Below are 72089 nucleotides of genomic sequence, written 5' to 3' on the forward strand. Positions count from 1 at the left end.
TCCGTGTTGGAAGACTAGTGATGCTTCCCATATTGTAATTTTTTTTAAAGAAGTAGTTCAATTACATGGTTTGCCTAAAAGTATTATATTTTACCATGATACAAAGTTTGTTGGCCATTTATGGCATACCTTGTGGAAACGTTTAGACACCTTGTTGGGTTTAAGTTCAATGTACCATTCACAAACTGATGGTAAAACTGAGGTTATCAACAAGAGTTTGGGTAATCTATTGAGATGTTTGACTGGTGATAGACCAAATTACTTGGATTCGACATTGGCACAAGAAGAGTTTTTCTACAACAATTCAATTAATAGGAGTGTAGGGAAGAGTCCATTTAACATTGTGTATGGTTATAGCCCAAGGAGTGTGGATGAACTCAAATATCATGCAAATTTGGCGAGGTCAAATTAGTGGCAAAGGACTTTGTAGAGTATATTAGGGTTTTGAATATGAATGTGAAGGAACAATTGGAAAAGAGTACTGCTAAGTACAATAAATATGCTGACTAGCACATGAGAGAGTAGGAATTTCAGATTGGTGAGTTAGCTTGGGTTCATTTGAGGAAGGAAAGGTTTCTATAGGGGACCAGTAATAAATTGAAATGGATGAAAATTGTTCCTTGCAAGATCTTAAGGAATTTTTCAACCAATGTCTATGAAGTTGACCTTCCAGAGAACATAGATATCTCTCCTATCTTCAATGTTAGTGATCTATACAAACATTATGAGGGAGAGACTAGTGCTCAGACACATTTGCCTATAGATACACCTGATATAGTAGTGTGGGTGGACCAACTACCTGAGAAGCAATCTGAAGAGGTGGATGAAATCATAGATATCGAGGTTACCAATAAGACCTATGGGAAGGAATACCTTGAGTACCTGGTTCAATGGAAAATAAAATTAGTCCTAGAAGCATCCTAGTTGAAGGCAAATGGACTGGCTTACTTTGGAATTTCAATTCCAGATTGGCCTTAACGTTCATGAGTTTCCCTCATGTAACATTTTCCTACCTAGGGTGTCTGATGTAGGGGCATCTCAAGCTCAGAGCAATCTGCATCAGTTGGGCATAAGTTTCTCTCATTTACAACATTTTTGTTTTAGTTTGGGTTTGATCTCAATATTACTTGGTTTAGATTTTTGTGTTTTTGGAATTGAGTTGGTTTGATCTAGTTGGATCGAAGAGACTTCAAGAAGTCTCTAATTGATCGAGACTTGTCTTATCAATTCTATCTCACCAAAGTATCGAGGGGACACAAGAACTCTCATACCGACATTGGTAGGTCTCTCTGACAAGCTTTAGATTGTGTTCTATCGGTGTGATTTGTATGGATCGAGGAGACATCTTACATCACTTCATGGCAAAATGTTTTCTCATGAATGAATTCATTGGATCTCTCTTTGTTTGGGAACATTGTTTCATTGAAGAAACTTGGGGAACTTCTTCTTGATAAGTTCATATCTCTTTGATGTGTTCTTGATTGTGTGCAACCCCTTTTTGGTGGGGCCATGTCACTTTGGCATATGCTCTTGTGACATCGAGGAGACTTTAATTTTTTTTCATCAAATCTTTTTTGTCATGTTGATGGACATGTGTGACACTCTTTTCCTCATCCTCATTGAAGATCGAGAAAACTTGAGAAGACTCTCACCAATGGGTTTTTTTTTTTTGTCAGCTCTCTTCATTGTGAGATGAAAGAGACTTGAAAAGTCTCACTCTAACAGAGTCATGTCTCCTCAATGTGCTTTCCTTGGTCCATTAGACTAGGCCTACACCATTGACTATCATGTTGATGAGGCTGAAGATGACTCTCACCAAAATGGACTTTTCTCATCGATAGTGGTTTTGGTGATGTTTCTTGTGGAGTGCGATGGTTGGGGCACCCTATCGACCATTGGGCTTCCACCATGGTATACAAAATGCTAAGATTTTAGTTGAAAGATGATCAAGACATTGTTGTGGGGAATTGAATAGGAAGCATTAGGAGAACAAAGAGTTGTTCTAAGATAGAGAAGAGGATATCAATTGGAAGTGGTTGACATTGGGTGGAAAAGTAAAGTCTTGCCGCTTAGAGTGAAAACCAGAACCAGGAGTTGTAGAACGTTGAAATTAAAAAAAGTAAATAATTGTGAACTACATCATAATTTTATCAATAAAGATGTTTCTTTTCTCGCTATTGTTAATTTGTTTTTTGTTGTGTCCACATAATTTGCATGCTTGAGATTATGGGTAAAAGTACAAAGTTATGTCACGCTTTTATAAAGAAAATGGCCAATGTTGATTCAACTTTTTTTGAATTCAACGTTATATGTGTTTTGAATCAATAGAAAGTGAAATATATGTTTTGAATTTTGAAATGATGTAAACCAATAAAATGTATATTTTTTTGGTGTATTTTATGTTTGTAATTTAAAAAAAAAATGGAAAATTATTTGAACATAGTTTTTCATAAAGTAAACACTATAATTTAGTTGCCGATAAAATGCTGAAATTGAAGTTACACAAGACATCACACTTTATATAGTAAATTTTACCTTTTTTTTTTCATTTTTTTTGGTGTATATTGATAACTTGAAACATAAGTGCACATGGATGTATTTTTTACTATTTTTATAAATATATATTTTTCAATAAATTTGAAAAGTTCCATGTGCTGAAATATAACTCTTTCCATTTGGTGCCAACAAAGTAGCATGATTTGTCTTTGTTCCTCCTGTACTTATGCTTGTTTTGATAATCATGGTTAGGCCTAAAAGATCTTCTAGCTCTTTCTTCAAATTTTGAATTCCTTTCAGGACATCTAGATGCAAAATGACCTATCTTATTACATGCAAAATATTTAAAAGGTGATTTTCCTTCATAGTTACTTCCTGTTGGTCATTTAGGTACTCTTCTAGCAAATAAGGCTTCAAGTTTCTCAAAATCTTCATGTTCTTTCTTTATATCCTCTAGTTCCTTCGCATATCAAGCTTTCCCATCACTCTTGCCAGTAGACGATGTAGATGCATGAAAAATAGTTTTAGATTTTACAACTCCAAAAGGTCTGAATTCCTCAAGTTGAAAAGCAGATAACTTCCCAACCAAGGTATCCCTATTAACAGAGGTGTTTGCCATAGTTATCAACTCATTAATTGTAGTAGCCTTCATCTTATAAGCTAGTGGCAATGCTCTTCGTACTTTAGAAAGTATTTCATCTTCACTCAGAGATCCACCACAACATTGAATTCCCAAAACAATCTCATTAACTCTCTCCATAAAAGCAGTAATCCTTTCATTATTTTCCATCTTCAGGTTCTCATACCTCACTCGGTAACCATCAAGTTTAGTAATTTTAATAGTAGGGTCACCTTCATTCAAAGTCTCCAATTTGTCCCATATAGCCTTTGCAGTTGATTTTTCAGTTAGTCCCATTATTTGCTGATCAAAAAGTGCACACAAAAGGGCTTCTCTAGCTCTACAATCATTCTCAAGCTCCTTATCCAGGCCTGCTAGAGGAGGGTTTCCAAATGCTGGATTAAAAGGGGTAACACCTTTCTCAGTGATCTCCAAAATTTACTTTCCAAGACATCTCAGATGAGTCTCCATCCGAATCTTCCATACCCTATAATTTGTTCCATCAAGCCTAGGAATTTCTCTCCGGAAAATAGCTGTAGATGTATTTGATGAACTTAAACTATTAGACCCCATAGGATCTTCCTCAAGCGGTTAAGCTTATGCACAGAGGACCAAACTATGATACCAATTGTTAGACAACTCAGATAACTAGAGGACAACTGAGAGCGGGGTGGTGAATCAGTTCTCAACATATTTCATAACTTTAAGCATCCAAATCCTTATTACCAGAACACATAAACCCAATACCGGAATGCATAAACCAAATACCGAAAAAGCTGATATAGCAACTAAGCATAAACATAAAGCATAGAATAGTTACCATCCATCCAGAACACATGACACCAAGATTTGTACATGGAAAAACCGGTAAAGGGAAAAACCATGATGGGAAGCCTACCCACAGTTAGATAATACTTTTGCAGTAAGTATGTGATTACAAAATGAGGGGCTTGCACATGTAGGAAGGCCAACAACCTAGAGCGTAGTTCTCATCACAAAAGGAGCATCACTGACTACAAAATAAATCCAGACTACAATCTAAAAAGAAGAGTGAACTGCAAAGATAACATCTCCTATGCCTGCGTACAGTTTCGGTTAAGCTCAGTACCAGAGGTCTTAAACTTCTCTTACCGACCCAATTCGATCACCTATGATCGACCAAAACTCCTACATATGATTACAATAGTATTCGCACAAAGGTAACCACATAACCATCCCATAACCATAATCCCATGATTTACAAAGAGATCTTACATCATATATATACCAACCCGGGACCTAAATAATTAGGTCAACCACCTAAAAGATAATACGATAAATTCATAGCATAAACTCGCAATCCAATGATCAACCAAGTCATCCTAAGATCGAAATAACATAATCTAATCAATGAATCCATCCGGTAATGGATCAGGATCACCCATCAACACATTACATAAGCCGGTTCATAACCTAGATAGCGCCGAACCCAAAATAGGTCACCATAAACCAAATCCAACACCACCAATCAACAAGACCATGAATAAGATAACTAATAGCATCCTGAAAGCCATCTAGCAGCTTCACCAACACCACTTATCATGTGCATCAAAAAATCTTCAACAAAGCTCTATCGGTAAAACCCTTACCGATGACCAAAAGGCTTACTAGAACAAATGATAGTATCCGAGTCATCAAATCCTAAACCAACTGATTGTGATACACATCTGAATAGCATGAATGACAGATCCAAATCAATTCCACAAATCAAAGCATACCAGAGCATACACTAGATCAATATCATAAGCCAACGACTCTACTAGAACCAAACAAAAATCGATAAATAACTAAAACAACTGGTGTTAGCATCAATGGAAAAATATCAATGCAACACATAATCAATTCCTCCAAATTTCCAACACATATGATGATTGTTTGGATGAGATAATGCCAAAATATGTTGAAAATGACCTAAAAGGAAGTAGGCTAAAGCAAGGACCTAAAATAGAGTGTGAAATTTTTAGGGGTTACAATTTGTGACACTGCACATATATTCTTTCATATATTCTTTCTTCCACTTTATAATCCAACACGTTTTTTTAGATTGATTAATTAGTCCTCAAATATTACAAGGATGAAGATTCTAACACACTTCTTCTAAAGTCCCAGTTTGAGCAGTTCAGTAAATAGAGAAGGTCGGTGGGCAATAACAAACGAATTTTTTTTTGGAAGGCCCAAAACCTTTTACAATGAATAACACAAAGAAAACCAAAACAAAGAATAACTATAATAAAATTACGAGTTACCCAAGAGGTAACCAAGATTAGGATTGAACAATGTTTGAATCAATCTTGAGAATATTTATGTTTCGTTCCTTTGTATGAATTACTATCCAACTTGAGAAGTCATTAGAATTTGAATATCTAGGAGAATGTTAAGAAGGAACCCTATCGATAACACCAATAGGTGGGGAACTAGCAATGTTTTACTGTAGATCAATAGGTTGAGAAGTAGTGGCATTAGTAGGAGATTTAGAACTAGAAGAACAAGAAGAAACATAGGAAACAATAGAAGGATTCTTAACCATGTTGGCAACTTGATCAGAAGGGGTAGTATTGGGTTTAGAGGAGATCGAAGAAGGAGACGAGGATTCTGAAACCTTTAAACCACTAGTGTCATCTAGAAACATGCTAAGATGTTTGGGTAGAGAATTAGTCCACCAAAAGGAAATGATCTTTCGAGAACTCTAAGAACATCCAAAGGCCAAATGGCCTATAGAAAAGAAACACTTTCATAAAAAATGCTTTTATAATTTATCAACTGAGTCCAAGGATGATCTTTTTTAGTATTTATAGCATTATTTTCTTCTCCATTTCTAGGACCTCCATTATTTAGCCTCACACATGGTATGATAGGATATTTAAGAACTTTTCTTGCATATCCAACTCTTCGTGTAATCTTAAAACCAACATATTTAAAACATCCTTGTTCATTATCATCACAACTATCAAGACTTGTAGATTAAAAAAATATCATTATTTCTAATTGTACATTATGGTGCCCACAACCTTCTATATCCCACTAACAAGTATTATTTGAATTGATTGAAGAAAATATCAAAGTACCTATCATTTCCACTACAAATGTATCATTTAATAAAAACCATTATACATTAAACATCTAGGGGTAGATTATGAGAGTGTGTTGAACTCAACAAACCAATTCAATAGGTATACAATATGATGTGTGGAACTAGGAGATAGAAATATATATTTTATTGTAGAAATATTTAAATTTATTGCTAGAAGTTCTTTTAGCACTTTTTCTTTTTAAATTTGGTATATGTTTCAACACAAGTTTATAATAAGTATAATATTGATTGCTTTGAGTATATTGTGAATTATTTTAATTTTTTTTTATCTTTATATGGACATGAACTCTTATAAAATAGAAATTATATTCTATCAGTATTCACAATTTTTTTCTCACTTATGACAGTAATGTATGTCATAATTTTTTTCTCAAATAGGATCATGCTCATACATATCCCACAAATTCAAACTTACATATTTCTTTTCCATTTACTTAAATTTTCCTATCATAAGCTATAATTTTCCTTCAACTATCAAATTATGCACATGAATAATTATTATAGTAGCTAGATTGAAATGAAACTAACTAGCACTTATCTAACACTTAAAGCACACACTTACTAATCATAGACAATTAGAGCCATGTTCTAGCTACCTAGGGTTTCTTTTTTTATTTTCACATCTCTCATCTTCACAAATATATTTATCCACAGATATAGTAAGGGCCACATACTAAAATCCTAATTCATACTACTCGATGTTATGTCAACCTAAGGATATTATTGAGTAGAGCCATAAATATTCCATAGCAACTAGTTATCTCTAGTTTAGTCATTTATGGATACAAGAGTAGGAGATAATATTCATAATAGAGATAAAGAGGACCAAGCCAATAGAAGACACTAGCATGTGGAAGCAAACATAGATGCACATATCTCAATCTTTGGCTAAACTCTTCAACAAATCATTAAATTTCTTGTTTTAGTCTAGTAACATGATTTGATTTAATATTGCTCTAAAAAACCACCTAACAATAAAATATAAGGCATTCCTCTTATCCCCTTTCTCGTATTTGCAAAGGCTTTATCTTATGATAGTTCTTATCAAATCTACATTTATTTATGTAAAATGAATTTGAAATATATTGTATTTTTATTTAATATTTTAATCGTATATTAGATGAATACTCTCTCTCTCTCTCTCTCTCTCTCTCTCTCTCACACACACACACACACACACACACACACACACACACACACACACACAAAACTACGTTTAAATTTTTGTAACCTTTATACATAGGTTTCATGTTTAAAAGAATGTACAACGAAAAAAAATAAATCTTAACTTTAAACTTACAACAAAAACATAAATATAATTGAAAACATCTCAGTCAAACAACTCTCTCTCTCTCTCTCTCTATATAACTATGTTTAATTTTTTGTAATCTTTATACATAGTTTTCATATTTAAAAGAATGTACAATGAAAAAAAAATTCTTAACTTTAAACTTAAAACAAAAACATAAATATAATCGAAAACATGTCACTCAAACAAATCTTAAAAAACCTTCAATCTACATCATAGACAACCCTTACATTCAAATTTTACCCATTTAAAATAAAATTATAGCATTTTTACTTCATACCTTCTCTACACACTTCTTAATTTTATTTTCCTTGGTGCCTTTTAATATTCACATTGTTGTTCTCATTATTTTCTTCAATCATTTCACTCGAGCCTATGTAATATTTTACCTCTTCCATTCTCCATCCTCAAACCCTCATCCATTATGGCTTAAACTACGATCCCTATTATGGGAGATGCACCAACACTTCGCTTTTCTTCAATAGAAATGGTAAATTTGATCATAGTAAACACTATGAAAAGATTGGACAGCAAAAATGTTAAATGTTTACTTCACTATTCCAACTCCATCAAGATGAAAGGGGTGGGATGGGATATGGACCAATCCCTCCTCTGATACTCGTGTATCTTATTCATAACCCAATCACAACTAATTCTTAACATATATCTAAATCTAAATTTTACTGAGATTGATATATCATTTAGACTTAATTATATCTGTATGGTGTATTTCATTCCTTACTAGTGTGAAGAGATGAAGAAATCCGTAAACACAATATGATGTCCATCAGAGTTTTCTTTAATCGCCATTGCAGCAAGTCTTGCATGACGCCCATTAGAATTCGGACAAGCATCTCCTTAACGTCCATTTCACGGCAAACTGTTCAAAGAAAACAATATAACATATATCTGGACTTGTGAGGCCACAAATATTTCGAATCCTATGTTTTGAACTTCCTCAGCATGCTCAAGTTGACATGTTACTTCATTCATTTTCTTACAATCTCTGTCTTACAAGGTATTGGATAAGCACCAACCACTCTCAAACCTTCGAACCCTCTGTCAACGTCCCTTTAGCTCAAATAGTCGGTGAAAGTTTTTTGTTGGAGTCTCGTGAATTTTAAACTTGAATAAATGATTTGCAGAGGCTCGTGATATTGATTATACTAAGTAGACAAGAAAGACTCTTTGACAATGGCGACATGAACTCACCAACTCTCGTGTGATTCTTTGAATAAATGATTTCCCTTCATTCCGGATTGGCCCATTTTTCATTTTCGTCTCACCCACCCTGCAGAGTAGTTGCATGAATCGAGTGAACGACCTTTAGTCTACCATCAATGCTCATGCACATAGATAGTTTGACGAAATAAATTGTCCTCTCTCGCATATGAAAATGATGTTTACATAGAAAAAAAATATGATGTTATATTATTTTTTTAAGGGTCCAATTTCAGAAACAAATAAAGATAGATTTGATTTTACTTTTCGATTTCGGATTTGTCAAAGAAAAAAATTTGAAAATATATTGATTTCTACAGTTCATAATGTTCAAGTTTATTCTTCTAGATTTAACTATGTGGAATTTTAATGTTCAAAGTTTCAATCAAACTATATGATGATGATCCACCATCATGAAAAGAATATATGAGGAGAGAAATTTTAGTAGATTTATGCTTTCTTAGATGCTTTCTTTCCTTGATGATGGATCATAGAGTTTCATAAAACATATTGGGTATTAAAAATTCACACACTTAAATCCACAAGAATAAGAATAAGCTTTGATTATATTAATTTGATTTTTTATAGATATAATTATTATATTAAATTCATAATAATTTTTTAATAATTTGTATATGTTAAAATAATATTATATTTAAACAAATTATAATTAATTTAAAAGTATTAACTATATATCTATTTTTAAAAAAAATCTAAAGAACTATATTAATTGTATTTTTCTTAATCTTTTTTTGAAAAGGTTATTTTAAAATTTTTTTATTATGTTTGATAAATAATATAGTAAATATTTATATACTTCAACAAATAAAAATATAAATTAATAAGTAATATTTTTGAAATACTTATCGTTTTAAATTTTAAATAAGATTTTTTGTCAAATAATTTATTTTAAATTTTATTATAGATTTATTTTAGTGTTCAGTAATAAGATAATAAATACCAAAATAATTATATAAAAAATAAAAAATATTTTAATCTCCAATTTATCAATTATTTGCTTAATTTCTTAAAATATTTGTGTTTTTATTTTTTACTTATACATCTATCTAAATTTATAATTTTGATGAAGACATATCTTTGTTTGTATTTGGTGTTTATTTTCAAAATTTTATGTTAAAATTAATATTAATTTTTTGGCATGTGAATGATTGTCAAACTTCAGCTAAAAGGTAAGTGGTTTTGTTAAAAATTAACACAATCACGTCATTACACTCGACCCCTTTCTACCATTGTAGAATGCCTATTGACATTAATAAAATAATATTTTTTATATAAATTTTCATTATTCAAACTTAAAATAAAAGATTGAAGTTTGAAAGCTGGTGAACATGTCAATGGACACTTGGTCTACTAGCGTAGTTGAAAGGTTCTTAAAGAGCCCACGAAGGATCAATTATTGCTAAGTGCAAGACTCTAACATCAAAGGCATGAGGTCAGGATTGTTCTTCACTCTTAGTTGAAGAGGTTCTTGTGCTCCCGTATCAGATAGAAAAAAAAAAACGTGGACAAGTCTTCATTAAAAAAATTTGGTGAACATTAATAAAATGAATGTAAATCAATGAAACTCACATGAATTCCATTAAAAAAAGTAATTAAAGTTGTATCAAAATCAATTTTTGAAAAGCCCCTTTTTAGGGTTTTTGAAAGTCTTTTTTTTCCTAAACATGAAAACCTCTTGTTGGTTGAAACACAATATTGGTTTGCAAATGAATTTTGAAAAGGTCACGGTTGAGCATGAAAATTGCATGCCAAGGCATAATGCATTTTTTTTGTAGCTAACTACTCATGAATTTCTTCCATGACTATAGTTTTATAAGTGAGCAAGAGAGGAGCAAGGTGTGATGATGTTGAATTCAACAATTTTGATTGCATTTTCTTTATCTATCTACAAGTTTATTTCTAGTAGTTGCATTGAGTGTGTAATTTGTAGAGAAAAAATATAATAGAAATTTGATGTACTTAAATTTCATTTTTAGGTATTTTTAATTTATTTTAGTAGGATAGTTATCTTGGATAGATCTATCTAAAAGACAGTGAGAGATATCATTCATGAGTTGCCTATGCATTTTTAAAAATAATTTAAGCATATGTGTCTTGAGAATAATATCTCTTGACATCTTTTAGATAGATGCATGCAAGATATCTATACTAATTTTGTTTTGTTGAGAGACATAATTACAATAGACTGTTAAGTGTAGTGGTTGAGTTTGTCAAATAAAAAATATAAAAAAGTTGATATGTATTTTAAACAATAACTTTTAAGTGAATAAAAACATTTTTATATTATGCATGACACTTTTCAAAATAATATAAAGATTTACATACAAATTAAAATTGATCCATTATAAAATAAGACAAAAATTATAATCTAATAAAAATAAAATAAGACAAAAATTATAATCTAATAAAAGTAAAATAATTTTAAACAAAAAAAAATGTATAAAGTTAATTTTGTAACAACTATTATTTTGTTTTGTCAATTCCAAGTTAATTATAAATATCTAGACGTTCAATTTAATTGGAAATATTATAGTAAAGTAATTGTTATTGACATGATGAAAATTCCATGCTTGGTTACAAATTTGTTGCTAGCTTATATATATATATGTGTGTGTGTGTGTGTGTGTGTGTACACACACACACACACACACACACACACACACATATATATATGTTCACTTAGGGAATCTAACATGCATAATCACCCGGGAGGAAAATGCAAAGTTCATTGCCTCCTCAAATCAAGCCTTACCTAAGAAGGCACCCTTTGAGAGAGGAGCTGAACATTTTAACTTTAGTATAGGGTGTAAAAACATTGAAAAACAAATTGACAATGAGAATCTAATATTCCACTAGATATTGTAAAGATCTCATGACCCGTTGTGTATCAGGATTCATCTTTCCTTGTAACATCAGGAGAACTTGAGCCATGCTTGGCCTCTCATTCTCATCCTTTAAAATCCATACCAAGCTCACAAGAGTATCTCTTTTGACCTCCTCAACATCCACATGAATGATTGTCAAACTTGAGCTAAAAGGTAAGTGGTTTTGTTAACATTAACACAATCATGTCATTACACTCTACCCCTTTCTACCATTGTAGAATGCCTATTGACATTAATAAAATAATATTTTTTTATATAAATTTTGGTTATTCAAACTTAAAATAAAAGATTGAAGTTTGAAAGCTGGTGAACATGTCAATGGGCACTTGGTCTACTAGTGTAGTTGAAAGGTTCTTAAAGATCCAACCAAGCATGAAGTATTGTTGATTGCAAGACTTTGAAATGAAAGGGATGAGGCTAGGATTGTGCTTGGCTCTTAGTTGAAGAGGTTCTCGTGCTCCCGTATCAGGTAGAAAAATAAATTTGTGGATAAATCTTCACTAAAAAGAATTGGTGAACATTAATAAAATGAATGTAAATCATTGAAACTCACATGAAGTCCATTAAAAAAACTAATTAAAGTATCAAAATTAATTTTTGGAAATCATTCTTTTAGAGTTTTTAAAAGTTTTTTTTTTCTCCTAAATATGAAAACCTCTTGTTGGTTGAAACACAATAATAGTTTGCAAATGAATTGTAAAAGGTCACCATTGAGCATGAAAATTGCATGACAAGGCACAATGCATTTTTTTGTAGCTAACTACTCATGAATTTCTTCCCTGACTATAGTTTGATAAGTGAGCGAGAGAGGAGCAAGGTGTGATGATGTTGAATTCAAGTATTTTGATTGCATTTTCTTATCGATCTAGAAGTTTATTTCTAGTAGTCGCACTAAGTGTGTAATTTGTAGAGAAAAAAATATAATAGAAATTTGATGCACTGAAATTTCATTTTGAGGGATTTTTAATTTATTTTAGTAAGATAGTTATCTTAAATAAATCTATCTAAAAGATGGTGAGAGATATCAGTCTTGAGGTGCCTATGTATTTTCAAAAATAATTTAAGCATATGTGCCTTGAGACTAGTATCTCTTGACATCTTTTAGATAGATGTTGTCATAACCCTCTTTTTGGACCTTGATATGACTTGTTGTTAATAATAATAATAATAATAATAATAATAATAATATCATCATCATCATCATCATCATCATCATCATCATCATCATCATTACTACTACTCCTACTATTATAATATTAATTTTATGAGTAATGTTAGAAAGAAAAGATAAATTGAAATAAGGTTGAAGTTTTTAAATAAAAAGGAATTTAAGTGGTGACACACACATGAGGTCATAATTTATTTGAAAATTGCTTATTTTCTCAATATCCTAATTGAGCACATGGTGTAGGAGAAATAAGAAGATTCTCGAAAAGAAATTTAAAATTTAAAATATTAAAGAATAAATATTATATTTAGCAAATATATGACATGGGAGTTACAAAATTATTCTATGTCAAGAATGATTATATTCATGGCATTTTTATGACAAAGGAGTTACAAAATGCATTTTTGGGGGAGAATTCAAATTTGAATTTCAAATGCATGGTCAAGTGTAACCCCCACTATGACAACAATCATTTTGCATGAAATTAATTTTGAAAATTCTTATTTTCTCAATATGTTAATTTAGCACATGTCATAGGAGGAAATAGAAGCTTCTAGAGGTAAAATTCAAATTGCATATTCTTGCATGTAACTCCTCCACCAAGTGATCAATCAATTTTGCATGAAACCAATTTTAGAAAAAGAACCTCCATTCTCAATTAATTTATCTTGATAGTGGAATTGGTGCATCTTTTCTATATAATGTATGCAAATCTTTCAAAAAGGGAGTTCATAGTTTGGGGATGAAATTTTTTTTCTAGAGTTCTTGTTCTTGTTGGTAGAAGTAGAATTTGGTAGTCACTTGTATAGTAGGTTTCTTTTAAGTTTGGTTGAATAATTTTTCATGAAGTTACAAGGAAGTATCTAAGAAGGATAGCTAGAAGATTGGAGAGGATTCAACATCAATCTTCGACATTCCAGGTTCTCCTCTCTTGCATTCTCTCATTTACATGTGAAAAATTTATATTTTTTTATATATAGATTTTATCTCTCTGGAATCTTCATTTATATAAAAAAATTGCTCATCTTAATTGTTTAGAAAGATTAATCAAAAGAAAATCTATTTTCATTATAAATAAATAAATAAAATTAAAAAAAGTAATACACTGATAAAAGTTCTTTTTCAAAAAAAATGCATATGAATATTTCTTTTTATATATGTAATCTGTTTTAGAGAAAAAGAAAGAAAAATCAAATCTTTGCTTTGGCTTTCTTGAATTATAAAATCTAGAAAAAGGGTCTTTGTGAAAAAAATCTTATTTTCCATATGTAATTATCTTCATGTGAATAAACTTATCTTTCTGTGAATATATGTTGATCATCTGTGTATAAATCTTTATTTTAATTTTTTTTATTACTTTCATGTGAATAAACTTATTTCTGTGAGCATATGATTACCTGTGTATAAATCTTACTTCTCTTATTCAATTTATTCATCTGTGTATAGATCTTGTTTTACTCTTTTTGTGAGCATAAAGCATAAAATTGTTCCTGTGTAAACATCTATGAATATAATCTTTCCTTCCTTGTAAATAAATTTTACTCCCTCTCTGTGAATTAATTTATTTATTTTTCTGTGAACATATACTTGTTCATCTATTCAAGACAATTTGTATCTCCCTAGGAACATGTGTTTTTCTTTCTCCCTGAATAATATCACTTCTCTGAGAAACTTAAAAAATAAAATAAAAATTATTACCCATCTCATAATGCATCAGAGATAAATTTATTTATTTACTTATTTATTTTCTTTCACTTATTGTTCTATGTGAATTAATCATATCTTTTAGTGAATATATTATTTAATTCCTAAATCTATCTCTGTTTATTTTTTATTTTTTTTATAAACTGAGATCAAATAAATATATATAGATAAATACAATAAAAAAATAATAATATAAATACTTATATAAATCTTTTAAGAATTAATGTTACTTAAGTTTCAGGCATGTAGAGTTATTATGGCATGGCAACCATGTTATATCAATTGGTATAACTGCTGTTATTTTTACAATTTTATTTTTAATTTAGTTATTAATAAATTATTAATATAATTGATATATTATATATAGTTGACTATAATAAGTTTAGGATATAAAATAATATTGGTATATGTTGTCTTAAAATTGGTACTAATTGATTATAAATAACATCTTGTTAATGTTAAATTGATTTGCATTGATTCGAGTTGAGTGAATTAAATTATAATTTATTAATTGTTGAATGAATGAACTTTAATTTATTAGAATTTTTTTTTTTATAGTTTGTTTACATCGTTAAAATTTAAAATTGATTTTTTTGAAGTTAGTAGTAATGAAAAAAAAAAAGAGGAGCGGGGGGGGGTTTATTTAAAGTAAAATACAATTAGGATTTACAATTAAAATTTATTTTATGTATATATACTAAGGGGTTTATTTAGTTAAAATTTATTCATTAGAATTTGGTAATTAAAATTTATTTATGTCAATATAGTTGAAATTAAATTTATAATCTACTCTTATAAGAAGGGATTTATTCTTTAGTGTATAGTAAAGTTTGTTTATTAAAGAAAAATTTAAGATGTGATTAATCCTTTAGGGAAAAATGATATTTCACCAATGATACACTTATTCTATAGTATTGGTTCTTTTTCTTCAAGTGTCTCTATTTAGTCCCAAATTGTACCTAGTAGTAAGTAGATTTTCCCAAGACATTTAATACATTTCAAATATCTAAGTTCTTTATTTATTTATTTTTAATTTTTGGACTTCAAACTATCTTTTGTATATTTCAATTAGTACAAGTATCAAATGTTAAAAGAATTTACCTAGCAAGTAAATGTGTTTAGATTCATAGTAACCCTTTTAGGTATTTCAGCAACATGAGTTAATGTTAGATTTGATTTATTTCTTTATTAGATTCCAAGATATGAGTATATAAGGCATTGTGAATAGTCACTTCTTTTAATAGTTAAAATCATTTATCTTCTAGCTAAAAGAAACATAAGACTAGTAAAAAGGAAAAGTTACACTTAATAATACAAGTAATTAGTAAGGATAAATTTAATTAACATTAAATTTAGAGGTAAATTGCGTAGTTAAATATTCATATGGCAATAGTATTAATTAAGATGCAAAGAGAGTTTATTCAAAACCAAAATTATTTTAGCAAATGAGTTTCAAGAAACCTACTCCGTGATCACTTAGAAAATTAAATAACAATTCTAATTGAGGGTAATTTAAGGAGCAAACATTAGCTCCCTTCAAAGTATTTGAAATTGATAAAGTTATTATTTGTAGAATGTATCCAACGATAAAGTTAACGTTACTTCAAGTGGAAGGAGTAATTAGTTATCACTTTATAATCTTGCAAAGGTATTAGTTCAAAAGCAACTAGAAGTTTATTGATTAGAATTGCTTATTAGGAGACTTAGTATTATTTACTTGGTTAACTAGCAACTGCTTACACTCTTGTCTAATCTCTTTATTCAAACAACTAGTAACTAAGAATAATGAGGTTAATTTGAAGCTTATTGTTGAATAGTTGTTTCCTTTTCCCTTCAACAAGTGAGTATTAAATTCATTTCCAAAGTATAATTATTTGATAATTTAAATTCTATTTCAAGCAATTTAGTACCTTTCAAGTATTAGGATTCACATTTAAAGTAGTGTTATCATTTGTAGATGAAATTTGTATTACTTCATATGGAAGAATTAGTTGGAATTATTATTAAGTACTTTCCACTTCAAACAAGTAGGTGTTAAAATTCATTTCCAAATTCTTGCTATTCAATCATTTAATTTTCTTTCAAGCAAATCTGTACTAGGATTCATACTTATTGTGTAATGGTTTGTCCAAAACAATTATATCTTGCAAGTAATTCAAATCATTTTCATAAGTTATCTTTGAAAGTATCATGGTTTCCAAGAAATTAGTAATTTCATGTATTTAGTTCAAGTTTTTCAATTTTTAATTATCATAACTTTCTTTCAGAGAAAATACTATTCCAGGTAGTCGATTTGTTTATGTTCCTTTCAATTACGTAAAAATTCATTGTTTAGTTTTTAAATTCAAGTGATAACTCCTTGTATATAATAGTTTCTTTTTCATAATTGTATTGGTATATTGCTTCTTTTAGGATTCATGAATTCAAAGTTAAATTCCTAGTTAGATAACTAAACAAGAGGAGTTGAAACCAAAAATTAGCAGAGTTCAGTATCTATGGTGCCTCTGGGTCACACTTACAGGTAATGCCGTCGTGTTGAACTACTGCACTTAACACCTAATAAAGCTGCAATAACGACATCTATGGCATCGTCCCTCTAAATCACCGAGGAGAAATAAGGGTCATTTGGAAGTTAAAATCCAAGGGGTAGGTAATCCCCCTTGGATCGATAATCTAAAAATATTAATTTTTAAATTAATTTACATCTGCTCAGTTAAACCTTAGAAAACCCCATTAGGGTTTGGCGGTGTGTGATAATTTGGAATTTATCTATCTTGATGATTTTTCAAAGTATGATAATGGATTAAGGGTGACATATTTAATAGAAAATAGGAACTAGTTGTTTTAGGCCACAAGCATGATGTCACCTTGAGCCTTTTTGCTATAGAGCTACCATTGTGGGTAGCAACCACAGAGAAACTATCTGGGACATTGACCCTAGAAAGGGTTGCGTACCCACCAAATAGTTTACATTAAACCATATTTAGAAACCAAAACTACATACTTTACGCCTTGATCCCGTGCCGAAATGGGTATGTAGGCAGTCTAGGGACGAAGTTGTCCCTTGTACTCAGGCATTCGGGGATGGGGATTAGGATTTGGTTATGGGTGAGTAGTTGGTTCTTGAAGCTCCTTGGTCTTTTAATCAAATGGTGCAAATACTAATTGAAAGGTTAAAATTAATTCAATGCATACTCAGAAGGAATCTCGTATGGATTCGCTTGACTTCCTAAGGCTTTAGGACAAATTTTGAGGTGAAACTCAAGCTTGTTTATGTAATTATTTTAATACTCCTAAGGACGGCGACCTCGGTGCACTCCTAGTAGGGGAGTGTAGTCTTTAGAGAGTGGCTCAGGACCCGGATGGTCCCGATGAATCTAAAGTCTCTAGCCAGAGCATATCCTATTCTTATGAATAAATGCCTACCCTGTTTGGGTAGATGCCTATCCCGGATTGGATAGATAAACCTCTTGTCCCGTATGGACAGATGCCTAACCCATATGGTTAGATGCCTAGTCCCGTATGGATAGATGCCTAACCCATATGGTTAGATGCCCATCTCGATTGGATGGATGCCTATCTCATTTGGATAGATGTACTTGAGTATGTGATTGAATAAAAAATAAATAAGAATAAGTAAGAATAAGAAATCAATATTTTTATATATTAAAAAAAAAAACTAGTTGAGTTTTTGGATTAAGTTAAGTGGGTTATTACAAATGCATTTAAGATATCCATGTGACTTTTTTTTTATTGAGAGACGTAACTATAATGGAGTGTTGAGTGTAGTGGTTGAGTTTGTCAAATAAAAAATATAAAAAAGTTGATATGTATTTTAAACAATACTTTTAAGTGAATAAAATAATTTTAATATTATGTATGACACTTTTCAAAATAAAATAAACATTTATATACAAACTAAAGAATAAAAGGATCAAACAAACTTTGGATCTTTATACAGCTGTATCAGGCCAAAAGATAAATTTTGATAAATCAAAGGTATACATCTTCAACACTAATCAGATAATATCAACAAAAATACTAAAAATATTGGGATTTACACTAGAAGAACTTCTAACTGCCTACCTCAGAATACCATTTTTAATGGGACCCAATAAAGCTAGTTATTGAAAATCTATAGTTGAAAGAATAAAGGACAAAGTTGTTGCATGGAAAACACGATGGCTTTCCCTATCAGGTAAAATCCTACTCATTAAATCTGTCCTTTCTGCAATACCAAATTATTACATTTCAGTTATTAAAGCCCCTAAATTTGTCATCCACCAAATACAAAAACTCATAAGAGACTTCTTATGGAAAAGTAATATGATGGATACTAAAAAGATACCTTTGGTGTCACTTGAAGATATGGAAAATAGAAAGGAGGTGGGGGGTGTAGGTTTGCAAGATCTTTCTAAAAGAAACAAGGCCTTTGGAGGTAAGTTATTATGACAGATGTACTCCAAACCCCATAAAAAATGGTGCAAAATAATGTAGGCAAGTATTTGGACACCAATGACTACTCAAGGATCTTAAAAGTCTCAGACGCTCCTCAAGGCTCAACCATATGGAACTTCATGAGATCTTCGAGAGAAGTTATCACTAGATATGTGTCATGGGAAGTCCATAATGGGGAAATCATTAATTTTTGGATTGATTCATGGAATGGGCTGCCACCTTTGATTCAAAATGTGGAGTTGGCTAGTGCAGCACAAGTTATCAGTGATAATTGGGGGATAAAGTTATTTGATTATATCTGTGTTGTAGATATCTTCTCAAGAAAGGCTATTTGGAAGGATCCTTCAACACTCCCTATACTTTCAGATCAGGCAACAATTTTTTAGCATATCTTCTCTGAGAGAGAGGTATACATATCGAACAAGAAAGACACATTGATCTGGGCACCATCCAAAAATGGAAATTATTCAGTTAAAATTGGGTACAAAGCTATTCACTAGATGGAAAATAAAAAATTGAATCATAGGGCCTACTCCTTTTGCTGGAATAACTCGGTGTTGCCAAAAGAGGGATGTTTTGCTTGGTTAGCACTTAAGAAAATAATCCTAACAAGTGACAAATTGCATAAACTCAGTATTACTCAGCCTTTCAATTATGTTTTATGTAATAAGGAGATGGAGATAGCTGATCATTTATTCATGAACTGTTCCTTTGCCCAATAATGTTGGCAATTTGTCATGAATAAATTAAATCTAGCTATGCCACTACCTAATACATTATGGGACATGTTCCAATCATGGCCCACCATGTTCTCTAATTCATTACTTGCATGCATCTGGAAATGCATCCCAACCATTGTTATTTGGTCAATTTGGCAGGAAAGGAATACAAGATTTTTTTGACAAACAACGTCTAATGTACAGATGCTTTTGGATGGGATACAAAAATCTATTTCAGAGATGGTTAACGCCAACATTCAAAATATAAATGGTAATTACACCTTTATGCCATAGGATAACTTCACTATCAACGAATGGAAAGAAATTAGGTTACCTTCCTTCTCTACTCCAATATGTCATCCTTAGTAGCCCATTAATAGATCAAAGATCAAATGACAACCACCATGCCCCAATATCATCAATTTGAATTTTAATGGCACCTCAAAAGGTAATCCAGGTATTTCAGGTATTGGAATCTGCATTAGGGACCGTCTTGGTAATCTGATTACGTTGAAGTCCTCCAACATTCCACCTAGGATTAACAATATGGCTAAAGTTGTTGCTCTTTTAAATGGACTAGTAATAGCTAAAAAAATAGGTTGTTCAAATATACAAATTCAAGGTGACTCAACCTTGATTGTTGATGCTTACATAAATAGACAATCAACGAATTGGAAAATAACATATATGCTCAAATAAATTTGGGCACTTTGGACTCATTTAAGGAATGTTATGTCTCTCATACATATAGAGAGGGGAATAAACTTGTAGATCTACTGGCAAACATGGGTTGTGAGAACTTAAATTTGGACTCCTCAATTACACCTATTAACATTTATGAATATCCTAGCCTGCTGCAGATTGTGAACTTGGAAAAACTCTATAAATCGTTGACTTGATTGTCATCTCTAAAGAGATGTTTCTTATCATAAAAATATGAACAAAGACTGTTTGAAAAAATGCAAGAGTTTCTTGAGGGAAGCGTTCGAGAGAGTAGAGAGGTGTTTTATTATCTCCTTGTTTGAAGAACCTGGTGCCTCCTAAGTTGAGGTAAGGGAATCTGTAGAGTGCCAGGAATCACAGATCAAACAGGGCAGGTGTTGCTCATGCTCATTAGAAGCAACAAAGGCAGAAACTGTGATTGATGCAGGTTGAGTGTGCAGTGCTGATTACTGATTCAACAACTAGAGGTTTTGAGGCTGGTATTTCTAAGGATGGACAGACCTGAGAACATGCTTTGCTGGCATTCACCCTGGGAGTGAAGAAAATGATTTGCTGCTATAACAAGATTGATGCTACCACTCCCAAATACTCTAAGGGTCGTTATGAGGAAATTGTAAAGGAAGTATCCTCTTACCTAAAGAAGGTTGGGTACAACCTTGACAAAATTCCACTTGCTCCTATCTTTGGATTTGAGGGTGATAACGTGATTGAGAGATCAACCAACCTTGATTGGTTTAAGGGCCCAATACACTTGGATGCCCTTGACTAGGTTTTAGATCCTAAACATCCTTCAGGCAAGACTCTTAGGTTGCCACTTTAGTTTTTTTACAAGATTAGTGCTATTGGAACTATGCCTGTGGGGCGTGTTGAGACTGTAGTGTTGAAACCAGGCACAATTGTCACTTTTGGTCCAACTGGGCTGATCACTGAGGTTAAGTCCGTTGAAATGCAACATGAAGCCTTGCAGAAGGCATTACCTAGTGATAATGTGGGACTCAATGCTGAGAATGTTGCCATGAAGGATCTCAAGAGAGGATATGTGGCCTCAACTCCAAAAATGACCTAGCCAAGGAGGCTGCTAAATTTACATCCTAGGTCGCTAAGTGGAAGCCAATACGCTGAAGTAATCAGAGTGAAGAGGAGGGTTGTTGTTTGTAAAGATCTTCAACTATTTTATCTCTCCTCTACTAAAAATCAGTATAAATTAAATCTTCCTCACTTTGCGTCCTTTGTGTCCTGTAGCTTAATGAGGGAGAATTATCTTACTTGAGTATCAACAGGGGAGGTTTTCCATGTGTGTAGCCTTTTTAGGTGTTCAGATTGTTGGATTTGAAATTTTGGGTGTTTGGAAAATATAAAATGAGTGCGGTGAGATTAACCAACATAACAGTTGTTGACAATCCTATTGCTTTTCTCATCTCATTTCAATTTGAGATATCATATGAATGCCTGGCTCCTTTAAAAGAAGATTTGGAATGGAAGTTGACATATGTTGGGTCAGCAGAAGATGAATCTTATGATCAGATGTTGGAGAATGTACTTATTGGGCCTATTAATGTTGGAAATCATAGCTTTGTCTTCCAGGCAGATCTGCCAGATCCATAAAAAATTAGGGATGAAGACCTCATTGGTGTGACAGTTTTGTTGCTCACTTGTTCATTCATGGGCCAAGAATTCTTGTTTATAATTTCATCCATTGGTTAGGTTTCTGCACTTTTGGTATGGTAATAGGTACCTTATTAGCTGGTCATATACAAAATTGGGTTTGTGTTAAGACGATGGAAAGGAAATATGGCAATGATTGGTATCAACTTCGATTGCAAGGCAATATGACAGAGATCAATATGCATGTGACCGATATGCATAGAATGGATATGGTTAGACAAAGATTTTGAGCGTGATGACTAATTTGCACTTGATTGCAAGGCAATATGGCAGTGATCGGTATGCATGAGACCAACATGCATAGTTTAGATATGGATAGACATAGGTCCTATGCATGACAATGCATGGAGTAGTGATTGAGATGGCAATGGTAATGAGTTTTTGGAAGTTTTTCTCATGCGGTAGATACAAAACACATGGATACAGGGCACATGGTTCTTGTTTTAACTACACATTTTATGTGTAGACTTTTCAAGCTATATGTTGCTCTCTTGTAAATGTAAATTGTGTTAGATTTACCATAAGGTCCACATGATATGCAAATAGTATTCCATGGACAAAACCAGTGTATATAAGATTGTGCTTTGGGGTAAATGCATTGTAGTTGTCATAATATTAAGGCCAATTTATATTGGATGTTTCCGCAATTTGTAAGTTCTAACTGGGCCAATCCATGGCTTATTTAGATATATAGGCTCTTAGGCTGATTTCTAAGTCGCTTTGTACTTTAGTCATTGTTATTTTGGGCTAGGAATAGAGGTTTTCTTGCTGGCTCTTTCCTCTAGAAGCCCTTGAACCAGCTATTAATTAATTTAATATAGTGGCTTGCCATTTTCGCCTTTAAAAAAATGATCTTTAATAAAAACAAGACAAAACTTATAATCTAATAAAAATAAAATAATTTTAAATGAAAAAAATGTAAATTTTTTTATTAGGATAAAAGAGGTTTCAAAGGGGCCTCAAAACCCTTAGAATCAGAGAGTTGCCATTGAAAGATGGACTAGACTACCTAACAACAAACAATAGGTTTTAGAAAGGAACTGAAACCTTATGGACTTATGGGCATCCAGATCCCAAAACCCAAAGACTGCACAAAGCATAAGTAAAAAACAAAGCAATCATAGCCAATCAAACACCATCCAATCCTCAAGATTAGAACATTACAAAAGTGGCTGGCCCAAGCAGAGGATCTAAATCAGCAAACAATAGTCCTCAAAAAATAAAGAACGAGGGTATTTTCAAGCACCCTCAGCCAGCAAGAAGGGTTTCCCCAGGCTCCCATAACTTGTAACAAAATCTTGAGGCCACAAAAGACCACAAATCCTGAACCTAAAAAAAAACATTAGCCAAATTGGGCGCTTGAAAACCACTAGCATCTAGCCTATCCCTGAGAGAAACAAGAAACATAGGATTTTTCCAGGCTCCCTCAACCTTGAGAGTTGGTTTTACAAGGCTCCCACAACCTAAGAGAGTGGGTTTTACAAGGTTTCCACAACCTATCGAGGCCTAGATAACAACTGCATATCCTGAAGGTACATTTTGGGAAACAAGGTTTTGACAAGGCATCAAAAATTTTCTACAAAGAAATCCATGAGGGTTTTGACAGACTCCCTCAACCAACATGAATGGCAGTAGCTGAAATACTCCCATACACCTTCTCTCCACCTCAATAGGAGAGAGAGCCACCTCAGTAGGACAAGGAGAGAAGACCAACTACGCAGACAAACCTCGCTCAATCAAAACCCCATGGAACCATTACACCTCTATAGGAGGGCGAGGGAACACATCATCAACTTCCCAAGAGCATTTTCCAGTCTCAACTGTAACATCCACCTTCAAATCAATAGAAGATTAGTCAAGTCCAACACCATCCATCTTCACCTCTAAAGAAGATACTGCCACCTCTATAGGTAGAACCAAAGAAAACCAAAGATGTTGAAGTAAAAACCAAAAAGTAAGGGGTAAGCCAACCAAGGGGCCAATGAGGATAGAAACATACAATACAACCCACATCGAAGGAACTCTAAATAGCATCCGAGGCACCAAACCACTAAACCAACCCCTCAAAGAGGGCCAAAAGTCAGCAAGGGTCAGGAGAAGAAAAAGGCAAGAATGAACAACACCCTCGAGGAACAAATCAACATCCTTGGGAGCGAGACCAAGAATAACATGACCCCAAAAGTGGCCTCTGAGACAGCAAAAAGAGTAGACTCCCTTGAAACCCCTACTCCCGCCTTACCTCCCACTCGCCTCATTTCAAATTATTAATCTTGTAATAACTATTATTTTGTTTTATCAATTCCAAGGTAATATAAATCTATAGACGGTCAGTTTAGTTGAATATATCATAATAAAGTAATTGTTATTGACATGATGAAAATTCCATGCTTGGTTACAAATTTGTTGCTAGTATATGAGTATATATATATGAGAAATTCACTTAGGGAATCTAACATACATAGTCATCCGGGCGGAAAATGCAAAGTTCATTGCCTCCTCAAATCAAGCCTTACCCGCGAAGGTACCCTTTGAGAGAGGAGCTGAACATTTTAACTTTAGCATAGGGCGTAAAAAAATTGAAAAACAAATTGACAACGGGAATCTAATATTCAACTAGATACTGTAAAGATCTCATGACCTGTTGTGTATCAGGATTCATCTTTCCTTGTAGCATCAGGATAACTTGAGCCATGCTTGGCCTCTCATTCTCATCCTTTAAAATGCATACCAGGCTTGCAAGAGTATCTCTTCTCACCTCCTCAACATCCGCATGTATCGCAATTCTTTCGTCCACAACGCTCATCATGTTTCCGTTTAGAATTTGAGTTGCAGCCCATATGGGAAAGTATTGCTTAGTGTGTTCCTTCACGCTCATGTCCACATTTCTTCGACCTGATATCATCTCCAGTAGCATCATGCCGAAGCTATACATGTCTGCCTTGGAAGTAATTACTAAGCCGTCGATCCACTCGGGAGCGATGTAACCTCGAGTTCCTCTCATGCTTGTCAAAACCCTGCTGAAATCTCTTCCCACCAACTTTGCCAGCCCAAAATCAGCCACCTTGGCGTTGAAATCACTATCAAGCAAAATGTTCTCGGGCTTTATATCAGAGTGGATGATTTGATCTCTGCATTCTTCGTGGAGATAAACTAAAGCTCGTGCAGTGCCCAAAGCAATCTCGAATCGTGTCTTCCAGTCCAACAGCTTTTGTGATCCAGCGAATAGAAAGGAATTGAGAGATCCGTTGGACATGTACTCGTAAACCAGTAGCCTTTGTGATCCTTCTGTGCAAAACCCGCAAAGCCGAACCAAATTGACATGCTGTATGTTTCCGATTGTGCTTATTTCTGCACGAAACTGCTTTTCTACCTGTGTAGACCCCTCTAATTTTTTAACTGCTACAAGGGTATTGTCTGGGAGAGCTCCTCTGAAGACAGAGCCAAATGCTCCTTTCCCTAATTGATTATAAATAACATCTTGTTAATGTTAAATTGATTTGCATTGATTCGAGTTGAGTGAATTAAATTATAATTTATTAATTGTTGAATGAATGAACTTTAATTTATTAGAATTATTTTTTTTATAGTTTGTTTACATCGTTAAAATTTAAAATTGATTTTTTTGAAGTTAGTAGTAATGAAAAAAAAAAAGAGGAGCGGGGGGGGTTTATTTAAAGTAAAATACAATTAGGATGTACAATTAAAATTTATTTTATGTATATATACTAAGGGGTTTATTTAGTTAAAATTTATTCATTAGAATTTGGTAATTAAAATTTATTTATGTCAATATAGTTGAAATTAAATTTATAATCTACTCTTATAAGAAGGGATTTATTCTTTAGTGTATAGTAAAGTTTGTTTATTAAAGAAAAATTTAAGATGTGATTAATCCTTTAGGGAAAAATGATATTTCACCAATGATACACTTATTCTATAGTATTGGTTCTTTTTCTTCAAGTATCTCTATTTAGTCCCAAATTGTACCTAGTAGTAAGTAGATTTTCCCAAGACATTTAATACATTTCAAATATCTAAGTTCTTTATTTATTTATTTTTAATTTTTGGACTTCAAACTATCTTTTGTATATTTCAATTAGTACAAGTATCAAATGTTAAAAGAATTTACCTAGCAAGTAAATGTGTTTAGATTCATAGTAACCCTTTTAGGTATTTCAGCAACATGAGTTAATGTTAGATTTGATTTATTTCTTTATTAGATTCCAAGATATGAGTATATAAGGCATTGTGAATAGTCACTTCTTTTAATAGTTAAAATCATTTATCTTCTAGCTAAAAGAAACATAAGACTAGTAAAAAGGAAAAGTTACACTTAATAATACAAGTAATTAGTAAGGATAAATTTAATTAACATTAAATTTAGAGGTAAATTGCGTAGTTAAATATTCATATGGCAATAGTATTAATTAAGATGCAAAGAGAGTTTATTCAAAACCGAAATTATTTTAGCAAATGAGTTTCAAGAAACCTACTCCGTGATCACTTAGAAAATTAAATAACAATTCTAATTGAGGGTAATTTAAGGAGCAAACATTAGCTTCCTTCAAAGTATTTGAAATTGATAAAGTTATTATTTGTAGAATGTATCCAACGATAAAGTTAACGTTACTTCAAGTGGAAGGAGTAATTAGTTATCACTTTATAATCTTGCAAAGGTATTAGTTCAAAAGCAACTAGAAGTTTATTGATTAGAATTGCTTATTAGGAGACTTAGTATTATTTACTTGGTTAACTAGCAACTGCTTACACTCTTGTCTAATCTCTTTATTCAAACAACTAGTAACTAAGAATAATGAAGTTACAAGGAAGTATCTAAGAAGGATAGCTAGAAGATTGGAGAGGATTCAACATCAATCTTTGACATTCCAGGTTCTCCTCTCTTGCATTCTCTCATTTACATGTGAAAAATTTATATTTTTTTATATATAGATTTTATCTCTCTGGAATCTTCATTTATATAAAAAAATTGCTCATCTTAATTGTTTAGAAAGATTAATCAAAAGAAAATCTATTTTCATTATAAATAAATAAATAAAATTAAAAAAAGTAATACACTGATAAAAGTTCTTTTTCAAAAAAAATGCATATGAATATTTCTTTTTATATATGTAATCTGTTTTAGAGAAAAAGAAAGAAAAATCAAATCTTTGCTTTGGCTTTCTTGAATTTTAAAATCTAGAAAAAGGGTCTTTGTGAAAAAAATCTTATTTTCCATATGTAATTATCTTCATGTGAATAAACTTATCTTTCTGTGAATATATGTTGATCATCTGTGTATAAATCTTTATTTTTATTTTTTTATTACTTTCATGTGAATAAACTTATTTCTGTGAGCATATGATTACCTGTGTATAAATCTTACTTCTCTTATTTAATTTATTCATCTGTGTATAGATCTTGTTTTACTCTTTTTGTGAGCATAAAGCATAAAATTGTTCCTTTGTAAACATCTATGAATATAATCTTTCCTTCCCTGTAAATAAATTTTACTCCCTCTCTGTGAATTAATTTAATTATTTTTCTATGAACATATACTTGTTCATCTATTTAAGAAAATTTGTATCTCCCTGGGAACATGTGTTTTTCTTTCTCCCTGAATAATATCACTTCTATGAGAAACTTAAAAAATAAAATAAAAATTATTACCCATCTCATAATGCATCAAAGATAAATTTATTTATTTACTTATTTATTTTCTTTCACTTATTGTTCTATGTGAATTAATTATATCTTTTAGTGAATATATAATTTAATTCCTAAATCTATCTCTGTTTATTTATTTATTTTTTTATAAACTCAGATCAAATCAATATATATAGATAAATACAATAAAAAAATAATAATAAAAATACTTATATAAATCTTTTAAGAATTAATGTTACTTAAGTTTCAGGCATGTAGAGTTATTATGGCATGGCAACCATGTTATATCAATTGGTATAACTGCTGTTATTTTTACAATTTTATTTTTAATTTAGTTATTAATAAATTATTAATATAATTGATATATTATATATAGTTGACTATAATAAGTTTAGGATATAAAATAATATTGGTATATGTTGTCTTAAAATTCATACCAATTGTTTATAAATAACATCTTGTTAATGTTAAATTGATTTGCATTGATTCGAGTTGAGTGAATTAAATTATAATTTATTAATTGTTCAATGAATGAATTTTAATTTATTAGAATTATTTATTTTATAGTTTGTTTACATCGTTAAAATTTAAAATTGATTTTTTTGAAGTTAGTAATAATGAAAAAAAAAGAAAAGAGGAGGTGGGGGTGCTTTATTTAAAGTAAAATACAATTAGGATTTACAATTAAAATTTATTTTATGTATATATACTAAGGGGTTTATTTAGATAAAATTTATTCATTAGAATTTGGTAATTAAAATTTATTTATGTCAACATAGTTGAAATCAAATTTATAATCTACTCTTATAAGAAGGGATTTATTCTTTAGTGTATAGTAAAGTTTGTTTATTGAAGAAAAATTTAAGATGTGATTAATCCTTTAGGGAAAAATGATATTTCACCAATGATACACTTATTCTATAGTATTGGTTCTTTTTCTTCAAGTGTCTCTATTTAGTCTCAAATTGTACCTAGTAGTAAGTAGATTTTCCCAAGACATTTAATACATTTCAAATATCTAAGTTCTTTATTTATTTATTTTTAATTTTTGGACTTCAAACTATCTTTTGTATATTTCAATTAGTACAAGTATCAAATGTTAAAAGAATTTACCTAACAAGTAATGTGTTTAGATTCATAGTAACCCTTTTAGTTATTTCAGCAACATGAGTTAATGTGTCTCAATTCGAAAGGTTGATTATTTGATTTGTTTCCTTATTAGATTCCAAGATATGAGTATATAAGGCATTGCGAATAGTCACTTCTTTTAATAGTTAAAATCATTTACCTTCTAGCTAAAAGAAACATAAGACTAGTAAAAAGGAAAAGTTACACTTAATAATACAAGTAATTAGTAAGGATAAATTTAATTAACATTAAATTTAGAGGTAAATTGCGTAGTTAAATATTCATATGGTAATAGTATTAATTAGGATGCAAAGAGAGTTTATTCAAAACCGAAATTATTTTAGCAAATGAGTTTCAAGAAACCTACTCCATGATCACTTAGAAAATTAAATAACAATTCTAATTGAGGGTAATTTAAGGAGCAAACATTAGCTCCCTTTGAAGTATTTGAAATTGATAAAGTTATTATTTGTAGAATGTATCCAACGATAAAGTTAACGTTAATTCAAGTGGAAGGAGTAATTAGTTATCACTTTATAATCTTGCAAAGGTATTAGTTCAAAAGCAACTAGAAGTTTATTGATTAGAATTGCTTATTAGGAGACTTAGTATTATTTACTTGGTTAACTAGCAAGTGCTTACACTCTTGTCTAATCTCTTTTTTCAAACAATTAGTAACTAAGAATAATGTGGTTAATTTGAAGCTTATTGTTGAATAGTTGTTTCCTTTTCCCTTCAACAAGTGAGTATTAAATTCATTTCCAAAGTATAATTATTTGATAATTTAAATTCTATTTCAAGCAATTTAGTACCTTTCAAGTATTAGGACTCACATTTAAAGTAGTGTTATCATTTGTAGATGAAATTTGTATTACTTCATATGGAAGAATTAGTTGGGATTATTATTAAGTACTTTCCACTTCAAACAAGTAGGTGTTAAAATTCATTTCCAAATTCTTGCTATTCAATCATTTAATTTTCTTTCAAGCAAATTGGTACTAGGATTCATACTTATTGTGTAATGGTTTGTCCAAAACAATTATATCTTGCAAGTAATTCAAATCATTTTCATAAGTTATCTTTGAAAGTATCATGGTTTCCAAGAAATTAGTAATTTCATGTATTTAGTTCAAGTTTTCATATTTTTAATTATCATAACTTTCCTTTGGAGAAAATACTATTCCAGGTAGTCGATTTGTTTATGTTCCTTTCAATTACGTAAAAATTCATAGTTTAGTTTTTAAATTCAAGCGATAATTCCTTGTATATAATAGTTTCTTTTTCATAATTGTATTGGTATATTGCTTCTTTTAGGATTCATGAATTCAAAGTTAAATTCCTAGTTAGATAACTAAACAAGAGGAGTTGAAACTAAAAATTAGCAGCGTTCGGTATCTATGGTGCCTCTGGGTCACACTTACGGGTAATGCCGTCGTGTTGAACTACTACACTTAATGCCTAATAAAGTTGCAATAACAACATCTATGGCATCGTCCCTCTAAATCACCAGGGAGAAATAAGGGTCATTTGGAAGTTAAAATCCAAGGGGAGGGTAATCCCCCTTGGATCGATAATCTAAAAATATGAATTTTTAAATGAATTTACATCTGCTCAGTTAAACCTTAGAAAACCCCATTAGGGTTTGGCGGTGTGTGATAATTTGGAATTTATCTATCTTGATGATTTTTCAAAGTATGATAATGGATTAAGCGTGACGTATTTAATAGAAAATAGGAACTAGTTGTTTTAGGCCACAAGCATGAGGTCACCTTCAGCCTTTTTGCTATAGAGCTACCATCGTGAGTAGCAACCACAGAGAAACTATCTGGGACATTGACCCTAGAAAGGGTTGCGTACCCACCAAACAGTTTACATTAAACCATATTTAGAAACCAAAACTACATACTTTACGCCTTGATCCCGTGCTGAAATGGGTATGTAGGCAGTCTAGGGACGAAGTTGTCCCTTGTACTAAGGCGTTCAGGGATGGGGATTAGGATTTGGTTATGGGTGAGTAGTTGGTTCTTGAAGCTCCTTGGTCTTTTAATCAAATGGTGCAAATACTAATTGAAAGGTTAAAATTAATTCAATGCATACTCAGAAGGAATCTCGTATAAATTCGCTTGACTTCCTGAGGCTTTAGGACGAATTCCAAGGTGAAACTCAAGCTTGTTTATGTAATTATTTTAATACTGCTAAGGACGGTGACCTCGGTGCACTCCTAGTAGGGGAGTGTAGTCTTTAGAGAGTGGCTCAGGACCCAGATGGTCCCAATGAGTCTAAAGTCTCTAGCCAGAGCATATCCTATTCTTATGAATAAATGCCTACCCTGTTTGGGTAGATGCCTATCCCAGATTGGATAGATGAAACCTCTTGTCCCGTATGGACAGATGCCTAACCCATATGGTTAGATGCCTAGTCCCATATGGATAGATGCCTAACCCGTATGGTTAGATGCCCATCCCAGTTGGATGGATGCCTATCTCATTTGGATAGATGTACTTGAGTATGTGATTGAATAAAAAAAAAAAAAGAATAAGTAAGAATAAGAAATCAATATTTTTATATATTAAAAGAAAAAATTAGTTGAGTTTTTGGATTAAGTTAAGTGGGTTATTACAGATGCATTTAAGATATCCATGCGACTTTTGTTTTATTGAGAGACGTAACTATAATGGAGTGTTGAGTGTAGTGGTTGAGTTTGTCAAATAAAAAATATAAAAAAGTTGATATGTATTTTAAACAATACTTTTAAGTGAATAAAAGAATTTTAATATTATGTATGACACTTTTCAAAATAAAATAAACATTTACATACAAATTAAAGAATAAAAGGATCAAACAGACTTTGGATCTTTATACAGCTGTATCAGGTCAGAAGATAAATTTTGATAAATCAAAGGTATACATCTTCAACACTAATTAGATAATATCAACAAAAATAGTTAAAATATTGGGATTTACACTAGAAGAACGTCTAACCGCCTACCTCAGAATACCATTTTTAATGGGATCCAATAAAGCTAGTTATTGAAAATCTATAGTTGAAAGAATAAAGGACAAAGTTGTTGCATGGAAAACATGATGGCTTTCCCTATCAGGTAAAATCCTACTCATTAAATCTGTCCTTTCTGCAATACCAAATTATTACATTTCAGTTATTAAAGCCCCTAAATTTGTCATCCACCAAATACAAAAACTCATAAGAGACTTCTTATGGAAAAGTAATATGATGGATACTAAAAAGATACCTTTGGTGTCACTTGAAGATATGGAAAATAGAAAGGAGGTGGGGGGTGTAGGTTTGCAACATCTTTCTAAAAGAAACAAGGCCTTTGGAGGTAAGTTAGTATGACAGATGTACTCCAAACCCCATAAAAAATGGTGCAAAATAATGTAGGCAAGTATTTGGACACCAATGACTACTCAAGGATCTTAAAAGTCTCAGATGCTCCTCAAGGCTCAACCATATGGAACTTCATGAGATCTTTGAGAGAAGTTATCACTAGATATGTGTCATGGGAAGTCCATAATGGGGAAAGCATTAAGTTTTGGATTGATTCATCGAATGGGCTGCCACCTTTGATTCAAAATGTGGAGTTGGCTAGTGCAGCACAAGTTATCAGTGATAATTGGGGGATAAAGTTATTTGATTATATCTGTGTTGTAGATATCTTCTCAGGAAAGGCTATTTGGAAGGATCCTTCAACACTCCCTATACTTTCAGATCAGGCAACAATTTCTTAGCATATCTTCTTTGAGAGAGAGGTATACATATCAAACAAGAAAGACACCTTGATCTAGGCACCATCCAAAAATGGAAATTATTCAGTTAAAAATGGGTACAAAGCTATTCACTAGATGAAAAATAAAAAATTGAATCATAGGGCCTACTCCTTTTGCTCGAATAACTCGGTGTTGCCAAAAGAGGGATGTTTTGCTTGGTTAGCACTTAAGAAAATAATCCTAACAAGTGACAAATTGCGTAAACTCAATATTACTCAGCCTTTCAATTATGTTTTATGTAACAAGGAGATGGAGATAGCTGATCATTTATTCATGAACTGTTCCTTTGCCCAATAATGTTGGCAATTTGTCATGAATAAATTAAATCTAGCTATGCCACTACCTAATACATTATGGGACATGTTCCAATCATGGACCACCGTGTTCTCTAATTCATTACTTGCATGCATCTAGAAATGCATCCCAACCATTGTTATTTGGTCAATTTGGCAGGAAAGAAATACAAGATTTTTTTGACAAACAATGTCTAATGTACAGATGCTTTTGGATGGGGTACAAAAATCTATTTCAGAGATAGTTAATGCCAACATTCAAAATATAAATGGTAATTACACCTTTATTCCATAGGATAACTTCACTATCAATGAATGGAAAGAAATTAGGTTACCTTCCTTCTCTACTCCAATATGTCATCCTTAGTAGCCCATTAATAGATCAAAGATCAAATGACAACCATCATGCCCCAATATCATCAATTTGAATTTTAATGGCACCTCAAAAGGTAATCCGGGTATTTCAGGTATTGGAATCTACATTAGGGACCGTCTTGGTAATCTGATTACATTGAAGTCCTCCAACATTCCATCTAGGATTAACAATATGGCTAAAGTTGTTGCTCTTTTAAATGGATTAATAGCTAAAAAATAGGCTGTTCAAATATACAAATTCAAGGTGACTCAACCTTGATTGTTGATGCTTACATAAATAGACAATCAACGAATTGGAAAATAGCATATATCCTCAATACATTTGGGCACTTTGGACTCATTTAAGGAATGTTATGTCTCTCATACATATAGAGAGGGGAATAAACTTGTAGATCTACTGGAAAACATGGGTTGTGAGAACTTAAATTGGGACTCCTCAATTACACCTATTAACATTTATGAATATCCTAGCCTGTTGCAGATTGTGAACTTGGAAAAACTCTATAAATCGTTGACTTGATTGTCATCTCTAAGGAGATGTTTCTTATCATAACAATATGAACAAAGACTATTTGAAAAAATGCAAGAGTTTCTTGAGGGATGCGTTTGAGAGAGTAGAGAGGTGTTTTATTATCTCCTTGTTTGAAGAACCTGGTGCCTCCTAAGTTGAGGTACGGGAATCTACAGAGTGCCAGGAATCACAAATCAAACAGGGCAGGTGTTGCTCATGCTCATTAGAAGCAACAAAGGTAGAAACCGTGATTGATGCAGGTTGAGTGTGTAGTGCTGATTACTGATTCAACAATTGGAGGTTTTGAGGCTGGTATTTCTAAGGATGGACAGACCTAAGAACATGCTTTGCTAGCATTCACCCTGGGAGTGAAGAAAATGATTTGCTGCTGTAACAAGATTGATGCTACCACTCCCAAATACTCTAAGGGTCGCTATGAGGAAATTGTAAAGGAAGTATCCTCTTACCTAAAGAAGGTTGGGTAGAACCTTGACAAAATTCCACTTGCTCCTATCTTTGGATTTGAGGGTGATAACGTGATTGAGAGATCAGCCAACCTTGATTGGTTTAAGGGCCCCCCATACACTTGGATGCCCTTGACTAGGTTTTAGATCCTAAACATCCTTCAGGCAAGACTCTTAGGTTGCCACTTTAGTTTTTTTACAAGATTGGTGTTGAGACTGTAGTGTTGAAACCAGGCACAATTGTCACTTTTGGTCCAACTGGGCTGACCACTGAGGTTAAGTCCATTGAAATGCAACATGAAGCCTTGCAGAAGGCATTACCTAGTGATAATGTGGGACTCAATGCTAAGAATGTTGCTGTGAAGGATCTCAAGAGAGGATATGTGGCCTCAACTCCTAAAATGACCCAACCAAGGAGGCTGCTAAATTTACATCCCAGGTCGCTAAGTGGAAGCCAATACACTGAAGTAATCAGAGTGAAGAGGAGGGTTGTCATTTGTAAAGATCTTCAACTATTTTATCTCTCCTCTACTAAAAATCAGTATAAATTAAATCTTCCTCACTTTGTGTCGTTTGTGTCCTGTAGCTTAATGAGGGAGAGTTATCTTACTTGAGTATCAACAGGGGAGGTTTTCCATGCGTGTAGCCTTTTTAGGTGTTCATATTGTTGGATTTGAAATTTTGGGTGTTTGGAAAATATAAAATGAGTGCGGTGAGCTTAACCAACATAATAGTTGTTGACAATCCTGTTGCTTTTCTCATCTCGTTTCAATTTGAGATATCATATGAATGCCTGGCTCCTCTAAAAGAAGATTTGGAATGGATGTTGACATATGTTGGGTCAGTAGAAGATGAATCTTATGATCAGATGTTGAAGAATGTACTTATTGGGCCTATTAATGTTGGAAATCATAGCTTTGTCTTCCAGGCAGATCTGCCAGATCCATAAAAAATTAGGGATGAAGACCTCATTGGTGTGACAGTTTTGTTGCTCACTTGTTCATTCATGGGCCAAGAATTCTTGTTTATAATTTCATCCATTGGTTAGGTTTCTGCACTTTTGGTATGGTAATAGGTACCTTATTAGTTGGTCATATACAAAATTGGGTTTGTGTTAAGACGATGGAAAGGAAATATGACAATGATTGGTATCAACTTCGATTGCAAGGCAATATGATAGAGATCAATATACATGTGACCGATATGCATAGAATGCATATGGTTAGACAAAGATTTTGAGCGTGATGACAAATTTGCACTTGATTGCAAGGCAATATGGTAGTGATCGGTATGCATGAGACTGACATGCATAGTTTAGATATGGATAGACATAGGTCCTTTGCATGACAATGCATGGAGTAGTGATTGAGATGGCAATGGTAATGAGTTTTTGGAAGTTTTTCTCATGCGGCAGATACAAAACACATAGATACAGGGCACACGGTTCTTGTTTTAACTACACACTTTATGTGTAGACTTTTCAAGCTATATGTTGCTCTCTTGTAAATGTAAATTATGGTAGATTTACCATAAGGTCCACATGATATGCAAATAGTATTCCATGGACAAAAGCAGTGTATATAAGATTGTGCTTTGGGGTAAATGCATTGTAGTTGTCATAATATTAAGGCCGATTTAGACAAGATGTTTTTGCAATTTGTAGGTCCTAACTGGGCCAATCCATGGCTTATTTAGATATATAGGCTCTTAGGCTGATTTCTAAGTCGCTTTGTACTTTAGTCATTGTTATTTTGGGCTAGGAATAGAGGTTTTCTTGCTGGCTCTTTCCTCTAGAAGCCCTTGAACCAGCTATTAATTAATTTAATATAGTGGCTTTCCATTTTCACCTTTAAAAAAATGGTCTTTAATAAAAACAAGACAAAACTTATAATCTAATAAAAATAAAATAATTTTAAATGAAAAAAATGTAAATTTTTTTATTAGGATAAAACAGGTTTCAAAGGGGCCTCGAAACCCTTAGAATCAGAGAGTTGCCATTGAAAGATAGACTAGACTACCTGACAGCAAACAATAGGTTTTAGAAAGGACCTGAAACCTTATGGACTTATGGGCATCCAGATCCCAAAACCCAAAGACTGCACAAAGCATAAGTAAAAAACAAAGCAATCATAGCCAATCAAACACCATCCAATCCTCAAGATTAGAACATTACAAAAGAGGCTGGCCCAAGTAGAGGATCTAAATCAGCAAACAATAGTCCTCAAAAAATAAAGAATGAGGGTATTTTCAAGCACCCTCAACCAACAAGAAGGGTTTCCCCAGGCTCCCATAACTTGTAACAAAATCTTGAGGCCACAAAAAACCACAAAGCTTGAACCTAAAAAAAAAACATTAGCCAAATTGGGCGCTTGAAAACCACTAGCATCTAGCCTGTCCCTGAGAGAAACAAGAAACATAGGATTTTTCCAAGCTCCCTCAACCTTGAGAGTGGGTTTTACAAGGCTCCCACAACCTAAGAGAGTGGGTTTTACAAGGCTTCCACAACTTGTCGAGGCCTAGATAACAACTGCATATCCTAAAGGCACATTTTGGGAAACAAGGTTTTAAGAAGGCATCCAAAACTTTCTACAAAGAAATCCATGAGGGTTTTGACAGGCTCCCTCAACCAACATGAATAGCAGCAGCTGAAATACTCCCATACACCTTCTCTCCACCTCAATAGGAGAGAGAGCCACCTCAGTAGGACAAGGAGAGAAGATCAACTATGCAGACAAACCTCGCTCAATCAAAACCCCATGGAACCATTACACCTCTATAGGAGGGCGAGGCAACACATCATCAACTTCCCAAGAGCATTTTCCAGTCTCAACTGCAACATCCACCTTCACCTCAATAGAAGATTAGTCATGTCCAACACCATCCATCTTCACCTCTAAAGAAGATACTGCCACCTCTATAGGTAGAACCAAAGAAAACCAAAGATGTTGAAGTAAAAACCAAAAAGTAAGGGGTAAGCCAACCAAGGGGCCAATGAGGATAGAAACATACAAAACAACCCACATCGAAGGAACTCTAGATAGCATCCGAGGGACCAAACCACTAAACCAACCCCTCAAAGAGGGCCAAAAGTCAGAAAGGGTGAGGAGAAGAAAAAGGCAAGAATGAACAACACCCTCGAGGAACAAATCAACATCCTTGGGAGCGAGACCAAGAATAACAAGACCCCAAAACTGGCCTCTGAGACAGCAAAAAGAGTAGACTCCCTTGAAACCCCCGCTCCCGCCTTACCTCCCACTCGACTCATTTCAAATTATTAATCTTGTAATAACTATTATTTTGTTTTATTTTATCAATTCCAAGGTAATATAAATCTATAGACAGTCAGTTTAGTTGAAAATGTCATAATAAAGTAATTGTTATTGACATGATGAAAATTCCATGCTTGATTACAAATTTGTTGCTAGTATATATATATATATATATATGAGAAATTCACTTAGGGAATCTAACATACATAATCACCCGGGCGGAAAATGCAAAGTTTATTGCCTCCTCAAATCAAGCCTTACCCGCGAAGGCACCCTTTGAGAGAGGAGCTGAACATTTTAAGTTTAGCATAGGGCGTAAAAAAATTGAAAAACAAATTGACAACGGGAATCTAATATTCAACTAGATACTGTAAAGATCTCATGACCTGTTGTGTATCAGGATTCATCTTTCCTTGTAGCATCAGGATAACTTGAGCCATGCTTGGCCTCTCATTCTCATCCTTTAAAATGCATACCAGGCTTGCAAGAGTAGCTCTTCTCACCTCCTCAACATCCGCATGTATCGCAATTCTTTCGTCCACAATGCTCATCATGTTTCCGTTTAGAATTTGAGTTGCAGCCCATATGGGAAAGTATTGCTTAGTGTGTTCCTTCACGCTCATGTCCACATTTCTTCGACCCGATATCATCTCCAGCAGCATCATGCCGAAGCTATACACGTCTGCCTTGGAAGTAATTGCTAAGCCGTCGATCCACTCGGGAGCGATGTAACCTCGAGTTCCTCTCATGCTTGTCAAAACCCTGCTGAAATCTCTTCCCACCAACTTTGCCAGCCCAAAATCAGCCACCTTGGGGTTGAAATCGCTATCAAGCAAAATGTTCTCGGGCTTTATATCAGAGTGGATGATTTGATCTCGGCATTCTTCGTGGAGATAAACTAAAGCTCGTGCAGTGCCCAAAGCAATCTCGAATCGTGTCTTCCAGTCCAACAGCTTTTGTGATCCAGCGAATAGAAAGGAATTGAGAGATCCGTTGGGCATGTACTCGTAAACCAGCAGCCTTTGTGATCCTTCTGTGCAAAACCCGCAAAGCCGAACCAAATTGACATGCTGTATGTTTCCGATTGTGCTTATTTCTGCACGAAACTGCTTTTCTACCTGTGTAGACCCCTCTAATTTTTTAACTGCTACAAGGGTATTGTCTGGGAGAGCTCCTCTGAAGACAGAACCAAATGCTCCTTTCCCTAACTTATCTCTGAAATTGTTGGTTGCAATTCGCAGCTCCTTGTAAGTGAATGTTCTCAGCGAAGCAGGCAGAGTCTCACCTTCCATATCTCCTCCCTTGCCCAGCATTCCACGCCTCCACCGAAGAAACATTATAACAAGGAAAGCTGAAACAAGAACGAAAGCAGTGCCTGCGGGAAGTGAAATTGAAAGGACACGACCTTGGTTACTGCCTCCACTGGATATGGATTGTTGCAACTCAGTAGCAGCCATGCGAAGGAAGATAGGTTGGTTGTTTGATGCAACGCGAACATTGAACAGATCCCCAAACCACATTCTACAGATGGGAGGAGTAGAGTTAGTGTGATCGAAGGCTTTGCAGGAGCAATTTTCCAGGCATGCAGCTGTGCATGTTGATAGAGTTGGGTATTGGGAATATGAAACTGCTTTTTCCTCAGCTAAGGATATGTCGTTCTTTTGCAGGAAACCATCGGTAGTACCGTTGGTGGCAGAGCAGTGGAGAGGGCTACTACGAACGCATCCGCTTAACCACCAATCTTGTGAAAACCAGGCGCGATTGTCTCTTGGTTTGAAGCCTTCGAGACAGCTGCAGAATTGAAGATTGTTACTGTTGCACGCTCCGTAAGCCCCGCATAGATTATAAACAAGGCAGAGGTCTCGAGGTATAGACCAGATAAGATTCCAGCTGCTACCACTAATTCGATTGTATGCTGCTAGATCTCCAGACTTGTCGAGGACTACACGCTGAGTGAAACTATCAAATAATGATATTTGATCAAACGTGAAGTACATCCTTGTGGGAGAAATCTTTACAAAGGCGGTCTTAAGAATTTTAGAAGAGTCCTTATTAGACATCTCTGGCATGTTGGTGAATTGGTTACCAACCCACTCTCCGCTGTTCAAATAACTAATATTGTTATTATATAGGAGCAAAAAGTCCGTCTTGCCTGGGGTTGGATCCATTTGGAAAGAGAAGGGTCCAGGCGCTGGATCCGACGAGCTTCTCCAGGAAGTTAGCTTTATGCCTTTCCACACCTTCATTCCGGACAAGATTGTGTTTGTCGGGTACAAGAAACTCTCCCAGACAATCTCCGAAATGGTGTGTCCACCCAACATAGCAAAACTACCGGAATCAAGTATGATAGCTCTGGAGGCTATAGCTTTCTGGTTCTTCCTTGTCGACCAAATTGAGCGTCCCTCTGAATCATATAGTTTGAGATAGCCGTCTGTTGATAGCTTCAAAACGCCCGGCTTGTTTCTGATGGGAGTCTCTCTATTAGCCACCCAAATAATGGTCTTCTCGGTGATTTGGGCGTACCAGATACCGATGTACCAGTTATTGGTTCCATTAGGACAGAAAAATCCCAATTCGAAGGTGCCATTCTTTGAAACTATGCTCTGATTTCCAGTGAGAGAGGCCCCCAAAGCGATACTGTCTCCACCATCAACAGTCAGGGAATGGCAATTGTGAGGTAGAGAAAGCATATAAAGCACTGAAAGGAAGCAATAGCATACAAACAGACTATCAGTGGCCATTTCTATTGTCTGTCTGAAACGTTAAACGCTATTGGAACAAAGCCCTAGTAATACATCTTCTCACTATTTCGCACAGGTTTTGGAACGAAGGTACATAGGTAAGTCCGACAATCACTTTCACGTCTCGTTTACTTCAAATTTACTTGGAAGACACGTATGTAAGGCAGTCAATCACTTCACGTCGCAACGTTATTTTTATTTTGCGGGAGACGGCACGGTGTTTGACAAACTACGCTTTGAATGTCTTTGTCGGACTATACTCTATTCAAATACTATTTAGTTTACATGTTAAACTATTTGTAAGTAAAATTGACATAGTTTGCGTATTATTATTTTACCTTTCAAACACGCTTGTGCAGACAAGTAAACGAGTCTTGTTTATTAATCATAGTCAATCCAACGTGTTGAATCGAAATGTTCAAAACTTCTGCAACTTGGATAAAGACTTCGAATCGACCAGACACGATCGTTGTACATTGGAAAAGCCCATGGGAAACCGAACATGTTACTCTAAATTATTAGAACACAGAGACTTTAAGAAGTCAACTCAAAAGTTACATACGTAGTACTTGTATCGAAAGTTGTAATGTTATTTCAATTGTAATTTATATAAAACATCTTATAAATTTGAGGAAAGCTTTATAGTTAAATTTATAATTATTTTATTAGAGAATTGATACAATGCTAACTATTAAACTAAATTCAAATTTGTGTTTGTATTGGGTTGTGATTGTCAAGTCTCTGCTATGCCAAAAAAGTTTGAAGAGTGACAAATTACTATGAATTGAAGAAATTGACATTGAATGAATAATTTCTCTCTACATTTGAGAGGGTTTTTTTGTCAATGTAAGTGAATTGTCAAGTCTTTATTCAAATGTTTTTTGAACATGTCATATACAAACATGTTGATATACTTTATGGATCATTATATGGCTTATGGATGTTATTTATGTGATGCATGATTATGGTTATTGATTTATGTATTAAGATAGATGATGGATGGTTGGGATGAACATTTCTATATACTTTTTAGATGGTTGTATGACTTATCTATGTTATATATGTGATCGATCATTATGGTTATGGTTTATTTATTAAGGTACAAGATAGATAGTTTATGTGATTTTGTAATGCATATGTTGGTTTTTTTCTATATGATGCTTGGAGTTATGCATTTTGTTCACGAGGGTATGCATATGATTATCATTTTTGGTACAAACATGATATAATTTATGGATTGTTATGTTGGAGAATATTACATTAGTTGTTCAGTTTTAGAATAAATAAATTAGATTAAATAGAATAACAGTTTGTTTATAATTAATAGTTAGATAATTAGATAGTTGGGAACTGAATATCAATTTATCATTTTGTTACTAATTTGCAATGATGGTTTAGTTTATCAATTCTTCGCTCTTCATTTAGTGTTAGGGTAATGTGATCATGGATGTTTTGTCAATGTTGGGGGTCTGTAGAATTGCATATTGCATGGTGGATAGAAGCAATTATTGAAGACTCAAAATGTTTAGAAGGAAGTTATGTTTGCAACATAGTGAGAAGTGAAACTGTTGGAAATGATTTGCACTTAATGATATTGAATAGAAGTGTGGGATTCTCACAAAAGAGGCTATAAAGTTTTCTTTTTTCCGATAGAGCTTTGTGAAAAAGAAAGCACATAAGTTTATCTTTTTTTAAAGTGTAGAATTTTTCTATTCCTTGTTGCAACCTAGGAAGGAGTCATGTTAGATTGATTATTTTGTGGATTATGTTAGTTCTATAGGATATATGATGTGTCAAAATAAAATATTTTTTGGTCTCCTCTGGCATTCTATTTGCCTAGTTGAATGTTGATTGATTTTGTAGTAGGTTTGATATGAATTTATTCAAAGATGCATATTTTGGTCCAATAGGTTTTATTTGTGTTGGATTTTGCCAAGATCAAGAAGTCATTGAAATGTACAAGATAGAGACATAATATGGGACAAGAATAAACTGTATTCTCATCAATAGAAAATGATCAACAACTTTTCCATACAATGTAGATGAGCCTGCTTATATAGGCAAGGCTAGGGATATGTATGAGCACACAAACATGACATGTGGCTCAATAAGAAACAAGGGTAGGTAGGAAATAGGTGTGGGTAGGTAGGAGAAATAATATAATATTCCACATGAGGTGGATCACCCACCGAAGGTGGAATTATCACTCCACAATAAGTGGATATGATAGTGTAATAACAAGATCAACACCATAAGAGGTGGAATTTCTCCTACACACACTATCCCAATGTGGCACAAACACCCAAGTGTCTCATATCCAAACTACTATGAAATGCATTATCCTAAGTAAACTTAAGTAAGTGTAATAATATCCATGATGAATAATTATTTACACCAACACCCCCCCTTAAGTGCAACTTAGGGGAATGCACTTAAGTCTACAATGCAACTAAGCAATGCAAGATGGGTCCCGGCTACGAGGCCATGTTAGGTACCCATGCACAAATGCAAATGCATGCAAACCAATGAAATCTCTCGCAAAGTGGGGAAAGAGAGAAAAACCCAATGGGAAAAAACCCTCCCCCAAAAAGAGAGATGAAAGCTATACAAGAGAACTCTCAAAGAAGTATGTGAGGAACAAAACCCCATGTGAGGAAAAGGTCCCCCCCATACGAGAGAAGAAGAGAAGTCAAACTGTGATCATCCCTCAATGAAGAATCTGCACCAATGATAGAAGCTCGATGTATGAAGAAACTGCTCCACGAACGTCGAACAACATTCCTCCCCTTAGGAAGAAACAAAACCAAAGGTGTATCCATGAAGTCTCCCCAATCATGAAGGGAAGATGTATGAAGAAAACTCATGATGAAAGGAATCTCTGAAAACTGCTCAAGTGTCCCCATGTCGATGCTGAAAGATACCCCTTCCAAAGATGGTAAACTGTGCCATACTGCTGAAAAAGGAACTCCAACATCTAGTAGAGATGGATGTAGAACAATGTCCAAAGACTCATGTGTCTCCTCAAAGAATAAAGAGACCTCCTCCAACTGCTGTACATAAGTATCCACAATCATGTCAACCTTGAAAGAATGATCATGTAGAGAATGAACAAGAGGGTCAGAGTGTGCCCTCGCAACAATCGAAGAAGGATCATCTTCATCAAAGAGAAGATGTATGTCATCAATGATGTCTCCCAAATCTGCAATGTAGGATTCCACAAACAAACCTGCAATATCTGTCATGTAATCATCCCATGAATCTGAAGCTGGAAGACAATGTATATCCTGCTGCACTGAATCACATGAAGGCAAAACTGTCGCACTATCTGCATCATCAGGTGCAATAGGTGATGTGATATCAATATGAGAAGATGAAATACAAGACTCAAGAACTGGGTTACATGTGAGAATCCCCAAATTCAAGTGTCCAAAGTTCTCCTCAAAATCTGAATCATCACAATAAGTGTGATCATCATGTGTAGAATCATCAAATGTGAAATCATCATCATCAACAAAATCTGAAAAGGAGTATAACCGAGATGCATGATCAACCACCCCAGTTGCAATGATAGCTCTAGTCTCCATGTCTCTAATAAAAACTGAGTCAGGTGTGAACTCCACAACTCTCTTAGTTGCGCCATGTGTGATTTGATAGATAGAAAGGAGATTGTTTGTCAAGTGGGGTACACACAACACATCATTGAAGGAGTTATCCCCAATGTCAATAGATCCTTTCCCAATCACATCCATGTATGTATGATTGCCCATCAAAATCTGTGGCATGGTGCAAGGCTCAAATGTTGAGAGCATAGATTGTGAAGATGCCATATGATGAGAAGCCCCTGAATCTAGAAGCCATCTCTCTGAAGTATGATCTGTTGTAGCACATAGAGCTTGTCCTTTTCTTGTTCCAAAAGAGTGAGTCTTTCCACTTGTAGAAGCCATGAATGCTTGCCCTTTTCCTTTTGAATGTGAGGAAGTGGAAGTTGATGAATCATCCTTCTTGTAGACTTTAGGCAAATCAATGTTATGCTTTTTGATGATATGTGTGAGCTCATCAATCTTCTTAGTATGGCAACGATGTTCCTCATGACCAATCTTTTTACAATAAGCACAAGTAGGTCTCTCTCTCTTTGGTGAATTATCTTTCTTAGAAGAAGATGAATCTCCTTGTTGTGGAGAAGATGATGCTTTTTCCTTAGGCTTTGATTGCCATTTCTTCTTGTTTGAGTTGTCCTTTCCTTGATTTCCTTTGTTTCCTTGAGTTGCCACTAATGCTTGAGACTTAGAAGAAGTCTTAAGAATGCCCATGCTTATCAACTTAGTTTGTTCCATCATCAACATTTCATTGAAAGCATCAAATGTAGGCATTTTGTAGCTTGAACCCATTGTCATTCTATGAGTTTGGAAACTAGAAACAAATGCTGCATATTCTTGTGGAAGCTTGCCTATCAAGTTGAATATCAATTGAGTATCCTTTTTATCAATGCCACAATCTTTGAGTTGTGCCCTCAACTCATTTGCCTTAGTGACATAATCTTGTATAGTATCAAAGTTCTTGGGATCTAACATGGTGAGATCACTATCAATTTGATATCCCCTAATCTCATCAACTTGACCATACAAGTCTTGAAACTTTTGCCAAGCATCCTTGATTAGAGTACATTTCTCAATATGAAAAATGAGATCCTTTGATACATACTTTCTTAAGGTACCAATTGCCATGATATTTTTAGTGAGCCAATCTAAGTGACCAACTGGATCAGCCTTAGGATCAGCGGGAGCAACAATAGTTCCATCAATGTAATGAGTGAGTCCTTTTTCCATAAGTTTACTCCATGCATCAATTTTCCAAGTAGCATAGTTATGTGGAGTTAAGAGAGGAAACTTTGAAGAACCCATAGCAGCAAAAAGGAAAGAACACAAGAGCACAAAAGCACAAGAGACACCCCCCAAATTCAATCAATCAAAGTACCCCCCCAAAAGTGATGATTTTGGCACTTTATACTTAGTGCGGTTACAATGAGCCACTTGCAAAACAAGGCAAAGTGGACTTATGATGCAAATTTTACAACTTCTCAAATGAGATACAAGAGACTTCAATCAATAGTGCAATGAATCTAACTGAGATTCAAGCAAATATACAAGTACCAAGAGAGCCAAAAATGGCCAAGATCTGAAAGTAAAATTTCTACTTACAATGACATCAATCTGATAGCATCATGTGAAATTAGACAAAAAAATACGCACTTTCAAAAAAAACGGCACCTGAAAAGGAGGTCGGATGACCCCAAACGAAGCCTCTGAAGTTGCAAAAACTGGGATTACTCAGGGACAGTCACCAAAAACTGTATTTTCTGAAAAATCCATGCATCAAAATCAAAAAATTCTTTCACCACTGTGGAGAGCACGAAATTCTAGCCCATTTCAAAAAAAATTGCACCCAAAAAGGAGCAAAAATGAGCAAGTTATGGCCATTTGAAGTTGAACTGCAAAATCAAAAATGCAAATGAGAGGGGGTCAAAAAATTTTCAAACCCTGCTGATGTGGCGCTGATGTCAGCAAAACACTGTGTTAAATTTGACGGCCGTATGACCGTCGCCAAAACTTCGCTGCCTGGCTGACTGTGCGTCCGTACCGTACGGACAGATGACGTGGGTGCTGACTGTACGTTCCGTACTGTACGGAATAGACGACGTGGCAGGGTGATTTGGCTGTTGATGTGGCAGTCCGTACTGTCTACGTGTCGTACGGTTTGATCTGCGTGTTGTACGGAAAGTCCGACGTGGCGGATGAGGTGGCCGAGCGCGCTGAGCTGACTGTGCAGGTGGCGGATGTGTCTGTCTGCGTGGCGGGAGGCGGAGGGTGCCGAGGAGCGGCGAGCGGCGCCGGAGGCGGCTTGCGGGAGGAGCCGGTGAGAGTTTGAGGAAGCGGGGAGCAGCGCCGGGGTGGAGGCGGCACAGACAGATGGAGCGGTCGCCGAGGGAAGACGCTGGGGTTCCTGGAGACGAAGGCGGTGTGGGCGTCGAAGCTGAGAGCCGGCGGAGCTACCTGCTGAGGGCGCCGGAACAAGGTGGGCGGCGGGCGCAGATCGGACGGAGACGGTGCGGCGCCGGTGATCTTCGACGCGGAGAACAAGGGAACAGACAGGTACGTGCGCCGGGAGGTCGGTACTGTCTGCGCAGGTCCTGCAACCTGCAAAACGCAGGTACGACCGGTACGGGGGGGGTCTGCGGACCCCCCAAAAACAGGTTTTTTTTGTTTTTTTTTTTTATTTCTTTTTTTGCTTTTCAATTTTTTGATCTTTTTCGATTTTTTTTGATTTTTTGAATTTTTCAAAACAATTTGCAGAAATTTTTTTTTTTTGAAAAATATATATAAAATATTCGAAAAATCCGTACGATAAGCAAAATTGGGGAAAAAAAATTTTCTCACCAAAATAGGCCAACTTTATAACCAAAATTCATGGAAATGGCCTTCCGGACGCAATGGAGAGGTCGGATCTGGTCTAGGATGCCTCCAAATGACGATGCTCCTCAGATCTGCCTCTTGACGTCACAATAATGCCTCTTCAAGACGAATCAATGAGACTCCAATAGCTCTGATACCATGTTGGATTTTGCCAAGATCAAGAAGTCATTGAAATGTACAAGATAGAGACATAATATGGGACAAGAATAAACTGTATTCTCATCAATAGAAAATGATCAACAACTTTTCCATACAATGTAGATGAGCCTGCTTATATAGGCAAGGCTAGGGATATGTATGAGCACACAAACATGACATGTGGCTCAATAAGAAACAAGGGTAGGTAGGAAATAGGTGTGGGTAGGTAGGAGAAATAATATAATATTCCACATGAGGTGGATCACCTACCGAAGGTGGAATTATCACTCCACAATAAGTGGATATGATAGTGTAATAACAAGATCAACACCATAAGAGGTGGAATTTCTCCTACACACACTATCCCAATGTGGCACAAACACCCAAGTGTCTCATATCCAAACTACTATGAAATGCATTATCCTAAGTAAACTTAAGTAAGTGTAATAATATCCATGATGAATAATTATTTACACCAACAATTTGTTTGTTTTTTAATGGTTCTTTAGAATGTTTGAGATAAAGTTTACAACACATGGAGAGAAAAGATGCCTCCAAAATATGGAATGAAATCAAATGCAAATTTTTCAATAGAAGGCATTCTTTCAAAAAATTCATTTTTCACAAGTGGGATATTAATAGAGATTATTTTGAATTGATATTTATTGTTATGGTATGAGGGAAAAGATTGGGGTTTTTTCCAAAGATCATTGTGTAGTATTCAAATAGCAATCAGTCTTTGTTGTACAATGGGTACGTCAAAGAGGTGTGAAAGATCAATTAGAAAAAAAATTGGTGTATTTTGCATACAATTTTTTAGTGTGCAGATTCAATTTGTACGACATTTAAAAATTGATGTTGTTTGTGCAACCAAGGTCTCAATCAAGAAGTGATAGCTTAAAACCAACTATGCATCTAGTTATATGGTTGCAAACATGACTAAAACAAAAATTAATTAGGAAGATAACTAGGTTCTATTACCAAGAAGATCATGTTATGTTTGCAATAGGTGGAGAGGGAAATAGATATATAAAATAGGTAGAGAGAGATGGAGAGGAAAGAAGAGGAAAGGAGAGCTCAGAGAGAGATGTAAAGAGATATGAAAAAAGTGCATGATAGCAAGAGAGGGAGAAATAGGGATAAAGAGAGGGAGAGATGAAGATAGAAAAGAGAGGTAGAGAAATAAATATGACTTGGAAGAGAGAGAGAGAGAGAGAGAGAGAGAGAGAGAGAGAGAGAGAGAGAGAGAGAGAGAGAGAGAGAGAGCATGTGTGAAAGTGTGAGACATATTGAGACAAATATGTCTAAGAGTAACAAGGAGTGTGTGAGTGAGAAATAGAGATAGATAAATAGGAGATGGATATAAAAAGAGGGAGTGACACACATAGAGAGGGAGATATAAGGAGAGATAAGGAGAGATGGGGATAAAAAGAGGGAGTGATAGAGATAGGCATAGAGGGAGGGAGGGAGAGAGAGATGTATGGAGAGGTAAGGAGATAGAGATAAGTGAGAGAGATGGAGAGGGATATGGAGATGGAGAGGGACATAGAGAGGAAGAGGGAGAGGAGAAGATAGAGAGACATAGAGAGATGATGAGATAAATTAAATGTATTATATAAATTAAAATAAAAATTAAAAATATATTTGTTATACAATAAATTAAATTTTTTAAAAAGTAATTAATTATAAATTAAATTATTCTAATAAATTTTAATTATTATTTCTAATTTCATAAAAAGACATAAATAATTAAAAATGAATTTCAAACTTAAATCTTAATTAAAATAAAAATAGAATAAGCTAAATGCAAAGTCAAAATTTATGAAAATCCAAATATTAGTAAAAGTAAGATTTAAAAAAATATTATAAATAATAAATATTTTAAATTGAAAAATAATTAAATAAAAAAATAAAACTTTTCTTTTTTAATTTATTATAATTTAAATATTAATAAAATATTTACCTAATATGTGAAAATGTGCTTGGAACAAAGCTTGACAATTACACATTGGTTTATTGGTGTCTTATACATGGCAAATGCAATGAACAAAGGCATATTCATTTTTTCGTTTTATGAAGTGCATTGAGACCAAGAATCATTTTCACAATTTTTTATACATTTGAAGTAAAATCAAAAGTTTTTAATAAGATTTCAGATATAGATTAATCAATTGTTGAAAAAAATAAGGTTGATATTCCACTAGATTAAGTGATATTCAATAAATTGTGATTATCACATATTTATATAGGACATAACAGTAGACCTAAAACTTAATACTTTTTTTGATAATTGAAAAAACAAGTCATATTTAATAGACCGTAGTTGTTATATATTTGTACATGACATGACAGTAGACTTAAAAACTTAATACTTTTCTTGATAACCCAAAAAATAAAATCATATCCAATGACTGTGATTGTCATATATTTGTATTGGACACGACAATATTCTTAAAACTTAATAGTTTTCTTGATAATCCGAAAAACCAAATCATGTTCATTAGAATCTGATTATCATATATTAGTATGGGACACAATAATAGACTTAAAACTTAATTCTTTTCTTGATAATCCAAAAAATCAAGTCATATTCTTGAATAAACTTGATTGTTATATATTTGTATATAACAACAATACGCCTAAAACTTAAGTAAACTTAATACTTATCTCGAAATTTCTAAAAAAAAATTAATAGACTGTGATGGTTTCAAATTTGATGGTCCACAAATTATTATCTTTTCATATCACATAATACAATAGAAATTTGGCTGTCTAATATTAGTTTTGTCTTTGTTTTCTACAGTTTTGTCCAATCTTCCCCGCGGAGTCATGTGTGGTGGTTTAAAAGTGTTTTGTTTTTGCCAGCCACTTGAATAACAAAGTCTACACTGATAACGAGTGTTTTTCGCACACAGAGGAAACTGGTGAAGTTAGCGAGTGTGTAAACCTTTCATTCATTCTCATGAGCGTTTTGAATTGCATTAAACTGATAAATAATCAATCTAAAAATATATAGATTTAGGAAGATGAGGAGAAGTATAAGAATAATTAAATAAAACAAATAATACTTCAAACCATTTAGATTGTATTGGTTTCCACCTCCTGTGATTGCATTGTGTAAGACCCCACCTCATACATGACTGGTACAACACTAAGTTTTTTAATGCCTTTCCTTTAAATTAAAGATGATCAATAAAATGAACTGCGTGTTGTCATGTTGGCAATATTCTTAATTTCGTTGGTCAATTTGATGGAAATTGTCTATCTGTCTTTCTTTGGAATTCTATGTTGTGAATGTATTTAAACAATGAACGGAAAATTTAACAATGCATTGTGAATGATTTCTAGTAAGGAACTGATAACTCTTGTAGTTCATATTTTATTTTATCATCATTATACTATTTAATGGAGATACCACATGCACTTGTAATTTATCGAATATATCTTACATTTATAAGATGGATTGTTGTACAATATTAAAATTTAATTAGTAATTTGTTAGGTGAACGATTTACAATTAAAATTATGGTATTTCAACTATAATCTAATGTGATATACTATTGTGGTCTAATTATGCTTATGATTGTGTTGACTAATATGTAGGAAAGTAATTGTGCCACAAATAGAAAGGAAAACCATCTTGACCAAATTTATATAATGAATTTATAGGTTAACCCTTTTAGACTCAAAAGGTAATGCTATAATATAATAGATTGGATAATTATGGTTATGAGGTTTGACGATATGAATCAAGTTTAATTGTGATTTGTGAGGGTGTTTAATTTTGAGTGAGATGATTAGGTGCACAAGTGATTTTAGAGTTTGGGAACTCTTTGTGAAGTTTAAAATTTTGGATTAAACTTTGAATGGGTCTTTTAAGGAGTAATTTTTGGTCAGTTTTATTGGTTAAAGTGCAAAAATAGACCCCTAAGATCTATACCTTTGAGCTAGGGACCCATTAGGCATGTAATAATGTCCCTAAGGGATGGTTTAACCATTCAAAATCCCAAATTAATAAAAGTGACAAGTTTTGAATATTTGGTGAAGGTAGAAGGATTGATGTTACTAGCCCAATCCAAAAAACTTGTAGTATCCCTCCTCGACTTATATTTTCATTTGTTCATTGATAGACTTAACTAGACTGTTAGATGATGTTTTGATTTATACTTATGACTCTATTGACATCTTAGATGCTTATTGATGATGCTAGACATTTCATATGAAAGAAATTAAAATGCAGAAATACAAGGCAAAGATCAACAACACCATAACACCAAGATTTTTACGTGGAAACACAGTTAATGGATAAACCACGATGGTATTCTAACCCATGATATTAATATACTTTGATAAAAGTATAGAGATATTACATAAGGGGAATGCACATGCATTCAAGTGCACTGCCTAGAGCTCACTGCTCAAAATAAGAAAAGAGCTACAACCCAGAAGGCTCACTACCTTACAAATGTTTGTAAGAGATTAAATAAAGTTTTGAACTATGACGTAGCATCAACAAATGTCTCAGTATAGTTTCAGTTAAGTACGTGAAACTATTCACAATCACTCATACACATATCCCATACAATCATTGAATACCAAAATGGTCAAATAAACCTATCTTATATCCGCATCACCAATTTAGGTCACCACCAAGTCGGCTTCAAGAACATGCCATAAAAGATAAAATGTGTACACAAGTCGGATTCAATTTAAACCAAAAATAATTAAGCGGACCAAAACAAAATATCCACATGCTTCCCATAGGTCGGCTCATCAACCTAGAACACTCAAACAATCACAAAAATTGATCCACAAGATCCACAAACTTTATCATTGCATGTTACGACTGATAACCATTGTTCTAACTAAAACATGATTATCGGATCTTCTAACTTACTAAAAACTTATCATTGGAGGCTATAAACCTAGAATAAGGTAAATTGCATATCCACAACACATCGCTCGGATCCGCAAAGAAAAATACTCAACCAAAGTAATCCTCCAATTAAAATACTGTACACTTTGTCAGATACCCTGTTTATCTTACCGAACCTTATTGAACTAAAGTAAACTTTAGTTAATCTTTTGGAATGATAAAATCATGAAGTGCGGATGCCAATATTGATATGAGTGGCCATCAATGACAACATCTCAACATGCCTTTAGTGTCTCTTTCCAATAGTTTCCACATAATGTATTGGATGGCATATTAAGGCTACAAGATTGGACAATTTGATAAGACCCCCCAATCTTGACTGCATCATTGTTTATATTATTAATTAAATGATATATGAAAATATTAAATACATTTCAAAAAATTGAAGACTAGATATATGATATGTATCAAAATAAATATTATATATAGTAGATATTTAAATAAAATATAAGTATTATATATTACTAGAATAGATTTCTTAAGCACATCTATCTAAAAGGCACATAGAGATATTAGCCCCTAGGGGAAATGTCTATTCAACATACAAGATGCACCTTTGAATATGATTATTTATTAATTAAAAATAAAAAATTCGTTGTACTCTATTTTTTAATTAATTAATAAATATGGTCAAAGGTGGATCCTATATGTTGCATAGAAAAAAGTCTCTTGAGATGCATATTAGATACATGCATTGAGATTGATAGATCTCAACATCTTTTAGATAAATGTTTATGATATATATGCTAGTGATTTAAAATAGTTGAATTTGATTTTAAATTATTAATATATAAACTTAACACATTTAAATACACTTAGGCTCATTAAGCCTACTTAGTAATCTATTTCTACGTAGTGGGATCTAATGATAGATGACTAATTAGGCTATCTAATGATAAAATTTGTGTTGCCTAGGATACTAAACTATATAATGTTAGTGTCTTATCTTTAGTTGAGTCAAGCCTCAAACAATTCCTTTGAAAAGGACCCAAAGAATTAGAGGAGAAAACTCATTTATTGGCTTTGGATAAATATTGTAATCCTAAAAATAGTGCGGGTGTAGGATTTCATAACTTGGAAATTTAGAATTTAGCATTGGGTAATAAGCTAGTTTGAAAGTTCTACTTGAATCCCCAATCTAAATGGGCTTCAATCATAGTAGAAAATTATCTTGATTCAGCTGATCTAGAAAGGATATTTATAGCATTATAACTCCCATTAGGACCACAAATGTGGAAATTTATGGTCATATGTAGGCAAATTCTTCTTCCTTATCTCTCTTGGTTGATTCATGATGGAAAAAACACTCTCTTTTGGGAGGAGTCATGGAATGGACATCCCCCTCTTGCTAGATTAGACAACATGGAGGAATTGAAGACTCATAAAAGAAAATTGAGGTTTAAAAGTATCTAACTACCTTACCAGTGTTCCACAAGATTGTCTGCCACTAGCTAGGTGGAAAGATTTCTCAAAGATGGCAACCCCCCATTCTCAGAAGTTGAAACTTCAAGTGGAGCTTAATAGGACCATTCATTTTAGGAAGGGAAGTGATAGGATAATACAGTCTTGATTAAAGTCAGGTATGTATATAGTTTGGGAAGGATATGAACCATTAAGTGAGTCTCATCACACATCTCAAAAAAAGAGGTGTTTCTCTTTCTGTTGGTCAAATGCAGGACTTCAAAAGGTAGGATAATTTTCATGGTTAGCCATAAAAGGTAGAATTATCACCAATGAGAGACTCAATAGCTTGGGGATAGCACCGACATTTACCTATCTACTATATGATAAAGAGATTGAAACTATAGATCATCTTCTCCTTAATTGCGCATTTGCTTATGACTACTGGACTTGGCTTTGTAACAATTTGCACTGGTCTCACCCTTTTCCATCTTCTTTGAGTATGATGTTTGAAGGATAGCCCAAGTTGTATTCAAAATATTTTTTTGCAGATATATAGGAAGTTTCTCCAACCATTCTTATATGGAACATTTGGTGGGAAAGGAATAGAGGAATCTTTAGAAAATAGAAAAACCAAATTAATCATGTTCTTGAGAATATAGAAAAGTCTATCTCAGAAGTGGTAAAGGCTTATACAATCATGCATAAAAGCATGGAATTTTCTTATACTTCTTTGGATGACAGTGTTCTTAAGGCTTGGTTAGGAATAACTCTTCCCTTTAAACGTAGTCTTCTTAGGAAGTCAAACAGTAAAAGGAATAGAAAAGATATCAAGTGAGAGCCTCTAGATAAATTCTAGTGGAAGGTCAACTTTGATGATGCAACAAAAGGAAATCTCGATACATATGGGGTTGGATACGTTATTAGGGATGCAAGGGGTGACATTCTACATGCAGAATTTGGATGCATACTAGAGGGAACCAACAATACTGTAGAAGCCATAGAAATAGTTTATGGATTACGTATGGTGTGCACTTTTGGCACTCAAGATTTAATTATAGATGAAGATTCTATGAATATAATTCAGTCCTCAAGAAACTAGAAGCTGGAAGTTGGAGTGTGAGCTACATCCTTTAGGAGGATAAGGAGATATTAGAGAAGTTTGGTAATTATGCCATTAAAAATTGTTTCAGAGAATAAAATGGTCTAGAAAATGCTCTTAGCAACAAAGGATGTCAGCTAAATTTGGGGGAGATCAAGATAATTTCATAAGATATTCACTTGGATGAGGAGCTCACACCTTTTTTCATTAATGAATCTTTTAATTAACCTTTTATGTGTTTTTTTCCAACTCTGATATTTCAGGCTATGATGTAAGCACTGTGCATAGCGGGTGGAAGCCACAATGAAGCACATCCAAGATTGACAACACAATTTAAATGTGGCAAGCATCATAAAGAGCATGACAAGTGGCCATGTTTGCGCTTGAGGTGGAATATTTCTAGTGCGTGTGCAAGATATGGATTGATTTCAAGGAAAGATGAAGAGCTAGCATCGAACATCGACATTACCTTTGAGGCTGCATTAAATATTTTCTTTTTGATATGTTGCCTAGATATTATGGCACCTTCTTAGAGCTTCCCTAGTAATGGAAATGACTATAATGGTTGTGAAGGGTTTCAAGTGATCATTAGGGATGCCCATAAAGTTCTTTGATAATACCTTTAAAATATGTTAAATCCCTCCCTCGTATGAGTCAATTTCTATCTTGAGTTCATCGCATCCCGAAATTCATGTGAAATTTTTATGTGATGGATTTAAGGGGAGAAAAGCATCATTTTGTCTCATCCTTCTCTTGTCTCTGTGTTCTTCACTCATTGGTGTTAATGGCAATGGAATATAAGCTGCTCAATCACCACATTTCAATAACATTCATAGGCTAGGAGTTCCCAATCTTTGAGACCTACACAATGAAGCACTTGAAGTGAATTTTCAAGTGGGACTATGTGAAGATTCAATGACAAATCACTACAATGGGAGGAGAGGCTCTTAGCCATAAGGCGCCTCATAGTCTTTATCCATCCTAGGTTGTATCTGTGTTCCTATTCAATTTTTTTGACTTTAGAATTATGGATATGTGTTGCATTTGTGCTCATGTTATGTCAAAGAGGGATTCATCTCCCCCAATGATATTGAAAGGGTAGTCAAAATATATAACTTGTTCAATGGCAAGGGATGGGTGGGTGGCATTTTCCCAAAGAAAATTCTAAAGAAGTCCCACTATGTGAGCATATACAATACCATGAAAATCGGACTTGAATCTAACAATTACAAGGTTTTTGAGAATGAGCTAGATTTATTATTTGAGCTAATCTCTTCAATGGAGGCAAATTAGTTCTTAGATCTTTTTTACTTGGTTCATCATCTGGTGCTACACTAATCTCACCATCAAAGGGTTGAGAAGGCTCCTGCTGTAGAAAGGGTAGTTGGAGCACCAAAAGGGTACTTTGTGGCCTTGTAGCTAGGCAACAATATTTATAAGGAGGACAATGTAGGGCATTAGGTGACAGGAGAGAACTCACCGGATACTTAGAGTGCCCTATGATTTCTCTGATTGTTGTATGGAACAATATATTTTTGGCTTTCGTTTGCTAAGATAATGAATTTTACTATTATATGTAGCTATCCCCATAGATTTATACTAATGAAATGTAGCTTGTACAGGGTATATAACTAGAACATTCTGATTTTGCAAATAGTTTCTCAGATGGAGCAATGTTCTTTGAGCTAGGTTTTTTGTGGTTTTGGGTCTACAAATAGTCTCTTAGATTGAGCAATTCTCTTTGAAATATTTTTTAAATTTTTTTTTTGTGGTTTTTGTTGAAGTGTCTAGTTTGAGCTACAATATGGACTAGCTATTTTTGGATAACATCTTCTACTATACATATTTTATTTCTTATCAATAATATAAATTATGAGATTGCGCTTTGCCCTAAAAAAAAAATTAAACAAAAGTAACTTATTACTGTATTTATATGTTAGCACATTTGTTATGTACTGATCAGAGCTCCAAATAGCTATGTGATCCAGGTATATAAGGAAACTCATTTATCCATAGTTATTAATTATTTTAAATTTAAAACTATGTGCATTGATAGATTTTCATTCATTGTACAGGTCAAACATACATCCTTCGTATTGATGTGGCAACACAATTATCATGAAATGAAGAAATGCTACCTCTTAATATATATTGTGTTGTGTTGTCCATGACGCTAAGGAGAAAAAAATGACCAAAGTTTGCAGTAAAACTATTTAAAAACCATACAAAAGTAGATTTTTACATAGTCCTCATTGCTAGCGAAATTCATGAGTGGGTCATTAAATGTCAAATGTGCGACATGGAAGAGATATCAATATTAGTGCCAAGTTGTGGGTGAACATAGAGTACATGGGTAGTGAATGCTAAAAAATAGTATAGGATAAAAATAGTGTCATGTTGTTGACAATGCCAAACAAAAGAAAGTAATGGTGAAATAAATGGGAAAATATGCAAATAGCACTGATGATGAAGAAAAGTGAAAAAATTCAATGGATGAAATAGTTTTAATCATCTTGCATATGTTTTCATGAATGTTGAATCATTGATTTTAAAAATCAGCTCACCCATCTCAAATAAGAGACGCCTTCGGCATAATTAAGTCTAAACATTTGGTGTTAATCAATCTCAATAAAATTTAGATTTAGATACATATAGTTAAAAATTAGTTGTGACTGATGTTTGTTTCAAAGGCATTTGATTAAATGGTGATGTCCACGTTGTAGACATCTAGATGATGCTAAGGTAAAAAAGAATAGTTGTCATTGGGTTATAAATAAAATACATGAATATCAATTAAAATGGAGGGATTGGTCCTTATTGCATATCTCCCACTTCATCTTGATGAAGTTGAAATATTGAAAATCTTCGTTGTCTAATCTTTTCATAGTGTTTATTATGACCAAGATTACCATTTCTATTGAAGAAAGGTGAAGTGTTGTTGCATCTTCCATAATAGGGAGGGTAGTTTACGCCATGGTGGATGAGGGTTTGAGGAGAGGGATATTGCATGGAGAATGGAAGAGAAAAAATATTGCATATGCTCATGTGAAATGATTAAAGAAGAATATGAGGACAATGAGGTGCATATGAGAATGCATAAAGAAAAATTAAATTAGGAGAAGCTATGAAGTATAAGGCTATATTTAAAAAAAAAGGTAATACTTGAATGTAAGGGTTGTCTATGATGTATATTGAAAGTTTTCAGACTTGTTTGAGTGAGGTGTTTCAATTATATTTATTTATTTAAATGGTTAAGATTAAGTTAAGAATTTTTATTTTTTTGGTTTTGTATTTATTTTTATCTTTTAAACATGAAAATTATACATAGTATATTTAATATGGGTATTTTACATTTGATATTGATGATTATTCATTTGATATATAATTAAAATATTAAATAGAACATAAAATATATTTTAAATTTATTTTACATAAATAAACATAGAGTTGATTCAACTATCATAAGATAAAGAATTAGAAAATAAGAGAAAGGGGATAAGAGGCATGCCTTATATTCTATTGTTAGGTGGTTTTCTAGAACAATATTAAATGGAATCATATTAAAAGATTCTATGAATTTTTGAAGAGCTTTTACTCCAGTATCTATACATGTCTAAACTAGAGATAACTAGTTGCTATGAAATATGTATAGCTTTGTACTCAATAACATCCTTAAGTTGAAATAATAAGTACTATGAAGTAGGATTTGAGTATGTGACCCTCAATGATATAAATGATAAATATTTTATTTAATGTGGATAAATATTAGCTATTTAGTTTATTTCTTGTGGAAAATTTATTGTATCATTTATATTTTTGTTGACCTTTAGTTTCATGTGTTGATTGAAGTATTAAGTTAAGAGGTGCTACCCAAATTTTCTAAACGTGTGTTAAATAATTCTTTATCATTGTGTCCAAACATTAGGTCAAACTATAAATTATAACATACACAACTTTGCATCCAAATGATTGGCATGTGAAGGAGAAACTTAGGAGGAAAAACTTTCCTTCTTTGAACAATTGTCCAAGAAGATAATGCAACCAAATTTGAATCATTGGGAAAGAAGGAAGATAAACCTTCTTAAAAGAAATGATACATTCCACACCATGATTTAAAGAACAAGGATACAAAACAACCTTAATAGGATCATTAGAAATAAAAAATTGATACTTTTGATTTTATCAATTCTTGCCAAATATTTGTACTCAATTTTGAAACTTGAGCTAGTTTTTTAAAACTATTTTATTCTTCTTCTTTTTTCTTTTCTTGTACTCTGATTTTTCAAATTATTTTTTTATATTCGAGAGATATCAAACATGTATACCAATGTTTGATTTTCTAGATATTCCTTTTAAAATATTTTAATGTGAGCTCTTATTGATTTTTTTTAACATGATCATGTCATTACACTACACCCCTCATTTACACTATAGAATACACTTATTGACATAACTATCTCCCTTTATCTTTCTCTCTTGGAATTCTTCAAACATACATTGTGTGATTCGATGTCATGTATGAACACTTAATTTCTTTATAGGTCATTAAAGAAGAGATTAGGTGAATTGATATTTTTATAAAATTGAATTAATTTACATCTTTCTAGATGATGCTGATGGTTGATCTTTGCAAGGTTGTTTGTGACCTAACAACTCTTTTAAGGTATGTTGGTAAACAGATTTGTCACTACGAATTCATCTTTAAAATTGACCTTGTTCGCTCGATGTGCATTAACAATCGTGCCAACAGTTGGAGAGATTGTGGTGAGGCCACAATATTCCTTTGCATTTGAGAGGGGTAGCTCCCTCGTATGATAGGGGGTATTTGTAATTTTTGTGTACTTTTAACTTTAAAGTACATTAAGGAGAAAACATAAAACTAAAATAAGATTAATAACAGAAACCCTAATGATAGACATACGAATACCAAATAGGATTTCACAACTGATACTGAATGCAAAGGGGGTTTAAACACAAGATGAGTTTTGACTTGCAATGATGATGAAAGAAGGGTGACAAAGCTCAACATATGAAGAGATTGAGTAATTCTAGCACATCCAAACCAAGATACCAAAGCTTGATAATGTTTCATTATATCAATTGCATGAATCCTAAGCATTCCAACAGATGACAAATGATTTGCATATGGACAAATTAGTAACAATAACTCAAGAGGAATATATAGAGCATATGAGCTAAATGCACATCCTTTATTATTCCCATGAAATTATACAATCTCAAAAACTCTTTTGTACAAAGTATAAAAACAAAATTCATCAAACTATTTCTCTATGAATTTCTCTATTAACAAATGAAATATCCTCGTATTTATAAGTCTCCTTCAATAACTAATCCATAACCACTTAGAATAACCACTTTTGGTAACTGCTTAGGACAACCAACTTAGGAAAACTACCTAAATCAACACTTAGAATAACTACCTTTTTGAAGAAAAGTTAAAATTAACCTAACTTTTACAAAACTAAAGCCAAAATTATAACTTTAGTTACAATAAGTGATAAGACACTTTTTCAAAAAGGTAAGTGGAAACACTCATTGAAAGAATGAGAAAGTCATCAATTTGGTCAAAGTGAGCACCGTGTCATCCTACAATCACAAACAACTTGGTCTTCAAGGAAATTCACTCCAACTCCAACTTGGAAAGTTACTCCTTTGCATGCAATCAAATATCCACCTTTCGTAACTAACCACAAATCACCACCAAGAAGATTGAAACCTGTCGAATTCTCATTACACCTCTTAAAGCTAAGCTAATATCTTATAAGAATTTACAAATGATGCACCTTTAACAAAAGCTAGCTAGACCATTCCTCAAGTTGAGATAATGAAAATCATCTCTGAAATACTTTGTAGATGTCAAATTTTCTAACTTCATTCCAAGTCCTTGCGACTTCAAATCTACCTTTTTCATTTGTTCCATAAAGAATCACAACTTGCGAACAGGAATGCTATTTCATTGGAATATACATAGTGATAATATAGTTTGCAACGATAGCCCACATATCAACAATGAGAAAATTTTGCAATGACTAACTCTTCACTTGATCACTTTCCTTAAGAAAGTAAACAACTTTTAGAAAATTATCTTGTGTCTTGGGACTTTATCGTATCCACTTATACAAATTCATGCGAACTTGCCAACTTGTCACTATGGTGGCCAATAAATAATTATTTTCTTTGTATTCTGCAACATTGAGTAGATGAGTTGAATTTGGAAATACCTTACTCCAATTTCGTAAATCATTTTCAATAAATTGATTTTGAGTATTTCCAACAACCATTGTAGATCATGAGAAGGCATATCTTTGAGGTGTTCTATCAAATGATTCGGGTGCATTGTGAATGGTTTCATATTTTGTACGCGTGTTTAGTGAACTTCATGGCTACTACACCTTTCCAATAATTTGGTGTTGCTATTATCTCATGACCCCAGCCTTTAATGAGATGAGATCTCTTTGAAGAATTTTGTCGATGATTTAACCTTGTCTACGCATCCATATCTTGCATCTACTTGAGAGTTTACGGAGCCTTTTCAACAAATCATTTATGTATTTGGCTTCGGCCTGTCAATTGCATATTTACTTGAAAAATTCTAAAGCCGCTTCAACAAATATATTTGTTTATATTCTGCAATCGTTTCATTTCACTCCCAGAGATGGTATCTCTTTGAGGTATTCGGTCGAACACATTAGCTTCTTAGTTTGTACTTTTACATTATGCATGTGTGTCGTACCTTGTGCTTTCATATTTCTTCTCATGAACTACTATCAAAGCTCTTCTCTCGGCATTGGTAGAGAAGAAGAACATTGGCGAAGGTTGTGGCGTTTGAATTTACATCTGTCATTTTGCATTTGCTAGATATTTTCTAAAGTCTTTGTTGCGAATCTCACAAACATTGCATTCCGTGAGATTACCTCTCTTTCGAGGCATTCTGTCAAACAAATTTGGTGTTAGAATGGGCTTTATGTTTGTCATTGTATTTTCTTGAAAGTTTCTAAAGAGTATTTTCTAAATCTCATTTTCAATATCGTGCAATCATTGTCTCATGAGACGGCGCTACCGTTGAGCATTCTGTTGACAATTCATGCTCTCTGTCTATTAATCCGCTTTCCTTCTCCATGCTTCCCTTTCACATACATGTGTACAAGTGCACTTGCAACTATAACATTTCAAAAAATCCCTCTATCCTTGATACTTTGATGGATATCCATAACCTTCTCCAAAGCTCCACTGGGGCAGGCGGGCAGGAGGATGCCGATAACAATTATAGGATCACCTTTGCACTTGGCCAGTGTATGTGCTTGATAGTTTCTGAAACCTTCGCTGTGAATTTTCACACGATGCTTCGATGAATTAGTTATCTATAAGTAGTTATTATAACTACCTCCTCTTTGGACTTTGAAAACAAATGAGAAACTCTCTTTGTGAGCGATTTGTGAAAGTTGGCAATGTCTACCCAGTTTCTATTAACTTAAAACTTCTCCATCTATGTTTTGGTAAAATAAAGCAACTTGCCGATAGTACTCTTATTGCCAATGGTGTTCAATGTCAATTTTAAAACCAACTCACCACTTTCCCTAATTCGGTGGTCTTTACAAGTTCAGCAATTTCAAATACTTTTGCAATTTTATGGAAACACCGAAGACACTTGATTTAAACTTCCTTATCGGCAGAATACAAACTTACCATAAAGAACATCCCACGATGAAGAATCAAGTTTATCCTTATAAATATGTTCTTGATAAAAAATTGCCACATTGTTAAAAATAACATCTCAAACCTCCTTGTTGAACCATTTAATGACGAGCTTCATAAAACTCAAGATTGGATTATTCTGATAGACGATTCGATGGAGAATGAAGCTAAAATCCTTGCAACTTTGAAACTACAAATAAGAAAAATCTCCTCACTTTAATCTCAAATTGGATATAGTTGGAAGACACTATAGTGTTATGTGAAAAGGAGAAAGAATTTGGATGATAGTACATTGGAAGGCAATTGGGCAATAATGTGTAGAGCTCCTCATTCTGATAGGATTGAAGATGGAGTTTGGAACTTGGTCACTACAGTTTGGAATGATCACACGCGTCCGTCATCAAATAGTAGAGATGTCATCAAACATAGGGTTGGGCCTAATGAATATGTGCTACAATAAAATATTGGGGTCATGTGGGGTCCTAATGGGGCCACACATGTGTTACAACACCATATGACCCCTTAGGACACCATACGATCCCTTGGGACATCATGTGCTCCTAAGGGGTCATATGGTGTGCTAAGGTGTCATATGGTGTTGTTAGGGGTCATGTGGAGTCCTAATGGGGCCACACATGTGTTAGGAGACCATATGACCCATTAGGACACCATATAACCCCTTAGGACATCATATGATCCTAAGAGGTCATGTGGTGTGCTAAGGGGTCATATGGTGTCTTTAAGGTTCATGTGGGGTCTTAATGGGGCCACACATGTGTTACAACACCATATGACCCCTTAGGACACCATAGGACCCCTTAGGACAACATATGGTCCTATGGGGTCATATGGATTGCTAAGGAGTCATATGGTATCATTAGGGGTCATGTGGGGTCCTAAGGGGCCACACATGTGTTAGAACACCATATGACCCCTTAGCACACCATATGACTCCTTAGGACATTATATGCTCCTAAGGGGTCATGTGGTGTGCTAAGGGGTCACATGATGTCGTTAGGGGTTATGTGGGGTTGTAGGTGGGTCAAACATGTGTTACAACACCATATGACATGTTAGCACACCATATGATCCCTTAGGACATTATATGCTCCTAAGGGGTCATATGGTGTGCTAACAGGTCATATGGTTTCAATAGGGGCATGTGGGGTCCTAAGGGGCCACACATGTATTAGAACATCATATGACCCCTTAGGACATCATATGGTCATAAGGGATCATATGGTGTCGTTGGGGGTCACGTGGGGTCCTAATGGCGCAACACGTGTTAGAACATATGAATATGACCCCTTAGGGCATCATATGGTGTGGTAAGGGACCTTATATGGTAACGTTAGGGGTCATGTGGGGTTCTATATATTGGAACCTTTTTTATGTCAACATAACCCGTACAGTTTTTTTGGTCTAAAAAACACGAATGGGCTTTTATATTTAAAAACTCATTCATGCCTTTATTTTTAAAAAGATGTTCGCATTTTAGCATGTTTAGGCTCATTAATAGCCTTGGATGGCAAGGTTGAGGCTTGGGAGTTTGATTTCCCTCCATTTCCCTCCTTTTTTATGTGTTTTGTTTTATCAAATTGGTTTCTCAAATTCGTCATCATCAGGTTTACACCTCATCAACTAGGTATTTGTAAAATTACCACCATAATTTCACACATCTTTTGAGCTTTCTAACCATTTTTTTTTTTAATATTTGGACAATATTAAGATATTAAAGTTTAGTTTTTTTACTAGTGTCTTCATAGTTCCCAGAGACATATGTGTACCATTTTTTAATAACTTTTGATCTACTTATCCAAAATTTTACAAAATATATATATTATTGTAGTGCACTTGATTCTTTACACTTAAAAAAATAAATTTGCATTTTCAATTATTTTGATGCAAGTTATGCTTCACGCATGAACAAGCATCTAATTTTCAGGATGTACCCGTTTTGAAAAATAAATAAAACAAAATACTCAACAAAAAATTATAAAAAATGCACAACTTCTAGTGCTCACTCTTATCTATCTTTCTACCAAAGGATTTGTCAAAATAATAAATCTAACGATGACTTTTTTGATGCACACGTGAGATACTATGTTATGTTTTTTAGAAAAATCAAGAACTATTTTTTCATGCACAAAGGATTTGACACCCTTAATCTTATCTAATTTTAAAAAGAAATAGTATTTTGGAAACTGGATTCAGAGTAATACAATATTTTTTCTTTGGGTATCTTCATATTTTGAGTGGACGAGTATCAAATTGCTCTGTGAAGTCTAGGTTTAGCTGATTTTAGAAAAAAAAGGTGTCCACTTATACCCCCCTTTTTGCACACCATCTTGGTGTACTTACCCACTATAGAATACACTTCTTGACAAAACTAGCTCCCTTTATCTTTATCTCTTGAAATTATTTAAATATACATTGTGTGATTTGATGTCATGTATGAACACTTAATTACATTATAGGTCATTAACGAAGAGATTAGGTGAATTGACATTTTTATAAAATTGAATTAATATACATCTTTCTAGATGTTGTTGATGGTTGATCTTCGAAAGGTTCTTTGTGACCTGACAATTCTTTCAAGGTATTTTTAAAATTGAATTTTTTTATCTCTAAAATAAATACAAAATAGATTGATGCCAACCAAGTGGATGTAAGACCAAGATTTTGTTCGAGAGGCAAGTTGAGTTAAAGAGTAAAGGAAAAAATTGTAGTTACAAATATTAATGTACAAATCAAGCATATAAACAAAAACCATTCACTAGACTCAAAAAATTGCATTTGTAGGACAAAGATCAAGACGATGTTAGAATATTCATCAGTTTGCACCATTGTTTAACTATCACATTTAAGTATTGTTATTCATATTTTCTTTCTTAAACCATATATATTTGTCAAAGTAATATTATGATAATTATTCACTATTAGTGTGTATTACTCTACAATGATTATTAAATTGACTTCAATTCATTCTAAGAGTTATTTATTTACCTTCACAATTATATACTTTTGTATAATAGACTTATACTATTAACTATTTTAAATATAGATTTTTACTTTATTTGAACTTTTACAATATATTTTTCAACAAATAAGTATTACTTGTATTCAATCTTTTTAATTTTAAAATTATTATATAAAAACATTGATTATATTCAAAATAATAATTGTTTGATCCAATACAACAATTTTATTGGTTTTGTTTAATTATTAGTTTTTTCCGAACAAGCCAGCCGCATAATTTATGGACACATTAGCGAAAATTCATGTTATTTCACAATCCCAATCATTGCTTTTCACGTGTTTTCATGTGCAAATTATATTATGACTGGCGAATTACTTAGTTTGTGGCAACAAAGAACTTTTTTAAATTGTTGTTTAGATTCATTTTTAGAGTTGTCAATAATATAACAAAAATAATATTATCCATTTTATTAAAGGATTGAAAATACAATTGTCTATAATTGATAAGCTCATTTTTTTATTATATTCATATTTTATTTAATTAAATATTTTATAGTTTTGACTATACAATATTAATATGATGATGTTATATTTAAGACTTCAATTTTTTTATATAACATATATGTATTTATTTTATATAAATTTTGTTGGATTTTAAGTGTCAAATTTTTTAGATAAAATTAATATCCTTTTTTTTTTTAATGCAAATACTTAATATTATTAAGAAATGAAGTTGGCTTTTAGTATTTTCTATTTTAATTTAAGGATTTGTAAAAAATAATTTAAATAAACAATAAATATATTTTTAAATATAGAATTTATTATCTTATTTTAAAAATATATTTATATTTACAACAAAGCTCATTAATCTTTCCATCCCATCAAGAGATTTTCTCCTTCTTTTTAATTTTAAACTTATTTTTTGGTTGATATTTTATTTGTTTTTGTAAAATGATAAATAGACATGTGAAATATTTTTAAAATACAAAAAAATCCTTATTTTAATATAATTAATATTAGTTCTGATAATGTAAATATGTAATATATTAATTATAACATCAACAATTTGAGAATATTCTACTTCTCATAAGTAAGGGTATGAAATAGTCAAGGAATTAAATAAAATCTTTATCATGTATAGGTGATTTGGGGTCCAATACTTTAGCTTTTACTTGTAGTTTTTTATATAAATTTTAATATTAATTCAAGACATTATTACTTATAATTTAAAAAACAAGAAAAGACATATCGAAAAGAAAAAATATCATCATATTTTGACCTTGAATTCAACATGATATTTTGTAGAAATGAAGGATCAATCATTTAATAATTTTATGCTTTCATATTATTAGCAATAAATATTTGTTAATAAATAGATTTATATGATTATTTTTTATTAATATATTATATCTACGGTTTTCAAGGTCCACAATTGATAGGAATTTTTACTTATGCAAGATAATTGAAACTATTTAATCATCTATATCTAGTGCATTTAGTTGTCATTGGTTAGTGTTTTAGTGTAATAGTAATAATTATGCTCCATGAGGCATTCTCATCCATCGAGACTAAAAGACAACTACACCTTCCAACAACCAACAATTTGATGCACACAATTATCACCTAGACATTTTTCTCCTCCATCATAAGAATGATAGGAAGATAATTTCCCATTTTGTAGAGTTATATGATATGAGAAACATTAGTCAGTTAAATGAATACCTCTATCCTTTTCACCTCTCCCTCTATTTATCTCTTTCTCTCCCTCTCTCCCCCTCCCTCTCTTTCTACATCTTAATTTCTATTTATATCTCTATATTTCTCTCTATATCTCTCCCCTATCTCTATCTCCATATCTCTCACTCATTCTCCTTCCCTCTCTACCTCTCTATCTCTCACTCGTCTCTCTATCTCTTCTACTCTATCTATATCCCTCTCTACTCTCTATATATCACTTCCTATATCTTTATCTTTCTATATATCCATGTACCCCTCAATCATTATCTCTCTCTTTCCATCTCTATTTTTTCCTCTCCTTCCTCTCTCTTATCTCTTTGATCCCCACTATCTTTCCAATGCTCTCTCTCTCTCTCTCTCTCTCTCTCTCTCTCCCTCCTTCTCCTCTTATTGTAGATATAACATAATCCTAATTCTAGGCCTTTGTTGCATAGGCAACATAATTTGCTAAATTACCTACCACTTAATCTCATGTACTATACAATTGTATGCAAAAAAAATAAAAATGATTCTTCCAAACCTTTTCCATGTATCTATTGGACACCAAGATACGATTGCTAGTTATTAGTGAATTTAATGCTGAAGGGAAGGTCTACACGCCACCTCTTTGGGTCGTTAAGAGATAAAAACACTTATTAATTGTTTTGCTATTCCGCCGTAGTCAATAAATTTACCATTTTCCTTCCGAGTGCAGGAAGAAATCATTATCAGTGTAGACTTTGTTATTCAAGTGGCCGGCTTAAAAAGACTTTTGACCCATCACACATGACTTCGCAAGGAAGATTGGAAAGACCAAACAGAAACTAAGCAGTAATTTACGGACCATCAAATAAATGACAATCTATGACTTAAATTTCTGAAATTCTAGTGCCGTGTCATATACAATCTATGGTTTCCTTTCTAGAATATCAAGAAAACTATTATTTTCAGATTTATTGCGGTGTCCTTTTATTGCTGCATCTATCAATTTGTAAGCTCTGTCCTAATAAATCAAATAAAATTTACCATCAATTTGTAAATTCTACCCTAATATAACATTTGACAAATAGGCAACAGACCGATGGATATTCATAGCATTTGACTAGTAGGCAAAAAGCCAAAGCCAATGGATATTTTGAAGAGATTTGTTTGTGTTTTTAATTGAGTATGGAGTCTTAGGTTGAAATTTTATTGGGTTAAATATTAAGTTAAATTAGTTAGGGTATTATTCTATCAAAATCATGGATTTAATATAGAACTTAACTGACAGACATTAAGAATCATTAAACTTCACTAATAGACCAAAGATCCATTAAATTCAAAATATTTGTTAATCTTACCGATCTATCTATATAACACAACAACAAACCTATGGGTAATTGTAGGGTTTTAATTCAAGGGAGTTTGAAGTTTTTTCGAAATGGCCACAAATAGTCTGTCTGCATGGTATTTCTTCCTCTCAGTTCTGTATATGCTTAGTCTACCTTACAATTGTGATCCCCTTACAGTTGGTGGAGACAACATCGCTTTGGGATCTTCTCTCACTGGAAATCAGAGCATACTTTCAAAGAATGACACCTTCGAATTGGGATTCTTTTTTCCAAACGAAACAAAAAACTAGTACATCGGCATTTGGTATGCCCAAATGTCTGACAAGACTATTGTTTGGGTGGCTAATAGGGAGACTCCCATCAGAAACAAGCCAGGTGTTTTGAATCTAACAACTGACGGCTATCTCAAACTGTATGATTCAGATGGGCGATCAATATGGTCAACAAGAAAGAACCAGAAAGCTATAGCCTCTAGAGATATGATGTTGGATTATGGTAGTTTTGTTATGTTGGGCATCCGCAACATTTCTGAAATTGTGTGGGAGAGTTTCTTGTATCCAACAGACACATGGTTGTCGGGAATGAAGATGTGGAAAGGCATTGAAAGATTATTCAATTTAACAAACAAAAAAAAACTAAACTGAAAAGAAGAAGACTGCTATGAATTTCTTAGAACTGAGAAATATATTGTATGCATTAGCTTGAATAATAAAAACTATTACATAGTCTCTAATATAAATAGAGAGCTGATCAAAGATTAAAGAAAGCAAAAAAACTTAAAAAACTGATCGACTGCCTTACTACCTGCACAACAGTGAAAACAAAGTGTTGGTGTAAATAATTATTCATCTTGGATATTATTACACTTTACTTAAGTATACTTCGAAAATGCATTTCATAGTAGTTTGGGTATGAGACACTTGGGTGTTTGTACCACATTGGGATAGTGTGTGTAGGAGAATTTCCACCTTTTATGGTGTGATCTTGTTGTTACACTCCACATTCAGTGGGTGATCCACCTCATGTGGAATATTATATTATTTCTCCTACCTACCCACACCTATTTCTTACCTACCCTTGTTTCTTATTGAGCCACATGTCATGTTTGTGTGTTCACATATCCATATAGCCTTGCCTATATAATCAGGCTCATATTCATTGTATGTAATGCTTAATGATCCAGTTGATCATATTTTTCATCTTGATAGAATATAGTTTATTTCTATCATCTATTTTGTTCTCTCTTATTTGTGCTTTCCATTGCCTCTTGATCTTGGCAAAATCTCACATGGTATCAGAGCCATTAGAGTGTCATTGGTTTGCTAATTGAGAGAAATTTGATGCTATTTGGGGTTTGCATTTTGGATCTTTCTATTGCAGGTTATTATTGAAGCTTGATGGATCAAATCTGAGGTTACCATTGGATTGAGGAGGTCCAAGAAAGTCGATTTTGCCTTTTGTTTCATCCAAATCAGACTTCGGAGGCCAAATCTAGAGGCATTTAAAGTTTGAAGCTGGGATGGAAATTTTCCAGAAATTATAATTTTGCAGGTGATTTTCAAATAGCGATATCTCACTCATCCGAACTCCTTTTTTCGAGCAATTTTTTTTATTTGGGGGTAGAATTTCATGGTTTGTACAATGGTGTAGGATGTTTCTATTTCTCGGATACAGGTTTTTCAGAAATCGTGAAATCCCGATTATTACAACTTTGGAGGCTTCATTTGGGCTCATATGGACTCCTTTTCAAGTGCCATTTTTTGTGAAAGTGCATATTTTTTCATCTACTTTCATAAGCTGCCATTTGTTTGTAGTAATTTTAAGTAGAAATTGTACTTTCATTATTTGGCCATTTTTGGCATATTTGGTACTTGCATTTTGCTTGGATCTCAGTTTAGATCACTAGCAGTATTTATTGAAGTCTCTTAGATCTCATTTTGAGAAGTTGTAAATTGAAATCAGAAGTCCACTTTTCCTTGTTTTGCAAGTGGCCTATTGTACACGCACTACATATAAAGTGCCAAAATCATCATTTTTGGGGTGGTACTTTGATTGATTTAATTTGGGGGGGTGTCTCTTGTGCTTTTGTGCTCCTGTGTTCCTTCCTTTTTGCTGCTATGGGTTCTTATAAGTTTCCTCTCTTAACTCCTCATAATTATGCTACTTGGAAAATTGATGCATGGAGTAAACCTATGGAAAAAGGACTAACTCATTACATTGATGGAACTATTGTTGCTCTCGTTGATCCTAAGCTTGATCCAGTTGGTCACTTGGATTGGCTCACTAAAAATATCATGGCAATTGGTACCTTAAGAAAGTATGTATCAAAGGATCTCATTTTTCATATTGAGAAGTGTACTCTAATCATGGATGCTTGGCAAAAGTTTCAAGACTTGTATGGTCAATTTGATGAGATTAGGGGATATCAAATTGATAGTGATCTCACCATGTTGGATCCCAAGAACTTTGATATATACAAGATTATGTCACCAAGGCAAATGAGTTGAGGGCACAACTCAAAGATTGTGGCATTGATAAGAAGGATACTCAATTGATCTTCAACTTGATGGGCAAGCTTCTACAAGAATATGCAACATTTTTTTCTAGTTTCCAAACCCATAGGATGACAATGGTTTCAAGCTACACAATGCCTACATTTGAAGCTTTCAATGAAATGTTGATGATGGAACAAACTAAGTTGATAAGCATGGGCATTCTTAAGGCTTCTAAGTCTCAAGCATTAGTGGAAAATCAAGGGAACAAAGGAAAGGACAACTCAAACAAGAAGAAATGGAAATCAAAGCCCAAGGATAAAGCATCATCCTATCCACAACAAGGAGATATATCCTCTGCCAAGAGGGATAATTCACCAAAGAGGGAGAAACCTACTTGTGCCTATTGTAAAAAGTTTGGTCATGAGGAGCATCATTGCCATTTTAAAAAGATTGATGAGCTCACACATATCATCAAAAAGCATAAGATTGATTTGCCTAAGGATGATTCATCAACTTCCACTTCCTCACATTCAAAAGGAAAAGGGCAAGCATTCATGGCTTCTACAAGTGGGAAGACTCACTCTTTTGGGACAAGAAAAGGAAAAGCTCTTTGTGCTACTACCAGTCATGATTCAGAGAGATGGCTTCTAGATCCAGGGGCTTCTCATCATATGGCATCTTCACAGTTTATGTTCTCTACATTTGAGCCTTGCACCATGCCTCAGATTTTGATGGGCAATCATACATACATTGATGTGATTGGGAAAGGGTCTATTGATAGTGGGAATAACTCCTTCAATGATGTGTTGTGTGTACCCCACTTGACAAACAATCTCCTTTCCATCTATCAAATCACACATGGTGCAACTAAGAGAGTTGTGGAGTTCACACCTGAGTCAGTTTTCATTAGAGATTTGGAGACTAGAGCTATCATTGCAATTGGGGTGGTTGATCATGCGTCTCAGTTATACTCCTTTTCAGATTTTGTTGATGATGATGATTTCACATTTGATGATTCTACACATGTTGATCACACTTCTTGTGATGGTTCAGATTTTGAGGAGAACTTTGGGCACTTGAACATGGGGATTCTCACATGTGACCCCATTCTTGAGCCTTGTAATTCATCTCCTCATATTGATATCACATCACCTATTGCACCTGATGATGCAGATAGTGCGACAGTTTTGCCTTCAAGTGATTCAGTGCAACATGATATTCATTGTCTTCCAGCTTCAGATTCATGGGATGATTACCTGACAGACATTGCAGGTTTGTTTGTGGAATCCTACATTGCAGATTTGGGAGACATCATTGATGACATTCATCTTCTCTTTGATGAAGATGATCCTTCTTCAATTGTTGCGAGGGCACACTCTGACCCTCTTGATCATTCTCTACATGATCATTCTTTTGAGGTTGATATGATTGTGGATACTTATGTACAACAGTTGGA

The 72089-nt window shown here is 33.4% G+C and overlaps 3 protein-coding genes and 2 pseudogenes across 3 annotated transcripts; 2 read left to right on the plus strand and 3 right to left on the minus strand.

The window, feature by feature from the left end:
• Positions 1 to 20888: 20888 nt before the first annotated feature.
• On the plus strand, positions 20889 to 21662 carry LOC131856227 (elongation factor 1-alpha-like; annotated as a pseudogene).
• Positions 21663 to 24720: 3058 nt separating this feature from the next.
• On the minus strand, positions 24721 to 27789 carry LOC131856916 (G-type lectin S-receptor-like serine/threonine-protein kinase At2g19130). The gene is made up of 2 exons (XM_059208874.1): positions 27786 to 27789; positions 24721 to 25574 (listed from the first exon to the last, which is right to left on the minus strand). Exons 1-2 carry the CDS (start codon positions 27787 to 27789, stop codon positions 24721 to 24723), a joined length of 858 nt encoding a protein of 285 aa, XP_059064857.1.
• Positions 27790 to 33853: 6064 nt separating this feature from the next.
• LOC131856917 (elongation factor 1-alpha-like) lies at positions 33854 to 34805 on the plus strand (annotated as a pseudogene).
• A 3021-nt stretch (positions 34806 to 37826) lies between these two features.
• Positions 37827 to 39145, minus strand: LOC131856228 (G-type lectin S-receptor-like serine/threonine-protein kinase At2g19130). Its single transcript, XM_059207672.1, has one exon. The coding sequence runs from the start codon at positions 39126 to 39128 to the stop codon at positions 37959 to 37961; it is 1170 nt and encodes a 389-aa protein (XP_059063655.1). The 5' UTR covers positions 39129 to 39145; the 3' UTR covers positions 37827 to 37958.
• A 5-nt stretch (positions 39146 to 39150) lies between these two features.
• LOC131856918 (G-type lectin S-receptor-like serine/threonine-protein kinase At2g19130) lies at positions 39151 to 40349 on the minus strand. Its single transcript, XM_059208875.1, has 2 exons — positions 39361 to 40349; positions 39151 to 39196 (listed from the first exon to the last, which is right to left on the minus strand). Exons 1-2 carry the CDS (start codon positions 40347 to 40349, stop codon positions 39151 to 39153), a joined length of 1035 nt encoding a protein of 344 aa, XP_059064858.1.
• Between the last annotated feature and the right edge of the window lie 31740 nt (positions 40350 to 72089).

This window comes from Cryptomeria japonica, chromosome 7 (assembly GCF_030272615.1).
Source record: "Cryptomeria japonica chromosome 7, Sugi_1.0, whole genome shotgun sequence".
NCBI classification, from domain to species: domain Eukaryota; kingdom Viridiplantae; phylum Streptophyta; class Pinopsida; order Cupressales; family Cupressaceae; genus Cryptomeria; species Cryptomeria japonica.

Excerpts from the sequence above, each read along its gene's own strand:
- LOC131856228 (XM_059207672.1), bottom strand. The coding sequence starts at position 39,128 with ATGTGGTTTGGGGATCTGTTCAATGTTCGCGTTGCATCAAACAACCAA.
- LOC131856918 (XM_059208875.1), bottom strand. The coding sequence starts at position 40,349 with ATGGCCACTGATAGTCTGTTTGTATGCTATTGCTTCCTTTCAGTGCTT. Across the intron at positions 39,197-39,360 it reads CCAAGAGACAATCGCGCCTG|CTGCATGCCTGGAAAATTGC; the intron begins GTTTTCACAAGA and ends CAACATGCACAG.